The sequence below is a fragment of the Cebidichthys violaceus genome, unplaced genomic scaffold, assembly GCF_023349555.1.
Source record: "Cebidichthys violaceus isolate CVI_PGR_0920_01 unplaced genomic scaffold, fCebVio1.0.p SCAF_27, whole genome shotgun sequence".
NCBI classification, from domain to species: Eukaryota; Metazoa; Chordata; class Actinopteri; order Perciformes; family Stichaeidae; genus Cebidichthys; species Cebidichthys violaceus.
In genome coordinates, this window is record NW_027176450.1 from 209471 (window position 1) to 280993 (window position 71523).

General features: G+C 41.9%; 4 protein-coding genes across 11 annotated transcripts in view; 3 read left to right on the forward strand and 1 right to left on the reverse strand.

The window, feature by feature from the left end:
- The window catches only part of cunh21orf91 (chromosome unknown C21orf91 homolog), a 15813-nt gene extending 14523 nt beyond the window's left edge, over positions 1 to 1290 (forward strand). Inside the window, exon 5 of the mRNA XM_068721355.1 lies at positions 1 to 1290. This exon is cut by the window's left edge and continues 1186 nt beyond it. The gene's annotated coding sequence lies outside the window, so the exon portion shown is untranslated.
- Positions 1291 to 1937: 647 nt separating this feature from the next.
- Positions 1938 to 5371, forward strand: btg3 (B-cell translocation gene 3). Of its 4 annotated transcripts, XM_068721304.1 has the most exons (6): positions 1938 to 2283; positions 2486 to 2548; positions 3883 to 4078; positions 4171 to 4308; positions 4496 to 4685; positions 4862 to 5371. In XM_068721304.1, the coding sequence occupies exons 3-6, from the start codon at positions 3906 to 3908 to the stop codon at positions 5021 to 5023; spliced, it is 663 nt and encodes a 220-aa protein (XP_068577405.1). In that variant the 5' UTR covers positions 1938 to 2283; positions 2486 to 2548; positions 3883 to 3905; the 3' UTR covers positions 5024 to 5371. The 4 variants fall into 4 exon arrangements, with proteins under 4 accessions (XP_068577405.1, XP_068577406.1, XP_068577404.1 ...); XM_068721305.1 differs by lacking the exon at positions 2486 to 2548; XM_068721303.1 differs by lacking the exons at positions 1938 to 2283; positions 2486 to 2548 and adding an exon at positions 3026 to 3115.
- Positions 5372 to 20980: 15609 nt separating this feature from the next.
- cxadr (CXADR Ig-like cell adhesion molecule) lies at positions 20981 to 56305 on the forward strand. Its single transcript, XM_068721325.1, has 7 exons — positions 20981 to 21139; positions 42503 to 42672; positions 46497 to 46701; positions 50018 to 50173; positions 50300 to 50422; positions 52048 to 52186; positions 53279 to 56305. The coding sequence occupies exons 1-7, from the start codon at positions 21073 to 21075 to the stop codon at positions 53559 to 53561; spliced, it is 1143 nt and encodes a 380-aa protein (XP_068577426.1). The 5' UTR covers positions 20981 to 21072; the 3' UTR covers positions 53562 to 56305.
- Positions 56306 to 70470: 14165 nt separating this feature from the next.
- The window catches only part of auts2a (activator of transcription and developmental regulator AUTS2 a), a 309983-nt gene continuing 308930 nt past the window's right edge, over positions 70471 to 71523 (reverse strand). For all 5 annotated transcript variants that reach the window (XM_068721154.1, XM_068721152.1, XM_068721151.1 and 2 more), the window contains one exon: positions 70471 to 71523. This exon is cut by the window's right edge and continues 1563 nt beyond it. The gene's annotated coding sequence lies outside the window, so the exon portion shown is untranslated.

The following is a 71523-nucleotide window of genomic DNA, read 5'->3' on the forward strand; positions in this document are numbered from 1 at the left end:
TTTGGTTTTATAGTAACTATCATTGCTGGTGAGATTTACTTGATATTTATTACAGAGCTGTCTCGCTATCAAGCACAAGTCGTATGTTGGCTCCACACTGAATGAGGAAGAAGAATGGTTTAGTTTCTGATAGAGAAATCCAGCTGCCAAACCAAAGTCTGTATTTGTTCCATTTAAAATGTGAACTGCAACCATGTGACTTCCATTAGCAGAGGAGGATGCAATACCAAACTGATTTCAAATATATGTGGCTTAGTGATTACGTCACTGTGTAATAATGAACCATAGATGTATATATTTTTTTCTCTAAAGGTGTTGATGTGGAAAGGCTTTGTTCTCATGTTACACATGGCGTATGTTTTATAATTTGTTTTATTTATCTTTCGTGTGCAGCGTTAACTGTTGTTTCCCTCTCTGCTGTGTTGATGTGTGAGAGCCCAGTCGATGTCGCAGCAGTACATGGAGGTCCCTGATTATTGAACAAAAGGAGACAAAGCAGGCGATGGTATTACCTGTCGGTGTGTTACAGCCTGTAGCTTTGGTTAATTTATCATTCAGGAACCCTATGCAAGAAAGAGACAAATGAATCAGAAGCCTTATCAAATAGCAGCTATGTAAAAGAATATTGGATTTCCGAGTTTTCCTCAGAAGAGGTCTCGGAGTTGCTGGACTGTGATAAGCTGGGGAAAGACTAGGATATATTCCGATTGATGTCTAGAATAACTCACCATCTCTTTTGCTCTCTCTTTGTAAGAGATTTAATGTATTCGACCCCTTTTCCGGGTTTAGCTCCATTTTAATCTTTTATCTTGGATTCCTTTGTATAACTGTATTTGGTGTGCTTGAGTGTATTCAATCTTCATTCATTCAATCTTCAGTTGTATGTTGTTGTTTTTTGGTTTTTTTTAATCTTTAAATTATGAATGCATTGTCTGTTTGTATACTGCGGAAACATGCCCGGGCCTGTGCCTCTGCTCAGCAGAACATTCAAGATGGATCCGATTGTGTCATAATCTTTTCCTGGAGATGTGAGCGTACCTGCTGCTCCTCCTTCCTTTAGACTTGACTCTTCATTCGTTTGTTTTATGTTGAACAAGGCTGCATTTGTGTTGTGTGAGTATTGTATTTATTGTGTGTGTGTGTGTGTGTGTGTGTGTGTGTGTGTGTGTGTGTGTGTGTGTGTGTGTGTGTGTGTTCATGGACCTTACACATGCTGTGTGATTTGTGCTTAAGTGACAGTTTGTATTTTTTTGTAAAATATTTCAATAAAACTATTTTTAATACACAATGTGACATGCTTGAATTTTGACTGATTGTGGCCACTGATGGTGTGATTGATATTTCAAAATGGCTTTGTAACTGTATAGTGAAATGTCGGCCTCATGCACAGTCAAGCATTACATTAACACACAGCTTTACTGTCTCCCCACATGCACATATTCTTTGCACTTTGGACATTTGCACATTTCCCTGTAAATATTCCTGCACAGAACTGGACAGCTCTTCCACTTAAAAGAAAGACATTTTAAGACATCTCTTATATTTTTTTTCATATTTTCTATTGTAAATTGTTCTATTTTATATTACGTCTCTTGGCTTTTGCTCTGCGTTTGTTATGCACCAAATCGCCAAGAAATTACTTACAATAAATAAAGCTGTTTCTGATTCTGATGAACACTGATTCCATTGTCAACAGAGGCAACGCAAAACATGACTGCAGACACCAGAATTAGTGCTGACTCCAGCATCATTTCACCTGATTATGACCCAGTTGTTGACTTCTTGGATTTCTAAACAGACTGCTGAAGACTGTTCACTGTGCATTGTGTGGAAGATGGAGGTTTGGCGCCCTCTTGTGGACAAAGAGTGTTTATAAATGAGCCTGGTTATTGTAATGAGTGTTATTTCCGGGAAACATGCACACTATGCTGTGTGGTTAATCTTCTCAAGGATCAAATAGCCTTAAGTGCTACATGCCATTTTGTAGTGTTTCCAGTCAGGATGCTTTCAATTGCTCCGCTGTAAAAGTTAACAAAAACCTGACGGAGCCGATGGAGGTGGTGTCGTCCACAAACTTTACAACAGAGTTCTCTCCATGTCGGGGATTGCAGTCGAGGGTCTACAAAGTGATCAGCTCTCCATTCATCCAGGCCGATTTGTATGTTGACCTCATTCAATTCCTGTAGTGCATTTTTTTTTTATCTCATAAGGAAAAACATCAGCAACAAAAATCCTGGTGAATTCTCTGGGCAGATAATAGGAGCAGCAACAAATCATTATTAGGTACAGTTTGTGTTGCATGATTTACAGACTTGAAATTGTATTCCTGTTGACATTTGTATTGACTTCATTTATTTACTTTATTTATTTTATTTGTCATCTTGACTCTTGACTGTGGTGATTTTTCTTTTGAATAATTTCAAACGATGATAAACATTCTTATTGAGCCCCTTAGTATTTCCTGTTGCAATGTTTGTTTATGCAGTTGCTGACAGGAAGTAAACCTGGACCAAACAGAATGGCAATGAAAAGGACTATGTCAGTGATGGTTTGTAGATGAACAATTTTAAGTCCAATATTGGTATTCATATTCCACTTATTTATCATAATACATGTTTTGCTTGCTTCATTTCCCAGTTCTTTAACCAGTCTCCTATAAAGACTCACAAATTGACTGATGATGTTGCTTTGGCAAATAATTAGGTTCACAACAAAATAAGACATTGTAACTATTTTTCCGGTGAGTGCCTTTTGTGAAAATGTTAACTTTTTCTTCTTCACTTTTTATGCTAAAAATTACATCACTGGATGCTGCCATTGGATTGCAACAAACATAAACACATGCCAGACGCTCTGAGTCATAACAGTGAGGAGTATGAGTCACTCTACAACGAAGCATGTGCTCGACCAATAAATGCGCCATGTTGGTTTGTTTAAGACCAATGAGAATGATTGGGAGGCGGGATTTGTGTAGAAAAGGGCGGGGTTGATAACCGAACCTTCGGAGTTCGTCTGCTGGCCAACTTCTCCTCCCCATTTATCTTTTTTTTTTAACCCACGCGCTGAAGGAGAGCGGTGTCTCACCAGATTAGATAAGTGTCTCTTAATGTGATCGGTATGTAAATATATCACAATTTATTATGACAATTTCGAACTTTTGCCACGGTATTTAAAGTGATGCTGTGTTTGTTAGCAACATGAGGCTGTTAATTTAGCTCGTCTATTAACGTTAGATATGAAGCTCATGCTAGCGCCTTATATTTTCTTACTCACTGTATTCACCATGAACTCGGGTTTAAATGCATTTCGGTGCAGTTTAGATAACGCCGTGTTCCTACTGTTAGCCTAACTTGCTAGCACGCCGAGTACAGTACTGTTATTAAGTGTGGTGGCGCGTGGATAACCGGAACTTGTGCGTGACAGCCCGCCTTTCTGGAGCGTCCAGAACGGCCAGACCGTTAACGTTCACTGGGGTAAATGGAGCAGATCAAAAGCAAAGCGAAATTGCCTTTCAATTTAGTTTATTTTGCGTTATCCATTCTTAAGTTTAAAGGAAAAACAATCTCCGAAACAGCAGCCGTTGCCTCGCGCCCATGGTTATTTCTACTACACTTGGCTACAGTTTGTTTTTGAATGGTTTGGGTGTAACGTTATTAAAAGTGTGTAACAGCAGAGCTACTATAATCACAGACGAGAATAAGGTTATTCCAAAACGGGGGAAGGAAAATGTTCCATCTGGAAGTTAAATAACAATATTCTGACCTGTAGAGGCAATTTATGTAGTTTTACACTCATCAACTAACATATTTCCGTAGAAATGCTCTTCATTTTTGATCACTCAGGTTACTGCTGCCCATCTGACTGGTGTTGACTTCCTTACAGAGGCTGTAGGAGCTTAATGAAACATGAGGAGAGAAATCGCAGCTGTGGTGTTCTTCCTGAAGAGGCTTGTGAAGAAGGGGGGGAAGTTGGAGTCGCACAAGATCGATTTGTTTGTTGAGAGGCTGGCTGTTGCACTGCAGGAGAAGTTCAAGGGACACTGGTACCCTGAAAACCCCAGCAAAGGACAGGCGCACAGGTGCTGCTATTCATAACACAACTTTCTTTTATGAATGTCTCTGCGTCGTGGCTCTTTTTTACAAACTGAAATCAGTTTTGTGTGTTCTGCAGGTGCATCCGAATGAACAGGCTCCACAGGCAGGATCCAGAGCTCCTTCGGGCCTGCCGAGAGAGCGGGGTTCAGTTCTGTGACCTGAGACTGCCCCATGAATTCACTTTGTGGGTGGACCCTGGTGAGGTCAGCTGCAGGTGAGACTCGGAGTGAATTTGCTGCGAAAAGCTGAGACGATATAATACGTTTTTAGTATAACAAAAACAACTAATGGTTTTAGCATTCATACCTTTTTGTCAAGTTTTAAACAGAGTCCCTTCTAAGTATGTTTATCCTCCTATAACTGTTGATGGTTTCCCTCTCTCTATCCATATTAATGATCAGGTACAGAGAGGACAATCCCTGCTTCTCGGTTGCTAGCTTCTCTAGCGATGATGAGGTTGACACAGATGTTGCAAAGGTGACCAGTGCTTTGGAGAGAGTGACATCTGACTACCACTCGGGTTCTTCCTCGGATGAGGAAAGCACGCACGCTTCCCCCCTCACTGTCTCCAGTGGCCGCCGTGCTTATCAGGTATTGCATAATACATTTTAGAATTATTCCCATGCAGGTCTGGAAAATTATGGAAAGTTTCTCCATAATAACCAGGATTTGGTGAACTGCAAAGTTGGTTGCAATATTGTGTTCAGATGAAATTGTTTTTGAGCAGTTGGGTGACATCTTTTATTTATTTGTTTCCTTTTTTTAAGGCGGTAAATCTCACTGCTCCTACGTGGCATCCATGGCCGCACTACAGCTTCAGGCCTTGCGGCAGAGCCCCCCCCACCTTCAGGCCTAGCCTGTGGGTTCCTCCTGTCTATAGAGAAAGGCCTGCTCGGTACTGGGACACAACCCAAAATAGTTACAGATAGGAACCGTGGTGCTTGTTGTTCACACTAGACATTAAAGCTGAAGAAAACTTTAAAATGGCTGAACAATGTTCTTTTTTTTTTTTTTTTTTAAACATGAATTTTTATAGATGACATAATAGTTTTCTGACAAAAAAGTCCTTTTGCACTTTAGACCATTTGTTATACTTTAAATTAATCACTTGTATTTAATTAGATATTGGAATACACATGTTGATGTACTGTATTTTTACAATGGGAGATGTTCATGTATGTCACCTACTTTGTCCTTTTTGTGGTAAAATGTTTTATTTAATCAGTGCAGAATTGTCAAATGTATAGACTTAAATTAATGGAGTTTTATTAAACACATTTTCCAAGCATCATGGTGTGTATTATGGTGTATATTGTATTATTTTGGTGTTTACAAAAGGATCCTCCAAGTGTTGTGGTTAAAGTGTAGAACTGCTGGGGTTTTTTTTTTTTTTTTTACTGTTGGTCTTTTGGCACGTCTTTATTTGCTAGCTGACAGTGTAGAGGAGAGACATCTGTAGAACATGTAAATAAGGTCCCTGGCTGGAGTCAAACCGAGGACATTGCGGTTATGATGTGTTCTGCTCAGCAGGACATTTGCATGCATTTAGTGGTAACGTCAAACTCAAAGGGTCAGTTCATCCAAATCTGTGTTCAAACATAATCTTAAAATGCTTTGAGCATCACAGATTAAATTCCATTCTCATCTGCTGCACAGTGTGTTGGCAGAGATATTGTTGAACTAGAAAATGCATTTCCTGCTGAAAATGCGTTGGAATGCTGAAAGCTGAAATGAATTGCAAAAACATTGCTGAAAATACAGAAATGAGAGACTACCTGTCTGAAAAATGTTGAAGCCCGAAAGCATTTAAACTGCACTGCTGAAAACCCTTCTAGTTGAAACGTCTAACTATGGTGTCAGTAGCTGAAAGTATGAGAAAGAAGAAGGCTTTGAAAATTGAAGAAGTTTAACAGGATTTGAAGATTTTCTCCATAGATATCTTATTCAAAACAAATTGCAAAAAGCTTAATAATTCAAAAATGTAAAGATTATAAATACGAAAAGTCATATCACCCTCTCCTGAAAGAGCTGAACATTTTGATATTCGAATGGTTTCTGTGGCTTAAAAAAATGTCAGCAGTAGTGATATTTGTAGTGGTAGTAGTAGAAGTTGTAGTTGTAGTAGAAGTATTGTTTGTAGTAGAAGTATTAGTAGCATTAGAATAAGTTCTAGTAGTAGCAGTAGTGATATTTGTAGTAGTAGAAGTTGTAGTTGTAGAAGTATTAGTAGTAGTAGAAGTATTAGTAATTAGAAGAAGTAGTGGTATCAGTAGGCGTAGTAATAGCTGTAGTAGTGGTCATAAAATTTAATATAACAGTAGTAGTAGTAGAATAAGTAGTAGCAGTAATAGTAATTGCAGTATTTGAAGTAGCAGTAATAGCAGTAGTAGTAGTACTAGTAGCATTCGTACTTATAGCTGTAGTAGTATTAGTACTGGTAGTAGCATGAATACCAGCAGTAGTAGTAGTAGCAGTTGTAGTATAAGTAATAGTAGTAGTGGTAGTAATAACAGCAGTAGTAGTAATAGTCACAACAGCAAAAGTTGTAGTATTAGTGGCAGTAGTAGTAATACTAGAAATATTAGCAGCAGTAGTAGTGGTTGTTGCAGTATTAGTAAGAGCATTAATTATTTCAACAAAAAAGGCTAATTTTGAGCTTAATGTTTAAATACAGTTAATCCATGGGTCTTTTATTTTGAAAGGGTGGGGCTGGATGGGGGAGAGAGGAGGAGAGGAGACAGAATCATAATGTTTGAAACACACAAACAGAGGTTATTAAATGGCAGGCTTCATCGCAAGCATTCCAGTTAGATTTCACTCTGTGGGGCTTTTATTTTGAAAGGGTGGGGCTGGGTGGGTGAGAGAGGGGGTGAGAAGACATAATCATAATGTGACTGAATACCTCCAAGTCGTGTGTGTGTGTGTGTGTGTGTGTGTGTGTGTGTGTGCGTGCGTGCGTGTGTCTCAATGTCTCTGTGTTCATCAACTGCACAAATGAGCTCATGTCACACAGCTGTGTGCTTGGGTGCATGTGTGTCACTGGTTGCTATGGTGATTGGAGCACCTGCGTGTTAGAGGCTAATTAGGAGAGATTAGATTAAACAGGAATTTTCAACAAAACTACCTGTCAAACAAGTGCACTTTATACCAAAACCATAAGTCCAATCAATAAAATAAGTGAACCGTGAGAGAGATAAGACTCTGCCGAACGCTCTGGTGTGTTTTTTATGTTTGTGGTGTTAAAAATGTGAGCTCCAGCGCAAGTTACAAAACTGGTACCGTCTGCCTTCTTTGAGAAGTTTGTGGTCAGATTTAACATGGAGTCTAATGGAGCAGTTGGTTGGAGTTCATGTCGCTCTGCGGCTCTTTTAGCCAAATGTGTAAATCTGTGGGATTCCACAATCATATGTCTACGACAAGGACAAGATTAGCTACGTTTCCATCCAAAAAGTATGCATTTAGAGTGAAAATTGAGGAGTCAGTCGCAAAAGACAAATATTTTTTTCACAGGAATCTCAAGCTCCTCTTCACTCTAGTGGTGACATCACGCACTCTAAGCTGCGCAATACACACCCATTATAAAAGCAGAAAAGGACTGAAAAACATATAAAAGCAAAATTGCTACTATTCAAAAAGTGTAAAAGATATCAAAAATGATTATAACATACAATCATTGATCAGGGTTTTCTCAACATTTGAAAGTTTAAATGGTGTCTGTAGCTGAAAGTATGAAGAAGTAGAAGGATTTGAAAGTTGAAGAAGTTTAAGAGGATTTAAAAATATTCTCTATAGACATCCCATTCAAAAAATAGGTTGCAAAACGCTTAATAATTCAAAAAGTTGAAAGATTAGAAACATACAAAGACATAGCACCCCTCTCCTGAAAAAGCTGAACATTTTCATATTTGAACGGTTTCTGTAGCTGAAAAAATGTGGAAGTTATTAAGTGCCAAAATATGTACGAAAGAAATAGAAGTTGAAGAACTAGAAAATGCATTTCCTGCTGAAAATGCGTTGGAATGCTGAAAGCTGAAAGCTGAAATGAATTGCAAAAACATTGCTGAAAATACAGAAATGAGAGACTACCGGTCTGAAAAATGTTGAAGCTCGAAAGCATTTAAACTGCACTGCTGAAAACCCTTCTAGTTGAAACGTCTAACTATGGTGTCTGTAGCTGAAAGTATGAGAAAGAAGGCTTTGAAAGTTGAAGAAGTTTAACAGGATTTGAAGATTTTCTCCATAGATATCCCATTCAAAACAAATTGCAAAAAGCTTAATAATTCAAAAAGTTTAAAGATTACAAATATGAAAAATATCACCCCTCTCCTGAAAAAGCTGAATATTTTTATATTCAAACAGCTTCTGTGGCTTAAAAAATGTCAGCAGTAGTGATATTTGTAGTAGTAGAAGTTGTAGTTGTAGTAGAAGTATTATTAGTAGTGGAAGTATTTGTAATTAGAAGAAGCAGTATAAGTAGTAGTATCAGTAGTCGTAGTAATAGCTGTAGTAGTGGTCGTAGTATTTAATATAACAGTAGTAGTAGTAGAAGAAGTAGTAATAGTAATGGCAGTATTTGAAGTGATAGCAGTAGTATTAGTACTAGTAGCAATCGTACTAATAGCTGTAGTAGTATTGGTACTGGTAGTAGCATGAATAGCAGCAGTAGTGGTAGCAGAGAGAGAGCCAGAGGGAGAGAGAGAGAGACAGAAAGAAAGACAGAGAGAGAAACACAGAATGACAGGAAGACAGAGATAGAGAGACTGAATGAATGAGTGTGAGAGAGTGAGAAAGGCAGACAGACAGTTATTTGTACTGAGTGAGTGAGACAGGCAGACAGACAGTTATTTGTACTGAGTGAGTGAGTGAGACAGGCAGACAGACTGTTATATGTACTGAGTGAGTGAGGGAGACAGGAGGACAGACAGCCATCTGGATTGAGTGAGAAGAGCAGACAGACAGTTATATGTACTGAGTGAGTGGGAGAGAGAGACAGGCAGACAGACAGTTAGATGGACTGAGTGTGTGGGAGCGAGAGACAGACAGACAGACAGACAGTTAGATGGACTGAGTGTGTTGGAGAGAGAGAGACAGACAGACAGTTATATGAACTGAGTGAGTGAGTGAGTGAGACAGGCAAACAGACAGTTATATGAACTGAGTGAGTGAGTGAGTGAGTGAGACAGGTGGACAGACAGTCATCTGGATTGAGTGAGAAGAGCAGACAGACAGTTATATGTACTGAGTGAGTGGGAGAAAGAGACAGGCAGACAGACAGTCAGATGGACTGAGTGTGTGGGAGAGAGAGACAGGCAGACAGACAGTTATATGAACTGAGTGAGACAGGCAAACAGACAGTTATATGAACTGAGTGAGTGAGACAGGCAGACAGTTATATGTACTGAGTGAGTGAGTGAGACAGGTGGACAGACAGTCATCTGGATTGAGTGAGAAGAGCAGACAGACAGTTATATGTACTGAGTGAGTGGGAGAGAGAGACAGGCAGACAGACAGTTACATTGACTGAGTGATTTGGAGAGAGAGACAGGCAGACAGACAGTCAGATAGACCGAGTGTTTGGGAGAAAGAGACAGGCAGACAGACAGTTATATGTACTGAGTGAGTGAGTGAGACAGGTGGACAGACAGTCATCTGGATTGAGTGAGAAGAGCAGACAGACAGTTATATGTACTGAGTGAGTGGGAGAGAGAGACAGGCAGACAGACAGTTACATTGACTGAGTGATTTGGAGAGAGAGACAGGCAGACAGACAGTTACATTGACTGAGTGATTTGGAGAGAGAGACAGGCAGACAGACAGTCAGATGGACTGAGTGTTTGGGAGAAAGAGACAGGCAGACAGACAGTTATATGAACTGAGTGAGTGAGTGAGTGAGTGAGTGAGACAGGTAAACAGACAGTTATATGAACTGAGTGAGTGAGTGAGACAGGCAGACAGACAGTTATATGAACTGAGTGAGTGAGACAGGCAGACAGACAGTTATATGAACTGAGTGAGTGAGTGAGACAGGCAGACAGACAGTTATATGTACTGAGTGAGTGAGTGAGTGAGTGAGTGAGTGAGACAGGTGGACAGACAGTCATCTGGATTGAGTGAGAAGAGCAGACAGACAGTTATATGTACTGAGTGAGTGGGAGAGAGAGACAGGCAGACAGACAGTCAGATGGACTGACTGTGTGGGAGAGAGAGACAGGCAGACAGACAGTTATATGGAGTGAGTGAGTGAGACAGGCAGACAGACAGTTATATGTACTGAGTGTATAGAGAGAGACAGACAGACAGAGAAAGAGAGAAAGTGTGTGTGTGTGTGTGTGTGTGTGTGTGTGTGTGTGTGTGTCATTGGTTCCCATGGTGACGACGCAGCAGTTGGAGAGTCTGTGAGTCTGTGTTTATAAACATTAGTAATTAGCTCAAGCACGAACACCTGTGAGCCTGCCGCCTTTTCATGAGAAAAAAACTGGAAAACACCTGTCAAACAAAACCACAAAACCCCCATAACCATAGCCCCTATTGCTACGATATTAAAACTGAAGTGCAAGGATGACTTGAAGAACAGATCATGCGAATATGGGATCTGTAGTCTAAAAAAAAGTGGCTTCAATGGCGATTTAGAAATGGGGTACGTTTGTCTGTGCAAGACTTTTTTGAAGTACGTTTTAACATTGGGGTCTGTGGAGGAGAAAATTGGTTTTCCTCTCAAGTAAAGGCTCTTGAGCCAAATGTGTAAACCTGTGGGATTCCAAAGTCATATGTCTACGACAAGGACAAGATTAGCTACGTTTCCATCCAAAAATTATGCATGTAGAGTGAAAATTGATGAGTCAGTCGCAAAAGACAAATATTTTTTTCACAGGAATCTCAGGCTTCTCTTCACTCTAGCGATGACATCACGCACTCTAAGCTGCGCAATACACACCCATTATAAAAGCAGAAAAGGACTGAAAAACACATGAAAGCAAAAATGCTACTATTCAAAAAGTGTAAAAGATATCAAAATTATTATAACATACAATCATTGGTCAGGGTTTTCTCAACATTTGAAAGTTTAAATGGTGTCTGTAGCTGAAAGTATGAGGAAGTAGAAGGATCTGAAAGTTGAACAAGTTTAAGAGGATTTAAAAATATTCTCCATAGACATCCCATTCAAAAAATAAGTTGCAAAAAGCTTAATAATTCAAAAAGTTGAAAGATTAGAAAAATTATGAGAAATATCACCCCTCTCCTGAAAAAGCTGAACATTTATATAGTTGAATGGTTTCTGTAGCTTAAGAAATGTGGAAGTTATTAAGTGCCAAAATACGTACGGAAGAAATAGTTGAATAAAGATTCGAAGAACAATACTTGGAATGCTGAATCAGCATTCCAACAACTAGAAAATGCATTTCCTGCTGAAAATGCGTTGGAATGCTGAAAGCTGAAATTAATTGCAAAAACATTGCTGAAAATACAGAAATGAGAGACTACCTGTCTGAAAAATGTTGAAGCCCGAAAGCATTTAAACTGCACTGCTGAAAACCCTTCTAGTTGAAACGTCTAACTATGGTGTCTGTAGCTGAAAGTATGAGAAAGAAGAATGCTTTGAAAATTGAAGAAGTTTAACAGGATTTGAAGATTTTCTCCATAGATATCTTATTCAAAACAAATTGCAAAAAGCTTAATAATTCAAAAATGTAAAGATTATAAATATGAAAAGTCATATCACTCTCTCCTGAAAGAGCTGAACATTTTGATATTCGAATGGTTTCTGTGGCTTAAAAAATGTCAGCAGTAGTGATATTTGTAGAAGTTGTAGTAGAAGTATTGTTTGAAGTAGAAGTATTAGTAGCATTAGAGATATTTATAGTAGTAGTAGAAGTTGTAGTTGTAATAGAAGTATTATTAGTCGTAGAAGTATTAGTAATTCAAAGAAGTAGTAGAAGTAGTCGTAGTAATAGCTGTAGCAGTGGTTGTTGTATTTAATATAACAGTAGTAGTAGTAGAAGAAGTAGTAGTATTAGTAATAGTAATGGCAGTATTTGAAGTAGCAGTAATAGCAGTAGTAGAAATACTAGTAGCATTCATACTAATAGCTGTAGTAGTATTAGTACTGGTAGTAGTATGAATAGCAGCAGTAGTAGTAGTAGTAGTAGTAGTAGTAGCAGTTGTAGTATAAGTAATAGTAGTACTGGTCGTATTAGCAGTAGTGGTAGTAATAATAGCAGTAGTAGTAATGGTAATAGTTGCAACAGCAAAAGTTGTAAAAAGTTGTAGTAGAAGTAGTATTAGTAGCAGTAGTAGTAATACTAGAAATATTTGCAGCAGTAGTAGTAGTTGTCGTAGTATTAGTAAGAACATTAATTATTTCAACAAAAAAGCCTCATTTTGAGCTTAATGTTTAAATACAGTTAATCCATGGGGCTTTTATTTTGAAAGGGTGGGGCTGGGTGGGTTAGACAGGAGGAGAGGAGACTGAATCATAATGTTAGATAAACACAAACAGGTTATTAAATGACAGGCTTCATCAAAAGCATTTCAGTTGGAATTCATTCGGTGGGGCTTGTACTTTAAAATGGTGTGTGTGTGTGTGAGTGTGTGGGGGGGTCCTCTAAAAGTCTTTAATACCTGAATGACTGTATAAGAGATACACACGCAGAGAGAGAGAGACACACAGAGAGATAGAGAGACACACAGAGAGAGAGATACACACGCAGAGAGAGAGAGACACACACAGAGAGATAGAGAGAGAGGCTTGTGTCTGTGAGTCTGTGTGTTTATAAACATCAGTAATTAGCTCAAGCACGAACACCTGTGAGCCTGCTGCCTTTTCATGAGAAAAAAACTGGAAAACACCTGTCAAACAAAACCCAAAAAACACCATAACCATAGCCCCTATTGCTCCAAAATGAATACTCGAGAGGGAGGATGACTTGAAGAACAGATCATGCGAAAATTGTGTCTGTAGTGTAAAAAAAAGTGGCTTCAATGGCGATTTAGAAATGGGGTACGGTTGTCTGTGCAAGACTTTTTTGAAGTACGTTTTAACATTGGGGTCTATGGAGGAGAAAGTTGGTTTTCCCCTCAAGTAAAGGCTTTTGTGCCAAATGTGTAAATCTGTGAGATTCCATAGTCATATGTCTACGACAAGGACAAGATTAGCTACGTTTCCATCCAAAAATTATGCATGTAGAGTGAAAATTGAGGAGTCAGTCGCAAAAGACAAATATTTTTTTCACAGAAATCTCAGGCTTCTCTTCACTCTAGCGATGACATCACGCACTCTAAGCTGCGCAATACACACCCATTATAAAAGCAGAAAAGGACTGAAAAACACATAAAAGCAAAATTGCTACAGCTCAAAAAGTATAAAAGATATCAAAATGATTATAACATACAATCATTGATCAGGGTTTTCTCAACATTTGAAAGTTTAAATGGTGTCTGTAGCTGAAAGTATGAGGAAGTAGAATGATCTGAAAGTTGAACAAGTTTAAGAGGATTTGAAAAGTTTCTCCATAGACATCCCATTCAAAAAAAAATTGCAAAATGCTTAATAATTAAAAAAGTTGAAAGATTAGAAACATAAAAAGACATAGCACCCCTCTCCTGAAAAAGCTGAACATTTTCATATTTGAACGGTTTCTGTAGCTTAAGAAATGTGGACGTTATTAAGTGCCAAAATACGTACGGAAGAAATAGTTGAAGAACTAGAAAATGCATTTCCTGCTGAAAATGCGTTGGAATGCTGAAAGCTGAAATGAATTGCAAAAACATTGCTGAAAATACAGAAATGAGAGACTACCTGTCTGAAAAATGTTGAAGCCCAAAAGCATTTAAACTGCACTGCTGAAAACCCTTCTAGTTGACACGTCTAACTATGGTGTCAGTAGCTGAAAATATGAGAAAGAAGAAGGCTTTGAAAGTTGAAGTTTAACAGGATTTGAAGATTTTCTCCATAGATATCTTATTCAAAACAAATTGCAAAAAGCTTAATAATTCAAAAATGTAAAGATTATAAATATGACAAGTCATATCACCCTCTCCTGAAAGAGCTGAAAATTTTGATATTTGAATGGTTTCTGTGGCTTAAACAATGTGTAGTAGTAGTGATATTTGTCGTAGTAGTAGAAGTTGTATTTGTAGTAGAAGTATTGTTTGAAGTAGAAGTATTAGTAGCAAAAGAGATATTTAAAGTAGTAGTAGAAGTTGTAGTTGTAGTAGAAGTATTATTAGTAGTAGAAGTATTAGTAATTAGAAGAAGTAGTAGAAGTAGTCAGAGTAATAGCTGTAGTATTGGTTGTTGTATTTAATATAACAGTAGTAGTAGTAGAAGAAGTAGTAGTATGAGTAACAGTAATGACAGTATTTGAAGTAGCAGTAATAGCAGTAGTAGAAATACTAGTAGCATTCATACTTTTAGCTGTAGTAGTATTAGTATTGGTAGTAGCATGAATAGCAGCAGTAGTAGTAGTAGTAGCAGTTGTAGTATAAGTAATAGTAGTACTGGTAGTATTAGCAGTAGTGGTAGTAATAATAGCAGTAGTAGTAGTGGTAATAGTTGCAACAACAAAAGTTGTAGTAGAAGTAGTATTAGTAGTATTAGTAGCAGTAGTAGTAATACTAGAAATATTAGCAGCAGTAGTAGTAGTTGTCGTAGTATTAGTAAGAGCATTAATTATTTCAACAAAAAAAGCCTCATTTTGAGCTTAATGTTTAAATGCAGTTAATCCATGGAGCTTTTATTTTTAAAGGGTGGGGCTGGGTGGGTTAGACAGGAGGAGAGGAGACTGAATCATAATGTTAGATAAACACAAACAGGTTATTAAATGACAAGCTTCATCAAAAGCATTTCAGTTGGAATTCATTCGGTGGGGCTTGTACTTTAAAATGGTGTGTGTGTGTGTGTGGGGGGTCCTCTAAAAGTCTCTAATACCTGAATGACTGTATAAGAGATACACACGCAGAGAGAGAGAGACACAGAGAGATAGAGTGAGGCTTGTGTCTGTGAGTCTGTGTGTTTATAAACATCAGTAATTAGCTCAAGTACGAACACCTGTGAGCCTGGCTGCCTTTTCATGAGAAAAGACTGGGAAACACCTGTCAAACAAAAACCCAAAAACCCCATAACCATAGCCCCTATTGCTCCAATATTAATACTGGAGAGGGAGGATGACTTGCAGAACAGATCTTGGGAGTTTGTGGGAGAGAGAGACAGGCAGACAGACAGTTACATTGACTGAGTGAATTGGAGAGAGAGACAGGCAGACAGACAGTTACATTGACTGAGTGATTTGGAGAGACAGGCAGACATACAGTCAGATGAACTGAGTGTGTGGGAGAGAGAGAGACAGACAGACAGTTATATGAACTGAGTGAGTGAGTGAGACAGGCAAACAGACAGTTATATGTACTGAGTTAGTGAGTGAGACAGGTGGACAGACAGTCATCTGGATTGAGTGAGAAGAGCAGACAGACAGTTGTATGTACTGAGTGAGTGGGGGAGAGAGACAAGCAGACAGACAGTCAGATGGACTGACTGTGTGGGAGAGAGAGACAGGCAGACAGACAGTTACATTGACTGAGTGATTTGGAAAGAGACAGGCAGACAGACAGTTATTTGTACTGAGTGAGTGAGACAGGCAGACAGACAGTTATATGTACTGAGTGAGTGAGTGAGACAGGTGGACAGACAGTCATCTGGATTGAGTGAGAAGAGCAGACAGACAGTTATATGTACTGAGTGAGTGGGAGAGAGAGACAGGCAGACAGACAGTCAGATGGACTGACTGTGTGGGAGAGAGAGACAGGCAGACAGACAGTTACATTGACTGAGTGATTTGGAGAGACAGGCAGACAGACAGTTATATGGAGTGAGTGAGTGACTGAGACAGGCAGACAGACAGTTATATGTACTGAGTGAGTGAGTGAGGCAGACAGACAGTTATATGTACTGAGTGTGTAGAGAGAGACAGACAGACAGAGAAAGAGAGAGAGTGTGTGTGTGTGTGTGTGTGTGTGTCATTGGTTCCCATGGTGACGACGCAGCAGTTGGAGAGTCTGTGAGTCTGTGTGTTTATAAACATTAGTAATTAGCTCAAGCACGAACACCTGTGAGCCTGCCGCCTTTTCATGAGAAAAAAACTGGAAAACACCTGTCAAACAAAACCCCCAAAACCCCATAACCATAGCCCCTATTGCTCCAATATTAATACTGGAGAGGGAGGATGAGTTGAAGAACAGATCAGATGTCTGTAGTGTAAAAAAAAGTGGCTTCAATGGCGATTTAGAAATGGGGTACGGTTGTCTGTGCAAGCCTTTTTTGAAGTACGTTTTAACATTGGGGTCTATGGAGGAGAAAGTTGGTTTTCCTCTCAAGTAAAGGCTCTTGAGCCAAATGTGTAAATCTGTGGGATTCCAAAGTCATACAGTTGTGGTCAAAAGTTTACATACACTTGTAAAGAACATAATGTTATGGCTCTCTTGAGTTTCCAGTTATTTCTACAACTCTGATTTTTCTCTGATAGAGTGATTGGAACAGATACTTCTTTGTCACAAAAAACATTCATGAAGTTTGGTTCTTTCATGACTTTATTATGGGTTAACAGAAAAAGTGACAAAATCTGCTGGGTCAAAAATATACATACAGCAACATGAATTAGCAATTTTGGTGACTAAGAAAGTTGTGTCAATGAAATGAGCTTCATAGCATGGCCTCTTAACTTCTTGTGAGTGATTATGAGTGACTACAGCCGGTGACTTCTCTGAGGCCATTTAAATAGGGCTCATTGGATACAAACGCCCACAAACGCTACAATGGGAAAGTCAAAGGAGCTCAGCATGGATCTGAAAAAGCAAATCATTGACTTGAACAAGTCAGGAAAGTCACTTGGAGCCATTTCAAAGCAGCTGCAGGTCCCAAGAGCAACAGTGCAAACAATTGTTTGTAAGTATAAAGTGCATGGCACTGTTTTGTCACTGCCACGATCAGGAAGAAAACGCAAGCTATCACCTGCTGCTGAGAGAAAATTGGTCAGGAGGGTGAAGAGTCAACCGAGAACCACCAAAAAGCAGATCTGCCAAGAATTAGAAGCTGCTGGAACACAGGTGTCAGTGTCCACAGTCAAGCGTGTTTTGCATCTCCATGGACTGAGAGGCTGCCGTGCAAGAAGGAAGCCCTTGCTCCAAAAGCGGCACCTTAAGGCTCGACTGAAGTTTGCTGCTGATCACGTGGACAAAGATGAGACCTTCTGGAGGAAAGTTCTGTGGTCAGACGAAACAAAAATCGAGCCGTTTGGCCACAATGCCCAGCAATATGTTTGGAGGAGAAAAGGTGAGGCCTTTAACCCCAAGAACACCATACCTACCGTCAAGCACGGTGGAGGTAGTATTATGCTGTGGGGCTGTTTTGCTGCCAATGGAACTGGTGCTTTACAGAGAGTAAATGGGATAATGAAGAAGGAGGATTACCTTCAAATTCTTCAAGATAACCTAAAATCATCAGCCCGAAGGTTGGGTCTTCCAACAGGACAATGACCCCAAACGCACATCAAAAGTGGTAATGGAATGGCTAAATCAGGCTAGAATTAGGGTTTTAGAATGGCCTTCCCAAAGTCCTGACTTAAATCCCATTGAGAACATGTGGACAATGCTGAAGAAACAAGTCCATGTCAGAAAGCCATCAAATTTAACTGAACTGCACTAATTCTGTCAAGAGGAGTGGTCAAAGATTCAACGAGAAGCTTGCCAGAAGCTTGTGGATGGCTACCAAAAGCGCCTAATTGAAGTGAAAATGGCCAAGGGACATGTAACCAAATATTAGCACTGCTGTATGTATATTTTTGACCCAGCAGATTTGATCACTTTTTCTGTTAACCCATAATAAAGTCATAAAAGAACCAAACTTAATGAATGTTTTTTGTTACAAAGAAGTATCTGTTCCAATCACTCTATCAGAGAAAAATCAGAGTTGTAGAAATAACTGGAAACTCAAGAGAGCCATGACATTATGTTCTTTACAAGTGTATGTAAACTTTTGACCACAACTGTATGTCTACGACAAGGACAAGATTAGCTACGTTTCCATCCAAAAATTATGCATGTAGAGTGAAAATTGAGGAGTCAGTCGCAAAAGACAAATATTTTTTTCACAGGAATCTCAGGCTTCTCTTCACTCTAGCGATGACATCACGCACTCTAAGCTGCGCAATACACACCCATTATAAAAGCAGAAAAGGACTGAAAAACACATGAAAGCAAAAATGCTACTATTCAAAAAGTGTAAAAGATATCAAAATGATTATAACATACAATCATTGGTCAGGGTTTTCTCAACATTTGAAAGTTTAAATGGTGTCTGTAGCTGAAAGTATGAGGAAGTAGAAGGATCTGAAAGTTGAACAAGTTTAAGAGGATTTAAAAATATTCTCCATAGACATCCCATTCAAAAAATAAGTTGCAAAATGCTTAATAATTCAAAAAGTTGAAAGATTAGAAAAATTATGAGAAATATCACCCCTCTCCTGAAAAAGCTGAACATTTATATAGTTGAATGGTTTCTGTAGCTTAAGAAATGTGGAAGTTTTTAAGTGCCAAAATACGTACGGAAGAAATAGTTGAATAAAGATTCGAAGAACAATACTTGGAATGCTGAATCAGCATTCCAACAATAAAGATTCAAAGAACAATACTTGGAATGCTGAATCAGCATTCCAACAACTAGAAAATGCATTTCCTGCTGAAAATGCGTTGGAATGCTGAAAGCTGAAAGCTGAAATGAATTGCAAAAACATTGCTGAAAATACAGAAATGAGAGACTACCTGTCTGAAAAATGTTGAAGCCCGAAAGCATTTAAACTGCACTGCTGAAAACCCTTCTAGTTGAAACTTCAAACTATGGTGTCTGTAGCTGAAAGTATGAGAAAGAAGAAGGCTTTGAAAGTTGAAGAAGTTTAACAGGATTTGAAGATTTTCTCCATAGATATCTTATTCAAAACAAATTGCAAAAAGCTTAATAATTAAAAAATGTAAAGATTATAAATATGAAAAGTCATATCACCCTCTCCTGAAAGAGCTGAACATTTTGATATTTGAATGGTTTCTGTGGCTTAAACAATGTCAGCAGTAGTGATATTTGTAGTAGTAGTAGTCGTAGTAGTAGAAGTTGTAGTTGTAGTAGAAGTATTGTTTGAAGTAGAAGTATTAGTAGCATTAGAGATATTTATAGTAGTAGTAGAAGTTGTAGTTGTAGTAGAAGTATTATTAGTAGTAGAAGTATTAGTAGTTAGAAGAAGTAGTAGAAGTAGTCGTAGTAATAGCTGTAGCAGTGGTTGTTGTATTTAATATAACAGTAGTAGTAGTCGTAGTAGTAGTAGTAGTATTAGTAATAGTAATGGCAGTATTTGAAGTAGCAGTAAAAGCAGTAGTAGAAAAACTAGTAGCATTCATACTAATAGCTGTAGTAGTATTAGTACTGGTAGTAGCATGAATAGCAGCAGTTGTAGTAGTAGTAGCAGTTGTAGTATAAGTAATAGTAGTACTGGTCGTATTAGCAGTAGTGGTAGTAATAATAGCAGTAGTAGTAGTGGTAATAGTTACAACAGCAAAATTTGTAGTAGAAGTAGTAGTAGTAGTAGTAGTAGTAGTAGCAGTAGTAGTAATACTAGAAATATTAGCAGCAGCAGTAGTAGTAGTTGTCGTAGTATTAGTAAGAACATTAATTATTTCAATTCAATGCTGAATCAGCATTCCAACAATAAAGATTCGAAGAACAATACTTGGAATGCTGAATCAGCATTCCAACAATTAGGATAACAATACTTGGAATGCTGAATCAGCATTCCAACAATAAAGATTCGAAGAACAATACTTGGAATGCTGAATCAGCATTCCAACAATAAAGATTAGGATAACAATACTTGGAATGCTGAATCAGCATTCCAACAATAAAGATTCGAAGAACAATACTTGGAATGCTGAATCAGCATTCCAACAATTAGGATAACAATACTTGGAATGCTGAATCAGCATTCCAACAATAAAGATTCGAAGAACAATACTTGGAATGCTGAATCAGCATTCCAACAATAAAGATTCGAAGAACAATACTTGGAATGCTGAATCAGCATTCCAACAATTAGGATAACAATACTTGGAATGCTGAATCAGCATTCCAACAATAAGCCCGCAGGATTACAGTCAGTGTGCTTTGGCACAGGCAGTATTCCTGCCTTGTGCCACAAAGCCACACTGAATAAAGATTTGAAGAACAATACTTGGAATGCTGAATCAGCATTCCAACAATAAAACCTAAACTGTCTTTGTGGTTAGATATCACAAGGGGTAAGTGGTTAAGTGAGTATTTCTTTGATTACTTTGAGTCCTTAAATGTACTCATTAACACACTATAATAACTCTGTGGCATCAGAGCTATAGTTTCACCTATAGATGGTGTTCAGCTCCTGGACCCATCAGCACAATGGCTGAGAGGGTTCCTTTAAAAGATTGGTAAACTTCTATGCAAGGAATTGTGTTGTGACTTATTCTCTATTGAAACAAAAAGGAGAGCTAACATGTGTCCTACTTGTATGGTCAATACGGACAATGTTTGAATAACGATGCTGCAAAATCAGTCACCGCTCCCTGTTTGTCGGATTGAGAAACCTCTTTGAGGGCTGGTGGCAGAGAAAGACATCCACAAAATTATACAAACGCAGGTAAACACGGGCTCCTCTCCACCATTAATAGAAAGTGGGACAGTTCCTCGTTGTTTCCGGCAGTGGGCGACACTGGATCTACTTTGGGACAACCGTGTGTCACGTGACAGCCTGCGGCGCGCTCGCTCCGCTGTGCACCTGCAGAGAGGAGGAGAAGGAGGAGGAGGAGAAGGAGGAGTGGAGTTTGGATGCTTCGGTCGAGCCGGACTGCCGCTTTTTCACTCGAACTCAGCACAAGTTCTCCGACCAAGTTTCGCTGAAGAAGTCGTGGAATGGCTGGAAGAGGAATGGCGCTCTGGACTGGATGGTTCTGCTGTGTACTGTTGAGCCTCGTTGCAGGTAAGTTTTTATGACACCCAGCTGCCGATGAGCTACTTTGATTAGAATGTTTTTTTCCCACCAGAACGACAGCGAGTACAATCTCCGGTCAGCCATGTAGCGTTGCTCTCACGTTAACCGTTCACACGGACACTCGCCCGGTTTGATAAGTTGAACATGCTGAAAACCGTTCGGTTAGGTAGCGTTACCTCGAGCTGCTCTGGTTAACGTTTAACTAGCGCAGTGGTTAAACTAACCGCATCTGAAAACACGAGTAACTCCGAGCCCAGGTCAGTTTAGTTAGCTAGCACACTAGAACAGTCCGGCTAAAACCAATCTACAATTTAAACAGTTAAACTAACGTCACGTCTACTTTAGGTCATTCGTAAACGTCACCAGATAATTGAAGTTCGCTAACGATATTCATTTTATTACGTTACATATTACATTAAAGTGGTCGCAGTTTACATTTTAACTTCCTCGATTGGTAATTAGTTATACTGAATCAATAGGTATTTAATATACAGCGGTGTGTTTGAAGTTCATACAGAATAGTGATGGTGGATGCTTTTTATTCCAGATGGCAAAACTCTTTGCTATTTCCGTGTGCTGTCTTTTGTTTTTTTTCGTCTCGTGGTTACTTGATCCGCTCTTATAAGCCTGTGGCTACAGGACTTCAAAGTGCGGCCTTTTTGCCCGCCATCTGCCACCAGTGCTGACCCCCCCCCCCCCAACACATCCCATGTTATCACATGTAACTTAACCACCTATTATAAAGCCATGTCATGTATATTTTGGGAAGCATCAGTCAGTCATAATGCAGTTGACAGATCATAATTTGTAATGCAGATAAGGACAAGGCAGGTCAAATCAAGTATTTATCTGTATTTTTAGTTAGTGTGTCATTGGGGCGTTAAATGTAGAAACATCACACGCGTGAGTTATTTATTCATCAAAACTATAGTTATTCATGTATAGGCAGATGAGTTTAAATTGACCACTGTTGCTTTGTTAATTGTAGCATGACTTAATTTTATGGGTGTGGCTTCCACTGGAATTTACACTGAAACTGGCAGATCGCTCCTCCCACTCCAAACAACAGTGTGAAACTTTTACTACAGGATTGTGTGGTGGCCTCCATCAGTGACATACCATGGCAGTTATTAAAAATAGTTTTAAAGATTTTGATGGGAAACCGCAGAGCCACGGTCAGGGCAATGACATTCCAGTCTGCTGATTAGTGAGAAACCGTGCTTTGTTTAGGATCATCTGGCACATCTCTCCATGTAAAAGCTGGGTCACTGAATGCAGTATAAGGTGTGTGTGTGCGTCTGTATAGTGTGTATAGTGTGTGGTTTAGCCTTCTTTTGTCTCATGATTCACGTTGCTTTGTACACTGGTTTGGGCTCATTACCATCTTAATGGCATCATGGCCTCGTCATTTGGGCACTGTTCCACTTCAGCAGACAAGAACAGTATCCGCTAGACTCGTAGCATTCTTTCAGCATGGGCTACGTAATGCACAATAATATGCTAACCTCTCTTAAATGGCACAATAACAAATAGTCTTCCTGCTCCATTTTCCTTGCTGTTTGTCCTTGAGACACCGCATGGACTATGCAATGTTTCAAAAGGGAGATCCTGAAATCCTTTAAGTTATGTTCAATCTGTAAAAGCGCAGACAGTACTCATATAGCCTTCACATTATAAGTCAGGTTTACTAAACAAGTATGCAAGGAAAGGAGAAGACTTTCTGGGAATGTTTGTACACAGTTTAGTTGTGAAAGTGGGGCCCACTTTTTTAATTCTTTGTAGTGATGATGTTTTTTTTTTCATATGACAATAGTATCAGAGACCAGCTGCTGTGGTGTTGGCTTTTACTCTTAAAAATCACATCAGATCATGCTGATGCGATAAAGAACTGCTCTATGCACTTGGCAGTAGCTCTGCTTACGGCATTTTCAACATATTTCCAAAGTTGTTCCCTTCCTTGACGGACAGCTCTTGATTTAGTCTGTATATGTTTGAGTCCTTGCTTAGGACCAGAACAGTCATTTCCCCTGCTTCAGAGCTGCAGGACTTACCCTGTTGCCCCCCTCCACTACCTGGCTGTCTGGGTCAAGAGGGAAACCACTGACCAGGATAAACAGAAACTGAGCAAGCAGAGCGCAGTTACCTGATAAGCCTTCTACCAAAGGCCATGGCCAGGACCTGGTTGCTTGGTTACCTTTTTGAAAACAGACAGGTGTGTGTGTGTGTGTGTGTGTGTGTGTGTGTGTGTGTGTGTGTGTGTGTGTGTGTGTGTGTGTGTGTGTGTGTGTGTGTGTGTGTGTGTGTGTGTGTGTGTGTGTGTGTGTGTGTGTGTGTGTGTGTGTGTGTGTGCTACAACACAGTTGTCGCGTGCTACAACACAGTTGTCGCGTGCGTGCGTGCTACAACACAGTTGTAGCGCGCGCGCGCGTGCGTGCGTGCTACAACACAGTTGTAGAGCAACCGGATCGCGCTCCGGTTGCTCTACAAAACTACCCTCCCCCTCATTTGCATGTATGTATTAGGTCCTCTTTAACAGCAAGAAAAAAAATCCCTGTTATTTTTCCACAAACCATTGATGATGTTTTAATAATCTTGACGCAACAGTGATAATCCTATAAGGGGAACAACTACGGCCTCTCTTACAGCTGTGTATTTATATGGTGTTTGGGCTCGTGAAGAAATAGTTCCAACCAGAAAGATGGGTGGTGGCGTGTCCACCACAGCCTGAGCAATTGTCATTGGCCCCACGCAGACAGTAATGACTTGAGGTCACATTCACTTGTCATGACCCAGCAGTCCGCTGCTCACCTCCTGTCGGCTGAAACCTGTTGCAGCTTTCGCCTCCGAGCAAGAAAGCCGCCCACTCTGCCCGAAAGCCCCCTGTCCTTGGAAAAACGGAGCAGGAACATGTAGAATCGGATTACACTCCGGGGACACTGCTTTGTCCTCCACGATCTGATGATGGGGACGGCCGTGCATGAATATTCACAGCCCCGGACGTTAATATTTTAGCATGCCAGTGCTGCACTAGCCCTGTGCCAACTCCTATTCACCTATATGGCAGTGTGAAACGCTTATCCCACCTCTACCTCGCCACATTACTCAACCTCTTCTTCTACTTTCCCCCACCTCCATTCCCTATCTGGTTTTCTGAAAGAACAAATTGCTGCCTGCTGGAGAATGAGCTAAAATGATTAATGGTGGTGCTAGTTTCTGAGTCCTGTTAATGGCTGTGCAGCCACTCTGTATTCAGACCTCATTCCTTTTTTCACAGGTAGGGACTAAAACCGCCTTCATGACTGCTGCCAGCACGTTCTTGTGGGAAGATATATTGGCAAGATTACACGTGAACCCCGTGGTCAAAAAGTCAATGTTACATCGACGGATGTTTCATGTTTGTATGTCTTGTAACTTATCTAACACTCTGGCCACAGTATTGGCTTACTGACAACACCCGGGTCACCAGAGGCCTGCAATTAATGTGCTCCGTTTTCCAATCAGCATAGCTCTGGAGAAGTTTACTTCAATGACACAAAGGAGTGGCTGATCAGTTCTCAAAGGTTGTGCTTTAGCTCGTCTGTTGACTAGAGGACCTTGATAAATTGGCTAGCTTGCATGCATGCTTAGTCAATTAGCTTTTATTTGGTCCGATCAACTGTCCAAAACTCAAAGGTACTCAATTTACGATAACTAGTAAGCAGAGATAAGCAACACATTCACTCATTTGAGAAGATGAAACCAGCAGTTTCGATTTTTTTTTTTTGAGAACTGATTTAGCAAGAGGCAGAATTTTTGTTTACAACATTCAAATAATGAGCTAATATCGACCGAATGTGAGGTTACAGTGACGACGTCAAAGACTATGTATTGTGTTACAGTGACATCTATTGAGATGAGCATGCTAACCAGCTAGCTCCGACTCGTCCTGTCTTGTAACACCACTTGTACCTCGAGAGGTGGGAGTGAGTCACTGTAGCGTCCAGTCTGTCCCCGAGGGATTGTCAGTCACGGTGAAGGTGCAGGGTCCGCGTACGTTTTGACAGTTTGTTTATTGGATTCAATCTAAAATGTCAGAAACGGTCTTGTATCAGTGTCACAGTAAACACGCGTGAAAAAAGTTAGCTAGAAACGTTAGAAGGCCAGACATCATTCTCAACCAACTCCTGTTGTCAGCATTAGTCGCTGGCCAGAAATCTGACCTGTCTGATACAATTTTGAGTAATAAATGTGTTTGTAATTGTTGTAGCACGCGTTTGAGAGAGTCTGTGCTGAGCGAGAGACATTTCCTCTGCTATCCATGTATCGGTTAAAACAAGGTCACTGCAGTGCTGATCCCCCCCCCCCCCCCCCCCATCGGTCATCATTGCTGTGTCACGCCGTTGGGGCGATATACCCACCCAAAGCACATTCATCACGTAGCCACTTGATGCCCTGCTCTGCTCTGCTCCTAATGAGGAATAATGGGCCCTGTGACAAATAAGCTGTTCCCCACGATGATAATAAGGCTTTTTCATGTACCTCGTATCTCAGCTGAACATCGCCAGAATACATCTTTCCTGGAGATAATCCGCAGATGCTGCAGACCAGGCAGTGAAGGAGGTTTAAATGCTGTATGATTATTTGGAAAAAGTTACACTGCAATTCATTCAACTTTCAAAATGAAGCGGGTGCTATACTTTAAACAAGGCTTAGAACTGTGATAAGATAAATGTTTGGCGTTTATTCTTTCATGGTAATCAAAGTGTTTTCAAATGGCGCATGTCTCTGGATTTCAGACTATTTATTTAGCTCCTTAAATGGAGGGAATCTGCTATTTACACTGATGCCTGGCATTAGGAAACATTCCTGAGCCAGCATCCAGATCTGCGAAGCATTTCTCTACTCCTGGTTCTTTGCCCTATGTTCTGGTGTTTCTTTGCATAATGTCCTCACGGCGTCTGAGCTCGCCGCGTCAGCGTGAGGAAACGCGGTGTGGCAGGCAGGTCCCCCGGGGTGCTGCATCTGCAGGTGCTGGTGTGCGGTCCGCTCCTGCTTACCTGCTTGGTAGGTGTCAGCTCAGCTCTACACATGCTTGAACCTCCGTTAGGTTATCCTTTGGGCAATGTTGACGAACTGGGCTTAGCTGTCGGCCACACAGGAGGAAAGGAAACCTCACTATCGTGTCAAACAGACCTGACAATTTATTCTGATGGCAAATCTTTTGTTGCCACTTCTGACTTCCAATGGACGCGTTGTTTCGGAGATAAGCTTTGTATATTGTGTTGTGCATGTCACTCTATTATCAGCTAATGCCGAAGCATTGTCTTACACAGAACTGGGTTTTGGAAAGATGATTATACTTTGTCCCCCAGCAGTAAGCCCCCTCTCTCGCCACTAAGAACATTAGAGTTAATTGTGTGTCTAATCTCGGAAAAATATTATGGCTCAGAAAATAAGGGACATAAGCAGAAGGTGGGGTGAATTTTGGGAGGAGGGGGGGGGTGAAGCAGCTGTTGAAGGAGCCATTTTTAGCACCTCTATCTCATTGTAAAACATTACACATTGTCGACTGCGGGTGTGGTGAAAAATGCAAATAATAATTGTCTGGAGGAAGCCTCTTTCTTGACTAAGTCCCACTCGATTTTGCTCCCTGTGGTGGTGATATTCAAATCAGTCTTTTTCTGTCTTAGTCTGATGTTTAATCATCATGTCAAATTATATAGTTACGCTAATAACTCCCGTCCATAGAAAATAAGGGATTTGTTATGGAAAAGGCCTGTTGAACAGTTTTACAGGAGTGTGATTGCTTGTATTATAGATTTTAGAATTAGGCTGCGTTAAAGAGGCCTTGTAGTGGGAAGTTACGACTCCGGCTGAATCTCGTTAGGAGCGTTAAAGGAGTATTGATACAAAGCGACACAGAATTAGTCCCAGAAAATCCCATTTCTTGTAACATTTGTTGCCTCACAATCAAGCCAAAGACTGCAATTCAAATCCTTTGAATCTGGAATCTGTAAGAAGGTCAAATATTACATGTAGGTTTTAATGCTAACCCAGACAGGCTATGCAACTGTATATCTGTAACAACGTCTGTGCATTCTTTACATGGGATCAAGCGAAGCTCGACATTTCTCCGATGGGAAAACATTTCGTTGTTGGATATCATAATATATCATATGCTGTGGAGATGTTTGCAGGTGTACGAAGATGTAAAGAAAGGAAAGCCACTGTACGGGCGAGCTAAAGCATTCTTTTGGAAAATGTTACTGATCTTTTTTGGAAATACGAATGCAAGGAAACACTTGGTTTCATGAAAGAGCATTGCATGGGATTAGATGGAAGCGCTCCGCATGGGGGAAATGGGGTCACTGCACGAAAGAGAATAGAAGAATTTACACCACCGATCTCGGGGTAACTTGAAAATGTAAAAATTCATACATTGAAACATTCATATTGACTTTCATTTACTTACTACTGTTTTACAACCAGGTTTCCAGGACCATAGCGGCTGTGCGCCATCGTCTCTTTCTTTCATTAACATTCATTAAACACCCGAGCCGTTTTTGGATCTATACGTATGACGGCCGGGGCATCTGCTACAGTTGACTATAGAAAAGCCTGAACCACAGCAAGGTCAGCAAGCCACACCAGACATTTAATTACTGTAGTGCATCTCGCCGCCATGCTAGCAAATCGGCAGCTGGCCCGGTCGCCCTCCAGAGAGATGAGATTGAACTGAAAATAGCTCTGTGACTGGCTGGCTTTGCGATGGTCAGAACGCACATTACTGCACAACCTTAATCACAAGTGCTGCTGTTTTTAATAAGCGGGCGCACAGGGCCAACACGGCTGCCTTTGTTGCTGGTAAGTTCCAGAGGAACCAGCTGTTAAGTGTCTTTATGGAGGCTATGTATAATTCATAGGCACACACACAGAGCTGCATGGCTGGCTGGCTGTCTTTCTCTTGAGTGACTGATAATTGGAAGGAGTAGAATAAACCTCCACCCCATCTCCAGGCACACTGGCACCCACAGCACCCAACTCTTTTCACTCTTTAGTAAACAACGGCTCTACAAAGAATCCCTCTGTGACGGGACATCTAGCTGATGGGAGTAAAGGGAGGATCTAGCATCGAGAGCCGTAACACAACTCTTCAGCTAGAGCTGTAGATGAATGACCTGTGGATATATAGAAAGAGTTTGTGACTTCCTACAGAGTCACCCGGCAATTTATCAGCTATCTCTTACCTGCAACTCGTATTAATCGTCAACTAATATGTTGGGTAGTAATGTAACATCCCATGAGCTTAAAAGACCTTGTCAAAAAATATATTTGAATTTAGTTTGGACGTGAAAAGTCCCCGATAATCCCTCTGCTGTAGGAAAAAAGTGTGGGAAAATTAGCTGGATCGCCTTGACCTGGATTTAAGTGAACAAATATTCATGTAAGACCCAGTGGGATGTGGCTCTCAAGTTGGACGAGAAGCTTTAATCTGCTATCAATACAACCCCTAAACATCACCACAGCACACTCTCTGTCAGCCCAGTGTAATCAGTGTGTTCTCTATCAGGATTCAATAGTTTCAACAGCGAATCGGCCGTTTTTATTGTCATGCACACGCCACGTAAGGTGAACGGTCGTCATTATCCTGGGCCTCAGTCACTTTCCCTGAGATTATGTACTCGTCAGCCTGGTCCCGGCTGCCCTATAAGCAGTATTTGGCTGCCCGTCCAGACTACTCAGGGGTCAGACCTTTTTAGATGTCATTAAAGCCGTCGGGGAGTTGGCTTCTATGGCAGGTTTCAGGCAAAAGCACTTTACTGCATCCACTAAACACTCAACAGCCAGACAACCTTGCTGAATCTTTTTAAGGTGTCAGGCTATTTAAATGGGCCTTTTTGCCACATATGTAAGATTAAAGTCATAGGTGTACCTCCTCTTAGCCATTCAATAGTGGAATATTTGACCTTGACTGACTTAATGTTTCCACTGACAGCAATGGTTGAATTAGATTTTCTTGTTTTTCCTGAAAGACGAGGAACATGGTGGCTGTTTGTATTGAACGCAGCTATGTTAAAGAACTGGAAGTTCCAGTGAAACGGAAGTTAGAGCTTCTGTTCTGTGACGTATTTCTCAGTGAAACAGAATATTTTAGCGGTGTATAGTTGCAAGGGGGATTTAAATAAAAAGTTTTACGTTCGATTGGACCGCTTAAAAGTGGGCGGGCTTAGCGTTTAGCACAATACAGAGGTGCAGTGGACTGTTAGCTCCACACAAACGCCTCCCTCACCTGTTTTTAGATCAGGAGGAAGCGATGAACGAGAGACAAGTCAAATCTGATTGTATTATTTTTTTAGTACAGGATGTTTCATTAAACATTTCAAACTGTGACAGAAGCTAGAGGCGCTCTAAGTCCTCCGCACTGGGAGTTTTTTTTAATACAAGATTTAAGATTTTCATGAAATCAAAAACCCATTTTTGATACTTTTGATGGTCAAGATTTTTTGTGAAATAGTTATTCAATGTTTTTGCATTCTGTAATGATCTGTCTTTTGACCTTATGCTTTTCAGGAAGTAGATGTCTGACTTTGTTGTTTTGTCGCTTTACTTTGTGTATGGTAATGTGTTCATGATCACCGTGTTCCTGTATTTTAACACATATCTCACCAATTTTATAACATAACATAAACTTAGTACTAAATCTGATTTATATATGCCCTCGTAAATGTGGACGTCTGTCCAACAATCCAACAACAGAAGTGTATGGAAGGTGAACAGGCTATTTTTTTTTTTAGATAGCTGGCATCAGCAACTGGACGTTAAGATATGGAACAACAACAAAGTAACTGGCTGCAAAAGGTCACTATAGTAGTTTTTATTGTTAATGGCGGAGTCCGCCATGGTTGTTACCCTGGATTCAGACTGAGAGGGATTCACAGGGTGCAATAGTGCAGCATGTAATCGCAGCGTAATTAGATCTCATTGATATCAGCCTCACTGTTACTTTCTTTACACCGTAGGAGAGCTGCACTATAAAACCACAGTTCCTGTTACCAAGGTAACCACGGGTGTCACCAAGTCAACCAGGGCTGAAATTTTAAGGATTACAATGGTAATGACTTGATAGCGCTCTTATTTAACTCAATTTATTTAACTAAGACAGAATATTACAGCATCTTACAGATACAACCTGTAAACAAAAGGCACATGTTAATTTGATTCTGCTGTCTTCATTAGAAATACACTACAGAAGATGGTGTGTGTGCAGTTGCTTTTAATTTGGATGGTTGGGCTACTCGTTGCATCCCGAGCACTAGTTTTACTCTGTTTATTACAAAACAGCACAGCTGCTGCCCCTTTCATTCTGAATCAATTTCATGCTCAGGAGCCCAATTTAGTGTGGGATTAACGTAAATGTTGATTGTGTCCAGTTTGCAGTGATTCACAGATGCTTGAGATGGATCTAATTAGCCTACGAGGATCTAATCTTGAATCCCCTTTGAATCTGAGCTCTGCGTCCTTTACAGACTTACTGCGTTTGTTTCTTCGGTCCTGACTCTGTGCTCTTCTGTTTGAGTCTGACGAGCCTCATCTCATGCACAGTTAAAGAACATGGAGAATAAATGTCGTCGCACCGTGTCAGGACTGAAAATTGTAGGATTTCCTCTTTTCAGCAGGAAAGCTAAACCATTGCGTCAGTTATTTTTAACATTCCCCAATCGCATCTTGTCATTTTTCCGCGGTACGGCAGACTGGAGTGGCTGTTTTGAGCGCTTTCCCCTTATGTCTAGGCTGCGAGTGTGAGCTGGAGGCACGAATTTACCCAGCAGTCCCGGTTAAGCTGTAACAACAACCGACAGTCGTCGCCTGCAGCTTCCTACAGGGCTCAACACTCAGGTGCATTTACTGCACCTGCCTTCTAGAACCTCTGAGTGAAGAAGAGACCCCAGCCATGAAACATCAGGCCTGTTTCACTGAGAACAAGAGAGGAAAGAAAAGAATCTTGTTATCTTCTAACAGCAGCCTTATCTTGATGTCCTGCTGTAGTGTCTCCCCCACGCAGAGGACAGGAAGGGACTGTCTGTGTTGTTACACTTTCACAAAGACCTCATTCTGCCTGGACGGGAGTGCTTTGGACAGGATGAGAGGGTTTAGAAAGGAGGGATGTTACAAATGCATTTGAAAAGGAATTGACTTTTTAGCAGTTATTACAAAGTACTCTGTCAATACAGCATTTTTTGTCCTCGGGCTTTCAGCAGCACCAGAATACCTTTTCAGTGACATAGGCTGCGTTGGTCCTTTTAGCTTTTGACGGAACACTCTGGGCATGAAACACATAAAGGACTGTGTATTTTCCTCTACCGATGTCTAGGAGACCACCATCATGCAATGTCCTTCAGGCAGGGGACCTAATTTTAGACCAAAGCCTCAAGGAAACAGCGTGAGCAAGCTAGACTCATTGACTGCCTCCCAGCCAATCTAGCTGACAGCCACACATGCGTCTGCAGCACATGGAAAATAGGTTACTGTGTAAAGCTACCATAGGTAGGGTGACATCTTAATCTGCAGCAGTTTGCCTTCTGTGTCCTAAACAACAACAACATGAGAGAATCAGCTGTAACAGAGGTAATTGACTCACTTGGCAGCATCTTTAGCCAGCAAACTAAGGTTGATTTTTGGTGAATCCGTTACGTTAGTTCAAATCGTGGTGCGCTCAGTCTCAAGGAGCAAGGGAGGAACCCAGGAATTCCTTGGGAGGCATTTGTGTTTTGAATTCTTGATACTTTTTATACTTGCCTCTGTCAGCGGTCTGGCCTCACACCTTAATCCTTTTAGTGGTTTGGCAGTGAGCCATAAGAGTCTTTACCTCTCTATAGGTGTTTACTTTACGTATATATTGTGTATATGGGACTAGATTTACCACCTAAAGACTTTTTTTTTTTTTAAATGGTTGAGTTAAAAAACAAGTCCTCAGTTGACTGAACCAAGAGGCCAGAGTGTTGAGTGTCAGTGATTTGTTTCAGATGCTATGAGGAAGTCGTTTCTTATCGCGGAGAAAGGCAAATCTGACTAAACCTGCCCTGCTCATTCTCACGGCATTTCAGCGAACACGGGGCAGTGAAACATCCCGACCTCCTCAGACTGAGCACTCGAAATTGCTCTGGAAATTCCAGAAATGTGAAATTCTTTCGCCTCCTGAGGAGTTTCTGAGTTTTCCACTAATGACGTTGAAAACCAGGCTTGTTAGAAGCTCCAGACAGAACTGCTAATCCCTAATTTTGCCCTGTGTTTCAAGGGGAATGTTCTAGGACGCTTCATTGCTCTAAGCTGACTTATTGTGTTTTCACCGCTCCGACATAATTAAGCACAGCCGTGAGAAACCTTTGTTTGCTTCTGTACACTCAGGCATTTTGCTTGTCTTCTGCACTGCAAATGCGCATCTGAGTTTTGTGTGTTCTCTATCGGTATCCACTCTCCACCACGTCCTACGCCACAGTTAGAGTAACTCTGAGAGTCCATCATCAGTCCGAATGGAGTAGCTGCAGTCTGCTGCACTTGTGTCCCAGTGTGTGATCAGCGATGCTGCCTCCTGATCACAGTTGGCTTTGTGCCTCGGGGGCCCGGACAAAGGCTGGGGCTGGGGCGCCGACGGGGGCCTGGTCTGTATCAGACACTTTATTTGTTTTGGGGGATGTAGAGGGGGTTGGATAGGCTGCGTTATGGCTGCCTCCCCCTCAGTGAGGAGAAACTCCTGTGTCAGGAGAGAGACGCCCCAGGACTACGTCCCACTGAGACATTTGGCTTTCATTTTTCTTGATTCATTGTAAACGGCTGGAAGCTTGGAACACGAACGCATGCCTGTGATGAACAGGATTACTTTCAACAGCCTTACCCCAGTCCTCATTTGCTTTGTGTTACATCGAAAACATAAAAACACATTTTTGAAAGTTGTTAGAATTTAAAACCTTCTGGAGGTGACTCCACTATTCTAATATAATTGATCCGGTCTTTTTCCAGAACTGAACATGCATCCTGGGTGATCCTGATACAACTGGATGAAATAATAATTTAGAAAATGCCTCTTTATTGAATTTAGATTTTTGCTTTAATTGAATAGCCTTACTGTACTAAATGCCAAACCACCTAGCAGTGGTCAGAAATGCGTTGCATCACCTTAAGCAACACGTGACCGCAGTGTGTCTCTGATCAGTTTGTGTCGAGCAGAATATTCTGGCAAGTGTATGTGTAAAGTCAAGTTAAAGTGCAATAGTAGAGCATATTTGGATGCAATGTTGATAGCAGATGTAGCGGGGCTGATGATGTTTCGGCTGAGCCAACAAATACCTGCCAAACACATGCCGTCTTAGCCCTCTGTTTTTGCTTTGGCACACGCTTTCTCCAGCAAACACCCGCTGACGATTGATTTAAGACCTCCACCTGATCCACTCCTCCTCCTCCTGTAATGAGGATGAATGGCAACAAAGACGTGTGATTGTGTTTTGTGAGGCATATTTTTTAGTTTTGCACCATTTCTCAAGTCATGCAAACCACTTTCACGCGTTCCCTATTTGCTCGCAAGGTATTGTTTCTTGTTTTGTTTTTTTCCACTGCAGAAGTGAGGAGAACATGATTTTGTAATTACTCCTCTGGCAACTCTCACTGATGAAAACACTCCAGCTGTTTCATGTTCTTGTACCTCCACTGTGTCACAATTACGTCTACTGACAGGTATTTTCTTCACCTTTTAATTTCCTCCTCACGTGACTGTAGCGGCCCATTTGCTGTCGTTTCCAATGCAGGCGCTATCTGTGTGCTGCTCCTTGGCCTGGCGTCTTGCCTATCTGCTTTATGGCACAGCCAGCCCCCAGTATTGTGACCATCTCACTGTGTCCCTCGGCTTCAACAAATCCTGAGAGACTCAGCCCTTTGTGTGTGCGTGCGCGCCCGCCCACGCCCACAGGTCTCGGAGACACTGGGGGGGTCTTATCTGACTCTTCAGGATTCTATAGATAAACTCGCTTCCTCTCACATGGATGGGGGAAGGGATGTGTGGTGGGCCAGGGCTGTTTTTAGTGATTTGTGTCGAGCTTTAGAACAAATTTGCGGTGGCAGAGAGGTTAAACGAGCAGCTTCTGCTTCATTGCACTGTCCTAACCCTTCTGAAATGCTAATGCATCTATAAATATGGAGCACAAATCCCAGGGCCACGAGTTGAGTCCCTGTGATGAAGACTGCCTGTTTTGATTAGGCGACCATTAATTAAGGAACATGTGAATTTGTCTTTCTTCTCTCCCTCCTGTAGTCCCTCAATTGAGACATCAGTTTTTACCAACCTGATGATGGGATTAGGAGTCTAATTTGAACGTACATGAACTATGATTAAGAGAAATTGCCCCTTTTGTAATGATCGGTTGCTGTGGACATTCACAGCAGTGGTGTTAACCACATCCCCCATAGGCCCGTCTAAAAGCTGTCAAATGCTCAGGCAGTCGAGTAAAGTGCCTGTCATTCGTCACCCCCCTCATCGTTTAATGTTCAATTATGTCAAAACAGCCTTTAGGTCATCTGCACTGGGAATTGATGGCAACTCTGTGTGGCGAGCAGAACTTTCAGGCTGCATTACAGCACAATCGGTATGGTTCAACAGTCCGAGCCCTCTGCAACACTAAATAAACCACGGCCCGGCTCGCACTCAGGGCACCCACATTGCATCAAATTGAATAGTTCCAGTGGGGGCCACTGGGGTGAGTATTCATTTTTTTGGGCAGCAACCAAGTTATAAAGTTATCCTCTGCTGTGCCTGAAATAATTGATGTCCTTTGCCGTGGTCACAGGGGATTGGCTCGGCTGTTTTATGATGGGGAGAACATCGGCGCGGTTTTAATTTGCTCATTCCACAATCCAGAGCCCTCCCAGGCTGCACTTCTACTTTAATGAATCGCTAATGTTCTTCCCACCATCACTGCCCATCCAGGATAATGTGCCACAAGCTTTGTTCTTTATGAGAGAGATGTTTTCTTTTCAACTGGTTGGAAAGTAAACTGAAAACATTTTCTCTCGGAGGGTTGTTTATGAGAAAAAGATGTAAATTCAGACTTACACATCTTAATTCTTAGATCCATCTCTCCCTGCCCCACACACACACGCACGCATACGCGCGCGCACACATTTCTTTGTTCATAGCTATTTGACTGAAACACTAAAACTGTGACTGAAATACTAAACCAATGCTTTCACTGCCACTGAGGCTTTAAGTGTAACTGCATGAAGCAGTTACACTTAAAGAAGGTAAACAGAAGTAAATCCCAGCGTGACGTCTCTCACCTCTTTCACCTAGCCAAGCTTTTTTGTTGTTGCCCCGTGAGCCTGAAATAGCCGCCGCCTTTATCTCCCCATGGTAAGATTTGGCTTTTCAGACTTTACTCCCAAGGATGCCCTTTAAGGTCAGAGGGTGGAGAAAGAGACTTACGATCCTCTGTGGACACTGCCAAGGCTCTGAGGGTCAGCCAGGTAGCACACAGGTCAGCAGAGGTTAGCTTGTTAAACTGTTCCTGGTTTCAGGGTTTAGTGCTGTCTGTTGAAGCTGCTCTTTACACTTAATGTCTGCCTCGAAGACCTCAGACAAAACACTTGCGTAAATGATGTCCACGTACATGTCACCGAGGAAATAATCTGTCTTGTCCGCAGACGAGAGCTACAGTAGACTGAGGAATTGGCCCAGCAGAGATGAGTTTATTGCAGATATATTTGTATCGATGTACACGTCGGTAATAAGTCACAAGAAATCGCTGCACAGAGGTGCCAACCTGGGTTTAATGTGATTTAGTAACGGTGTCATTTTATTGACACCAGAGACATTGATAAGTTGATATGTTGAACTGTTTATATGCACGTTGGTCCCAATTCTAAAGAAACCACCTCTACTAAGAATTTACATAGTCAAATCTAGTTGGTCAAGTTTCCTTCTATAATCTACTGATCGTCAAGTCATGCCTTTGTTTTTTATTGTTCATGGATCCCCTCTGTTTAAGCTTTATGTATCTTTAAAAAATAAATGTGAAAACGGCAACATTATTGGTCGAGATAGAGGTTACTATGGCTTAGCTGTTGTTTCTGAATAATGGACAGTGCTGTGTGTGTGTGTGTGTGTGTGTGTGTGTGTGTGTGTGTGTGTGTGTGTGTGTGTGTGTGTGTGTGTGTGTGTGTGTGTGTGTGTGTGTGTGTGTGTGTGTGTGTGTGTGGGGGGGGGGGGGGGGGGGGGGGGGGGGGGGGGGCAGGTTGTCTGAAGAACTGACACAAACAGGTGATCGATAGAAAGACGCGGTTTCTTATCCCGCTGCTTGTAAATAGGGACAGTCAATGTGAGACGCAAACAGCTGTTAAATGCGCCACAAACAGCTGTTTCTACACGCCCCCCTTCCCAGTTCATTGTAGATGCTATTCTTTGGCTTTGAAAATAGCCATGTTGTGATTTATGAATGATGATTGATCCTTTGTGTCATTACCACATTTTTCCCATCACGCATCACCTCCTTAGATTGAATCATCGAATAGTGGACTATTCCAGGTCAGCCCTGGAACAGTCCACAGTTTGTTGTTAAAACGTAGACCATAATGACAAAAGCCCATCACAAGTTTTCAGGACCCAAAGCGAGGTCTCCACATTGCTATATTTGTCTTTCCACTCATCAGAAAAACTCCAAGGAAAAACAAGCGCTTCCCCACATTCAAAAGTTGATTAAATGTGGTTTGATTCATTTTCATCTCATCAGCAAAATTTCAAGCGAAACCATGGCGGTGTTTACACTGTTCCTTTGTCATGAAACCATGTGGATGTTTATAAAGACGTCCGAGCTTCGCTTTGTTCACTTCCACAAATGCTTTTTAATGGAGAAGTAACGTTAACTTTGCTTTTCATAACTCTCCCTTGTGTCTGTTCCTACTTAACCTCTTTCTCCCTGTCTGTGAATCTACCTCTCTCTCTCTCTCATGCCGTCTTTTAAGCGCCACGGCAACCTTCTCCGAGGGATTGGTTGCCAGGAGACAGGATTCGCTCCCCATTGTATGCCGACAAAGGTGGGGGGGGGGGGGGGTTACAATCAGCAGGACCAGAGAGAATTGGAGGCCTAGGGGACCGGCACTCAACAATCATGGGTGTGTTGGAGAGTAGGTGGACAGGCAGGGTGGGAGGGGGGGAATTGAATGGCAGTGAGAGGTATTGGGTGGAGCGCGCTGACACCCTAAATTCCTCTTGTCCATTCCTGGTCTCCCAGTAACCACGCTGGGATGTGCTGTGTCAGACACTGTGGTGGAGATTGGAGGGAAAGAGACACAAGCAGCGAGGAATAGTTAAGACAGACTTTTTGAATTAGCCAGTGTGCGCACACACACACACACACACACACACACACACACACACACACACACACACACACACACACACACACACACACACACACACACACACACACAGTAGGACACATTCTTACTACAGCAGCAGACACCGAGCACAAGGAGGTAGTGGGGGTGGGTGGGTCTGGTGTAAATGCTCCACTGCATTCACCAGCAGTCTATTTGTCATAGTTTTCCTTGGCTCTAATGATGGTCTCTCTTATCAGCCCATTATATTAGCTTGGAGGAAGAAGGCCAGTTTACTTTAGCTCTGGTGCCATTACTCTAAATAAGGACCGACGGTCACCCTCCATAAGCCAGTGATTATATGGAGCACTCGCTCACCGTGGCCGAGACTTTGAGCTCAGTAAGATCATTTGTGCTCTGAGTAACTTGCTCCAGAGTTCACACACACAGTGTGTACAGTGTGTGTTGATAGCCGATAGTTACTGATTAACACTTTGAGCTGCCTTTTCACAGGATACAGGGTTATTTGTGTTGTTCTCTACTAGAAGCTACTAGCAGGGGATGGTTTCTACGGCCAGTTATTAGCTATCATTCAGTCATCTTAAAGTGCTTTATCCAGGTTAGTTATGAAAAGGGCTATTCTTTTTTCATTATTCATGATCATTTGTGATTAGAAAGCCCCTGAAAATCGATTTCTCGATCATCTTTTCACGATGCGTAATGGGGTCCTACATGAATACACAGTTTTCTGCCAAAGTCTGAAAAGTTTGGGGGTTTTTCTGTGTGTTCTTGTCACAGATTTAAAGTGGGCGGGACTCAGCTAGAAAAATGGTGATGTCATGTACTTCCATTCACCAATCAGGTTTTAGCAACCTTTTTAATAAAGTTTGATGACAGTTGTGGGTTTGTTTTCATACCATTGTCATTCAGATCTGATGATGCAAATTTGCTGAGGTTTGATGTTATAAACTCTTCTAAGAATAACTACTTACGGTTTTTATTTAACTCCATGTCAGTTTACACTTTCTCCGTTAATTCTTTGGTGTTTATTTCTAATGTGACATTTTCGATGGCAGCCACTGCTTTACCTGGTCACCTTATCTTTATTAGGACTCATTTCCCTTCTTCCTGCCCTGTTTACCCGAACCATTTTATTGACTTTTTATTCAAATGATTCAAATTATTGTTTGTTTTTACTGAGCTTGTATCTCCATTATAGTGATTTGTATTTCGTGGAAAGGATGCCATCTGGGTGATTCTACATGAAGTGTAAAAATGTGAAACGTGCTTTATTGCTAAGGATGATGGTGATAGGTAATGTAAGGGCTGGGATATGTTTGTTATATTACTACAATACTTTGTTGATGGTTTTTATGTTTTGACTCTATTACCTTGTAACAAATTTCTCTAACATTGACTATACAGTATATGACCAAATAAGCAACAATCAAGGTTTAAGTTTATTAGAATAAAAGTTTTTATTTACTAAGAGTTTCACGCTTCACAAAAAGCTTAGCTCAGCTAAACGGCCTCATCAGGACAGCATGTGGTTTGATCAAATTCAATTGACCGAGCTGGAAACCTCCACACAAGTGATTTTAAAAATAAACTGTGATTGGTGCAGAATTACATGACATCACCTTTTTCACCCACTTCAAACCAGTGAGAACAAGCAAGTACAACAGCACAAATCTCTCTGAAGAAACATTCAAAACTGTTCAAACTTTAACAGAAAATGTGTGTTTATGGAGGGGCCCAATCAGTCAGTGTAAGAATAGGTTTTTATTTTCAGGGCCTTAAACATTTGCCTGCTTTGCTACAACAGCAGCTTTCACCTAATTATCTCATTTGCATTTACCACAGTTCCTCTCCAAGACTTAATGCGTGCAGTGGATGGATTAAACGGGATTCTTGTCTGTTGATTGAATGTGGAATTAAGCTTAGATTACACTTGCGGTGTTTATGTTCCTTTGCCTTGGCACCGCTGTCACCTGAGCCACCACAGGGCCAAGTTTATAAGCTAACAAATCTGTTTGCCAGTGGAAGGGATGATATCCTGAAATGGCACCTTTTTTCCCCCATTTGTGCGATGTTGAAAGGAAGAGGCCTCCGGCTGAACTATAATTTAAACAAATGCTGTCTACGGACTCAGAGGGCCGCCATTGATTTAACAGCTACGCCAGGCAGTGTCCCCAATTGCCCGTCAGAGAAACCAGCCTCCCTGATAAACTGTTCTAGCTGAATACTTTTTCTCACAGAATGCAATTTTCTCCTCTTTTCCAAGCAACTTGTGAAAAATGCCCCGTCTCCTTCAAAGTGCTTGATGAATTGACACCGCTTTCTGTCATGCAGATACCAAGCTGTGTCTCAGTGTTTGACAGTGATAGACCCGTATCTCAGTTCTCTCTACATCGCACTCCGTTTCTCATGCTTCCGCTGAAGGCGACGGATCGCTCCCATCAAGGGCGTCTGTCAAAATCTGTGGGCTGCAGCGACCAGCTGCAGCACCAACGGATGGGGAATAAAACTGCTTGTGCTTCGCAACCATATCAAATGCTCACAGGCTGCGGGGCTTCAACGATGGTGGGTGTGACGGAGATTGTCACTCTCTCTGCAGTGTATTTTTCATTCAGTTGTCTCTGCGCAGCCCAGAGGGGAGTGAGGTTAGAGGCTGAAACGGAGCTGATGGACGTGAGATGCACGCCCGTCTTACACCGAGGGCCAAGATATAGAAACGGCCCTCACTCAATTAGCTGGCAAACTCCTCTTTGTATCACAATCAAAAGGAATACTTTAATTTTCATCATTTAAGTTGCATACTTGATATCCTGTCACCTTGATCTTGCTCAAACTGTTTGTAGGTTAGATTGAGTGGTCATGTAGGTTGGAAGACTCGTACGCAGTTTAATGCACTTTTAGATCTCTTAGTTTTTTGTTGTGTAGCTGCATGTACTATCGTTTTGTTGCGTCCTTTACGGAAACCTTGTAATCAAGGTAATCTCTTCCTTTCCAGGAAGTGAAAAGAGTCTAACAAAGTGTGTACTGTTGCAAGGTTTGTCTCCTGTTTCACCAATTATCGCCCAGTCAGCTCCATCTGTCAGTTGGAGTAAAAGCTGCAAAATCGGAGGCAGATGTAGCTCAGGAAAATACGATTTTATTAGGGAAAAAAACACATTTTTATGGAGTGGAAATTGTTTAATTATCAGCAGAACATTTCAGTTACACATGTTTGGTGTCATTTGTGGTATGTGATAAGTATATTTTACACACACGCTTTTTAGCAGCAACATATTGTGGGGTATTTTTTTTCTATAAAGCTGTTCTTCCCCCCCATTCGCTGACTGGAAGGTGGCAAGCTGTCAGAAGGATTTTAATGCGTCGAGGCAGCATGTGACAACTCCATTCTCTATGGACTGTGTTCCGTGCTGCGGCTTAAATCTCTTATTGAATGGAGAATCTTAACCCAGTTGATGTCACCAGGAAATTATGTTTATTCGTTCTAAGAATAAATGCTTAAGAGTCAGCTCCAGTGTTGTGATGGGCTACAGTTTCTTTTTTTATAATTATCACCCTTCCTTCAGCTAAGCTGTGTTCTCATCTATCAGTGTCTTCTTCTTTTTTCCGCTGTGTGATTTGCATTATGCATATTCTAAGAGTTACTTCTCGGATGAGATGTAGAAATTTTTAATTCATGAGTGACACATTACCCGAATCAAAACATTTGAATTCTGGCTGAGAATGTTTCTGTAAAGCACGTCACTGGAAGAACATTTCATCAACTCAGTTCAATTAGATTCAAGGGACAGAATTTTCCATCACCAAAAAATAAAAAAATTAAAGTACAATCTGTGGTCTTCATTTTGCGCTATGTTGAAAATAAATATTTGTTCATTCACTCACCAACAAAGAAGTAAAGACCTGAAGCTGGCTGTGATGTAGTGGTGTTTCAGTCTTATCACAGGTCTGTGTCTCTTTTCTGAAGCTCACTGCAGCTAAACATTTCTACAGATCTTTCGCTCAATTTCTCTCAACTATTATTGCTGCCAAAACGAGATTAAATTACCGGAAAAGTGCTCCTTAATAAGATCATTCTGGCCTAAATGTAGCACGGATAAATTGCAACGGGGTAATTCACTGTGTAGATAATTTTCTCTTCATAGCGGGCATCATTATGTCACTGACTAAGTGACATAATGCTGTTATGCTAAATGTTGAAATTGTCACCTCATATTGTCCTGAGCCGCATTGATGATGGAAAAAATAATCTACATTTAAGCAAGCATCATTCCTGAATGAGATGACTTTTTTTTTTTTTTTTTTTTTGAGAAACTCACAGACTCAGTGATCTTCGCGGTCCGAGGCTGGTACACATCCTAGGAGTATGATATGTATGATATATAACATATATAACGTCTGAGCCTGGCCACCACCGATTAAAGCCCTATTCAGCGACGCTCTTGGCTTCGCAATAAATGAGCCTCCCGGTCTGAATTCAAGGTATTCAAAAGCATTAAATTCAGTTTCCTCCAAAAAAGTTCTTACGTTTTAAAGTATTAAAAAAAGTTAATTTAAAATGTATTCTACAAAAGTCTTGAATAGGTTTCCTTACGGGCAGTGATGCCAGTTATAACAGTTTTGATGTCTGGTGGCCTTCTGTTGGGAGATGTTACACACTCAGTCAGCCCCAACAGACCTGTAGAAAGCTTTGTCACTACTGTTGTGCGTTGGCTCATCATCTCACAACAGGCAAGTGTTGATTTTAGCTAAAACTTAAATTTCTGCGACTCATCTGGGTTCAGGTCACATTAATTGATTAATTATCTTTTTAGGAACTATACAGTTGTAAACAGATGGTGTCTACTGGCAAAAATGCGATATGAATGAATGTCCTTAATAACTAATTGTAGGCCTTTCTTGTCCCTTCTGGGTTTCCATCATTCTTTTATGCATTCAATGTTTTTATTATTATTATTGCACTGCATTAACTTCCTCTCTTTGTGTGCGTCTGTCCAGGTTTGGCCTGCAGTCTGGAGATCACATCCACGGGGCAGGCATCCATAGAGAAGGCCAGCGGTCAGAGTGTGAAGCTGGACTGCCAGTTCAGTCTGGCCCCCGAAGACTCTGGACCGCTGGATATTGAATGGAGCTTGCTGTCCTCCGACAACCAGAAAGAAGACAAAGTGGTACGTGTAGATGTTCCCCACAAACACTTCTAAGATGGCTTACAATTTTACAAATGTAATTTGAGCCACATGTACTTCTATTGAGCATTTTCTTTTTGTGTGCAGTGTTCTCACAGGCACATAGTGGGAGCCCTTTTTATTCCAGACAGTGTCCTCCCTTTCCATGGCCCTCGGCCATGGAAAGGGAGGACTACACCGCTCTACAGGATCTCCACATGCCCTCAGGGCTTTCACAGCCAAGACACGGCTTCTTGCTACTGAGCGTTCCAGTGGTGTGACCCTCTACTCCCCCACCTGTCACAAAGCCTTCTCATCCCTCTCCGCCACTCTCTTTTTATTCCCCTGTATCCTGTGGATTTAGGCTTTTTTTGGCCCGGGTGTTAGAAATAGGTCACAGGCTCATCATTGGCTTTCCCTGTCTCTGTGATCCACCCACTGTCCCCTCTGTCCACTGACCCAACCAGTCCTCTCATTCAGGTAGACCTCTGTGCTCATGGTCATGTGTCATTATGGAGATACCAATTATCCTCTTCTATTTGTTTTTGACCTACTTTGTTTGTACTCTGAATCATTAACTGGAGTAGTGGAGAAGGGAGGTGGAGTTTTAACATTCTATCGTTATTCTCAGTATAGGTTGTTATGATGAAATATTGTAAATGTTCTTATTATTCATTGTCTCAGAACAGAATTCAGTGTGGGTGGATCCCCAGTTGGGCCTCTTCCGCTTCATGTCTCAACGCAGCTGTAGAAATATATCAAATGTTCCCAAATTGTATCTGGTTGCACTGTTTATTTTCTCTATCACGTGCCATTTTGCTGAGTACTATCTGCACACCCGGTAATGTTGCCAAAACCTTTGTAGGAATTTAAACAGGTCAGACATCTCTGAACGTGTTTGTTCTCCTTGACCGATCAGTTTTTGCTCGCTACACACACACACACACAGCGTACAGCCTTTTACCAATAAGAAGACATGCTTGCGGGAAATTCTTTTATAATTAGAGGCATGTTAATTCCCAAGGGGCTGCTTTAATAGTTGTGACAGTGTTAAATGGGATTAGGCTGATCTGCGGGGACCAAAGCTACTAGATCAGACAAGGAGATGAGAGTGAAGGCTAAACTTTATAGCCACGGGCTCCCAGATGAGACCATGGTGAACTACTGCACGAACGGCTCGCGTTGAGCAAATCCAGGCTTCTCTTGAAGGAACAGCCACTATCTGATAATACTCACAGAACTAGTCAACGGGATCACTCCACAGAGTCATATAACCGGGAACTCGATGACCTGTTTTTTGCAAGCAGGGAGATGGGTTGTGTGGCGTGTCTTGAATGTGCAAATAATCCTCTCTTTAAGAACTTTATTCATATTTATGAACCATGTAGTCCAGTGTCTTTGCATTGACGCAATCAGAAGTAATCTATCCAATCCGGGATCTGGTGGGGGACGATGGCCCCCCTTCATCTGACACGTCCCACATGTCATCAGGGTCCGAGTGGTGAAGCATAGCTAATGGACGTTGCTTTGTTGGGCTCGTGTGAGAAATGCCAGGCATGCCTACAGTAAGAGTCATTAGCATTTTGGCTCTCATTGCCTGGCCACAGATTAGCTGAACGCAGGGTGTGCCCTGAGTGCTCACCACCACTGTGGGAACAACGAGGGAAAACATTTACCAAAACAAAATCTGAATGGTGTGAATCTGAGAGGAATTTACTCAAAAAAACCAAACATTTAAATGCATAGCTTTATCCCATATCACACAACCTGTCTATTTTGTCCTTCAGCTCTGCAGCAGAGCCTTCTGTTTACTGAACCTATTGGGACAGGAATTTGTGCATGTTGACAAAGTACCGGAGGATTTCTACGTAAAACCACAACACCGTTTGGTGAAAATTGCGTTGCTTGTTTGTACAGCAGTGATGATCGCGAATGACAATGGCCACATTCGGCTGCATTCCCTACAGCCTCAGTGTTGAAGGACGTTTGATCTATTCTCAGGTTAGTGATTCTGCTTTAACCTTTCGAGGCAGTTTTTGAGAGGAGCTGTTCCTGTGAAAGCAGCGCTTTGACTCGTTCAAGTTAAAAGCCTCCGTGGGAGCGCAATAGACACAGTGATGCACTTTATGCTTTGCAGGTTGTTTAGACTACACAGGTATCGCAGCTCTCTGCTTTGCCTCTCAAATGAATGCCGCACCTCTTCCTCTTCCCCGCCTGAGCAACAGCGTCACATGACGATGACTTCATCTTCACATGTGTTCCGATGAAAGGAAGCCGGGCAAATAGAGGTCTGTTACCTCCGCAGCACGATCCGTCCTCTGAGAGTGGCCCGGCCAGGTGGCGATTGTTTCAGCGATCAGTCCCACCTGTTATGAAACGCAGCACACGGACAGTGGTGCTCTTTCCAGCCCCCGCCAGCTTGTCTAGTCATTCGCCCTTTTCATTTTCCCCAGGCTCTTTATGGGATTTTTTTTTCTCCATTGGATCATGATTCTCAAGGTTATTGTGCAGTTCAGATTTTTTGCTAGAGGTGTGCATGTGTGTAAGCACTCCCATCTGTTTGCCCGTGAAGTGGTCGAAGCTCACGTGAGAGTGTCGTCTGGCTGAGCTCGGGGCAATTTAATTTCCTCTCTTCCGTGGTCTCATCTCGCATATTGCTGTTATTACTGCTGATGTTTTGAGCCCTCTGTGAAGTTAGAGGGATAGATTTCCCTCCCCTGAGAGCCAGGTGGAATTTTAACTACGTTACCTGTTTACATGGCTAATATGAACAAGATGAACATGGCGCCCGTTGTGAGCATGCCTGCCTTTGCAGCTCCAGAAACTAGTCTTCAAGTCTGAAATGGTGACTTGCTCGAGACACAGCAGAACATCCCTGACTCCGTTTCCCTTTGTTTTGCTCCTCTCGTGCTTCCTTTTCAAGTGATCTGCCTCCTCTGATGGGTTCATTATTCTTCCTCTCCTCCTGCCATGTTTAGTTTCTCCTCCTCTCTACCCAGGGGTATTTTCTGTGCGTATGCCTGGCGTTGATCGTGGCACAGAAAAGCCTGTTGATGACTGTCTCCATGGAAATGTGGAAGAATATGCCAGTGTCTGTGAAAGAGAATGAGATCTCTTTTCATTGTTGTTTGCTATTCTTTTCCCCTCCTTGTTCTTTTCTGTGTTTTTGTTTTCCCCTCCTCCATCACCACAGCTATGAGGTTACTTGTTGGCTCCACCTGGCTTTTATTTCTAGGCATTTCCTTGCTGCTTTTGTGTGTGTGTGTGTGTGTGTGTGTGTGTGTGTGTGTGTGTGTGTGTGTGTGGGGGGGGGAATGTACACAGTCACATTGTGGGGACTCGCCCTTTTTTTGGAGGGGGGGCAATGGGAGACAAGTTCACGTCCCCATAACTTAAATCATTACATTTAAGGATGAAGACTTGGTCCGGGTTAAGGTAGGGGGAAGCGGAGGATAAGGCTGGTAGTGGTTATGGTTGGGGTAAGTCTCCAAGAAATGAATGTTCTTTGTTGACACAACAGGTGTTGATTTGGCTCCACAGTGGTCGCTTTGTTTGAACCCCCTTCATTCTTGTTGAGCACAGAAAGGTTAGAGCAGCACAGGGCTGCCAGACTGAAGGGCATCGCAGAGATAAAGGAGAGGGTGCGTTCTCTCTTTCCTTATATTTTGGTTGGTTCAGTGAGCAAAGCTTATCTTTCAGAAAGCACTGCCATTTCAAGGCTGTTGCTTTATTTTTTTTCTAGGAGGACTTTTTATTTTTTTGATAAGTCAGATACAGCAATGCATCACATTATGTAAAGCTCTTAACTCCAACTCTCTCAAATCCAGGTGATCCTGTACTCAGGCGACCGGTCCTACGAGGACTACTACGACCCAATGAGGGGCCGAGTCCACTTCAACTCAGCCGACCCCAAGAACGGCGACGCCTCCATCAACCTGACAGGGCTGAAGTCGACGGACTCGGGCACTTACCAGTGTAAAGTGAAGAAGGCTCCCGGTATCCGCAGCAAGAAGATGCTGCTGATTGTTATGGGTGAGTGGAACAAACCGCTGAACACACTCTGGAGTTAGGCTAGCTGTCCTTTCTTTTTCTCACAGAGTAAATTCTTTCTCTCTACACGGAGGAAATGCTCCAAATCACACGGACTTTGCCCTCCCTGGCTGTTTTGATGTAATCCCTTCTAAAATCGAGTGCATGACCTTCCTAGAGGCTGCAGAGCATTGCCCCCCCCCTTTTGTGATACAATTCTGTATTCACTCTCTGATTATGTCTAGAATGATAATCCTGATATTTTTTCCTGTCATCTATATTTGTGTTTAGTATTAGACTTGATGAACAAAATGATTGTATTGTTTTTATCTTCAATCACAGCTCCCTTTTCAAGCAAATTGAATGTTTGCAGATTTTTTTACAATATTAGCTATATTCCTAAAATATTAACTGTGAAAACTACAACAATATATAAATGACTACACATGACTCCTTTTGAAACTAGATAATACAGGCAAAGGTTATCAAATAATCTACAATATTACAAATGGTTTTCAATGTGTGCAATGTAAGCCTGCCTTTTAAAAAAATTGTGGCCAAATTGATGGAGTCTCTGCACTCAGCTGGCTTTTTGTTGCACAGGGTGATATGGGTGACACAGCGGAGTTGTATAAGTCAGATGATTCACTCCCCAGGCAAACACACACTCACGCAGAGCGGCCTCGCTGGTCGGTCAACTGACTAAATGATGTCGAAAGTGAATCGCCTCCCGAAACCCGCCTGGCATTTGCATATGGGAAAAACAACCCAAGTGCGCCGCACCTGTCTGTGTTGTGGGGATAGGTCGCATATTGTGCTGTTATCGCCCCGTTATCGGAATGGTTTCTCCGTTTTAAAGACACTTTAGAAAATGGCTGCTGTTCTTGTTGACATGATATCATGTGCTTTCCAGGAGCTCACGTCTTTCTGGTTGAGCCAGTTGGCGCAGTGCAAACAAGTTTCTTAGTAGTTATATTGTGGCGCCACAAAGCAGCTCTCTATTAAAAGAGGTGAAGTGAATACAGCTGACACAAGAGCCACTGACAAAGCTCTTGGGGAGGCTAGTTTACATAGAAATTGATCTGACCAGAAGCAGCTTGAAAAGTGAATCACTGCCGAAGTCATTGCTGATTCACACACATGCTTGTGCTTTTGCTGTGACGGCCTTATCTCCCCACAACAGTTCCCCATTCCCTACCAGTGAGGGAGGTTTAAGAGCCCTGCTGACTCGTTTCTCATGCTTATTTAAAATGTTAGCTTATTGTTTAAGTTTATCATTTCATCAAAAGATACCATCTAAAATAGAAACTCACAGCATCGGTTGAGCTTGTATGGTAACTATCTTTGATCAGTAACAAATACCAGTTATATATAGTATAATATCCATTGTTGATACATTTGTATCACCTTCCCCTCATTGTTATCATACGATATGACTTCATTTCATTTGTCTATTGTATCTTGCTGTGGATAAGTGCATTGACTAAGTGGCTAAAATGCAAATCCAGCTTTTGTTATGGTTATGCAGATGTCTTTAGCGATAGCGTGCATGAGGGAGAGAGATAGCTCGAGGCTACAGGAGCTGACAGGCTGCTAGCTATTGACCCCACAGGGCAGGGGTGTTCTTAGCAAGGGAGCATTGACAAGGAGAGGGGAGGACATCTTGCCTGCTCTGCATTTTACCTTCAGGTCGATCTTGTCACAAGGTGGATGGTCCCGGTAACAGGGGAGACATGCATGCATATGTGTGCACAAACATAAACACACCTCAAGTTATATACCGGGTGTTGCCGTGGGTTGTCACATATGCAGGTATGCACACGTGCCGACCCCCCGCAGTGTGCATGGTGTCCGGGTACTGTGCAGTAGGTAGCATCCCTCGTTGTGTATTCTCCTCTGGTTGCACCGGTACATTGAAGTTAACAGGAGGAGAGTACCCACCTGTAGCCCAGCACTGCATGTCAGCAGCTCTCGCAGCTGTTTCTGACTAGGCCCCGCCTTTACTCTCAACAGCCAATCATTTTAGCTCTGCCTGTCTGAAGTCCAGGCGATCCTCATCGCATCCAGGGTTTAGTGGCCACATATTTTCATTTTATCATTCAACTATCAGCAGTCGCTCCTTGAAGGTGGGCGTCTCCTGAATGCAACGAATACCACGATCTAGCAATCACATTCTTCTTATCTCTTCCACAATATAGCCTTGTGCGGCGCATAAATCCCATTTCATTGTTCATTTTAAAGAGCCAGGTTAGCCATATGGCTCTGTGCTCCTCCAGCCTTCGTCACCTTCCTCTTTGACCCCATCTTTCAAACAAATAAATCTGCTCATCGGACAGCGGCCCTAATAACAGGAGCTGCATGTTACAGCCCGCGGACGGACGCGTCGAGTTGACTTTCACCTTTTAAAAGATGTCAAAATGTCATAGCTCTCTGACATTTACTGTGTGCCGTGTGAGTGGTGCAGCACAACTGCAGCAAATAGCAGGCCGGTGAGTTAGGAGCTGCTCGGCCTTGGCGCCCATCACTCTACCATCTGTCCATCAGTGCTCGCTTCATTTTTGCTCTCTCTCAGCTCTCCGTTTTGCCCCCTCCATCCTGACCCCCTGTGTGTTTATTAGATTAGTAGGAGCGCTTGTTACCGTCAGTCTACTGTTAATCCTTACGGTTATGCCTGCTAAGCTTCCCCTTCCCGCCTGACACCTGGTTCAGATGTGGAGAGCCCCACTCCAGGGTTTTGTTGTTACAGAACGCATTATTACCACACCAGGATGTCTGCTTTCTGTCAGTGAGCACACAGCGCCTCGCCCTGCTGTCTGCGCGTCTGCGTTTCATTGGAGTCGGTCTGCTTTTAATTTGAAGCTCTGTTTGTTTTTCAATCCCCCCTCTCATCTCCTGCCAGCGCTCTGACCGACCGAGGAGTGATCGCACACGTTGGGCTTTACGCAACAAAAGCTTGGCCTCCATCCTTAACCCTGAACACTACGTGCACGGGAATGTTTGTGTGCCGCGACTCCCTTCTTCCTCATGGTCATCCTGAGCGACAGCTCCATTAATGACAGCAGCTGTATGAATTACTCTGATTACTGCTCTCATTACACTGATGACTGCTGCTTTGAGCAAGGGAGGGAAGGAACTTTAGGAAGACACAATACACAGACGCACAACTTGTCCACAACATGAAAGATCGTAGAATAACAGGGTTGGAGGCAGCAGGCAGGGGGACAGTGTTGTTTTGAGCTAATGCCAGGTGGCCGCCTGGTCGTGTCTGTTGTTTTTCACCTCTCTCAAACACTCTCCTCCATTCCATCTCTCTTTACAGTGAAGCCATCCAAGCCCAGGTGCTACGCCGAAGGCCCCATGCAGGAAGGCAAAGACATTGTGCTGAGGTGCAAATCTAACGAGGGCACCAACCCCCTGCAGTACAGCTGGGACAAGACCAGCGACGGCAAGCTGCTGCCCAGCTCCGCTGTGATGGGTAATGGCCTCTCTCACAAGCACTCCCAAACAAATAGAAGTCGGTGTTCAGGTCCCGCACACGGGTCCTCTCTCTCTGTTTTCCACGGTCACCTCTTCATTGATGCGTTCTTTGCCCTCACTACAGATCCAGTGGGAGGCACCATTAACGTGAGGAACGCATCTGCTAGCGCATCTGGCACCTACCGCTGCACAGCTACCAACCCCGTTGGCACTGAGGAATGTGTACTGTACCTCAACGTGACGCCTCGTGAGTGCCCAACTAACGTCACCTTGATGCACCGACCTGCATTCAGTCTGTTTCACAGTTAAACCTGTAGCTCTGTTGTCTGAGGGTCAGCTGGATAATGTATTAGTACAGTTTGCAGTACTCTATACACACACAAGTATAATATGGAACCGTTTCTTCCAAGTCAGTGTTCTTACTCCTAGCATTTGATCCTTTCAGTAAGATTCCGGTTATGCATCCATGTGACCAAAATATACATATTATATATATTAGTAAACTGGTGTATCTTGAGGTAATGTCGAGAACAAGACCACGAGTCATGCTAGCTGCTCTGTGAAGTTGTACGTAGGCACAGCAGCACTTTAAGGCTAAATGCTAGGCGGGAAACATCAGCATGCTTTTAGCAGGTATAATGTGTACAGTGTTACTTTTCAGTTTAGTATGCTAGTATTTGCTACCTGAAAACACAAACTGCAGCTGAGACAGATGGGGAAACTACTGACAGTTTGCGGTCAAGATGTAGTTATATCCACGTACACCGCGGGTCATTAAAAATGAAATATAACAATATTAATGAGCTAAATATTAACCACGTTTTCTAAAATGTGAACAGAGCATAACTGCTGTCCACAGCTGAGAGATGCTGTGTGTGATTACGCACATGGAACAGCAGCGTGACTTTGGTGGTTATTTCAGAAGTTCAAAGTTGAATTGTTTCCTCTGTCAAGTTTATAACCACAGTTAGTTTTGCTGCTTAAATGTCCAACAATGTTTGCATGGAAACGTTTACAATTACTCGGTTCAGCATCACTAAAGTCTAATCATTAAAGTAAATCGTTAGAGAAAACACTTGTACGTCAATACAATATATAATTTAAAAAGGCAGTATAGCCAACAGGAAGTAGCAGAGGGGAAGTTAAATGTCCATGCGAGTGCGGGTCTATAAAGCTGAGAAAATAATTGAAACGGCTGGGTGGCGTGTGAATGATTTATGCCGACACACAGATTCAGATGAGGTTAGAGCCGATCAGCGCACCAATAGTTTTCAGGTATTTGGTTATGGACCAAAGTATTGTAACAAGTGTCTCGATTAATCCAACCAACACTCAAAAACCTAAAGATATTCGATGTTGACTGCAGTAACAATTCAACCAATTTATCACAGCTAAACTTAGCGTTGAGAAGAGGACCGTGTTAGAACACTGCCACTCGTCTCGCTGAAGACCTACTGAAGATCCCATTGCAGTTAGAGAGCACACGTTTGATTCACGTGTGCTGAGGAAAAGGCGTTAGAGTCAGCTTCTTGAGTAGTAGAAGCTGTGGTACCACATGCTGTGACAGCGCTGTCAAACAAACAAACAAGTGCTGCAGCTGGAGCATCATACAGGAGGAGCATGGATACTCAAGTTTAATTTGTGTTGTAGTGGTACAACTCAGATGACATTGGTAATTCCACTATAAAAAAGGTGCTAGGTGCTCTAAAACGGCCACTAAATTGTTGAGTCATGAACACCTTAAGCCAGGGTCAAAGGCAAGCACCACTTGTAACATAATTCAGCTATATATTTTGAGTTCTTTGTTGGATTTCCTTCCCAAATGACATTTACCAAACTTTCCAACCCTTTTTTTTTTTTCATCGTGTCCAGCCCCCAACACTGCAGGCATCATCGCAGGAGCCATAATTGCCGTGCTCCTGATCCTCCTCATCATCGCCTTCATCCTCTTCTGTTGTTGCCGTGCCCGTCACAGGAAGAAGTACGAGAAGGAAATCTGCAACGAGATAAGGTACATTCACTAAAAACATCAATGGCACTGGCTCACAGATACACAAAGTTCCTATTTGATGGAATAACACTCTGTGGTCTCTGCTATATAATGAGAAATGTGTCTCGGGTTGTATAATACTGGATTAAATGTAGGCATCAAAAATGCCATAGCTTACATGTGATAATTACTCACAGCTCGCCATGTAGTTTGACCTGTGGTCATCACACACACACACACACACACACACACACACACACACACACACACACACCTCCAATAGCCTCAACAACCATGAAAATGTTTTTTTCTCCATCAGTGTTTTTTTTTTTTTTTTTCCCTCCTCAAATAAACAGCTGTGGTAATCAGTTTGAAAGCTTTGTTTGCTCTGTGGCTTCTGTGTCATGTCTGCTGCTGGCTGCCCCCCCAACTCTCCCCTCACCATCCTACTCCTCATCCAGCCCACAAGCTCTGTACAACCCCTGGGTTTACTATCACTCTGCTGCGGACTGAATCTGTCTAAGACCACAATGTGACACTCGCGCTGTAGGACAAAGAGGATTAGACCACTGGTCCTGTCTCGTATACACAGACACACGCATTCGCTGGAAAGCCACTGCATGAAGCTGCAGACTAAACAAGCTGCAGCCCCTCGGCCTCCGTTTGATTGAGCATTTAACTGGATTATTGCTGCTTATTAGTTGTTAATGTGGTGGCAGAGGAAGCAGAGGGCATAGCTGTACTTGGTTGCTCAGCTCAATCTCTACAGGCTATTACACAGTCAGTGTGGCTGATCAGTGCAGACATTACCCCAACCAATTAAACGGGCCAACTCTAATTATTTGTCCCTCTTTATTGAGTCAAGTCATGTTTCGCTCTTGAAATGACTCATGCAGACTCCTTAAGTATTCATTGTTTTCTCACTGTGGGCGGTAAGTGCCAGACATTCCAGACTTCAATACCTGTGTCAGCCAACTTCATTCTGGTTTATAGCACCTTCCATAATCCTGTTCCATATTCAAACTCTCTGACTTGACTCTCGTGCTAGCTTGTGAAAGTGAGTTTACGGTCTTAACTTATTGTCTAAATGTGCCGCTGTCTGTTTCCTTTCAGAGAGGATGTGCCCCCTCCGAAGAGTCGTGTCTCAACGGCGCGTAGCTTCACCGTGGGCAGCCAGCGCTCCTCCCTGGGCTCCATGTCGCCCTCCAACCTGCATGAGTATGCCCTGAAGCCCCAGTACGACAAGATTCCCTCATCCGAGGACTTTGAGAGGCCTCCGAGCCACGCCCCTCTGCCCCCGCCCAGTGCTGCCAGGATGGCCGGCCCCAACCTCAGCCGCATGGGGGCCATCCCCGTCATGATCCCTGCCCAGAACAGGGAGGGCTCCATCGTCTAGCCTGTCCTCTTCTCGAGGAGGGGGCCGTGCAACAAGGGGGAGTCAGCGGCGGAAGGGAATAGGACACAAGCCAATGAAGACGGAGCTGGGATGGGCTGACTCGCCCGACTTTTTGCTCCTCATTATCTACAAATGGGAGTATACTCCTCTTATGAAGTCGCTACTGAGAAGAGAAATTGAGTTGTACTGGAATCAATACAGAGCACATTAACTTTTTGTCAAATACAAAAACAAAACTTCTATGAATTTAACTTCCTGGACTTTCTCACTGAAAAATTAAAAGGTGTGGATCTAAAGCAGAATGGTCAATATACAAATTATATTGTACATAAGTGAATGCATGTTTTTTTTTTTTTTAATTATAGATGGCCCTTGCTGTAGAAACATTGTATGTTCAAAACAGATCCAGGCCCCTAACTGGCCGAGTATACAGGTGTGTGTGTGTGTGTGTGTGTGTGTGTGTGTGTGTGTGTGTGTGTGTGTGTGTGTGTGTGTGTGTGTGTGTGTGTGTGTGTGTGTGCGCGTGCGCGCAAATATAAGTGTATGATTGTGAATGGAGTATGGAAAATGTGTAGTTCATTTATCATCTTTTAACACCTACATAACAGTTTGATCATCTGTCAGGCAATCCAGTCTCTGCTCGTTTCTGACTTTTTAATTCCATGAATTTGTTTTATCTTTTGACCTTTTGGAGAAATTGTAAAACAGACTTATTAGAAAGACAGTCACAGATTCTTTCCGAATTGAAAAATGTCTATTTAGGTCAGTCTGTTTTCTGTTGAACCGTTGGCTGTTTGAATTGTCCAGTCTGGGTTTGGGTGGTGGGGCTGAAGTGGACAGGATTGGCTGGTGGTGAGGGGGAGTTTCAGGCCACCACATCTTGTGATTGGGTGGATTATTGCCTCTTGACCGAGCTTAAGAAAACAATAAAAGACCACCGTCCCTCCTTTTAGAGGTAGAAATAAGGGGGGCAGCTGGACAGCAGGGTTCACTGAGCAATCCGCTTTGATTGTTTGACTATCAACAGGCCTCCCCCCACACACATGCAGGACAAGAGCACCGAGTCTTAATTTATCATCGGTAGCATCCCCCCCCCCCCTCCACACACACACACACACACACACACACACACACACACACACACACACACACACACACACACACACACACACACTCGCACTCAGATGTCCGGCATATGTAATCAGTCGCATTACGAGAAGCCAATATCTTGATTAACCTTCTCTCTGTGGTCAGTATGAAACCTTTCATGGGTTCTGTAGCGTTAATTGGACTTTTCAATGAAGGATGTGAAGCCTACCTACATGAAGAAAGTGGCCACAAAGGGGAACCAATGAGAAAAGCCGTTGCATGCTGAATTGTGCCGCTCTGATTCCGCTTTACAAGCGCTTCAGTTTGAGCTCATTGTGCCGTCTCAGTGCTGGATAATAAAAATGTTCGTCCAGTCAGTGTAAGTCAGTTGCCATAGGTCAGTCCTTGCAATTTGTGGGTTATTCTACTCTTAAACCGCGCCCATTCTTCCATTGTTTGCAAAAAATGTTTGGAAGCCCAACATCTCATCTTGTCTGCTACAAAAAAAATAACCCAGTAAGAATACTTGGAGTGATCAAACTGTTTGTTTTTGCTCTGACGCCTTATTCTACTCTTTACTGCAGCCTTACACGCCTCCCCTCAGTTCACCTCAGCAAAGCCCTCACAGCTGGATTCTAAAAACTTCTATTGTGCCTTGAGTTGTGTCGTAGCACCTATGCCATTGTGAGCTGTGCAATGTGCAGTAGCATCATCCCGGATGGCCATCATAGCACACAGCCACTAGAACAATATAATAATCAGTACACAGTGACCCTATCGATTGCCATCGGTCACTTCAAGTCCAGGATGTCCCACACTGCATACAAATTTCCCCATAGTTTAACAAAACGTCCAACACTGTCTTAAAGCTTTGATTTTGTATTTCAAAAACATGAAGTCATGTTTTTTTTTATTTTGTATTATTCAAGATGAAGTAAATTGATGTGCTTTTTAGAAAAACACCATTACTGGTTCTGGCTGTGTGTATAAATATCCTGTTGAAGTAACCCTATGTAATCACAACACAGTTGAATGATATAAATATATGTGATGCTCTGCCGTGCTGTGCTTGGCAAGTCTATATCTAAAACAAAGAGGAGGGGCGGTGTGGGTCTCTAGTTAGTACAGTCTAAATGCTCCCTTGTATGATTGGTAAGTCTTTGTGTGGATTCTGGGATCTTAAGGGAGGTGACAGATGTTGGAACATTTTGGCCCCTGTACTTCTGGCAGATTTGTTGTCACACCTATTTTCTAACACCAAGGAAAGTGAGACCCGGACCTGCCTAGACAAAGAAATTACATCTGTCAGGTCCTCTTAACACTTTTTTGTGTGTGTGTCTGTTTGTGTGAGCAAGTGTATTGTACATGAAGGGAGTTTGCTGTCAGGATGGGCCCTTGTAGAATTCTAGTTAGACTTTCACCTGCTGATAAACTGTACAGAGCTCTCAGGGGGACGGTCCCGCGTCTGTCCCTCTATGTGCTCAGAACATTAACTACTAACCATATTAACTGTAGCTTTGAAATCCGCGTACTAATATTGTATGAAGATCTCCTTTGAGGTTTGCACACTGTGTGAAAACCTTTTTTTTCTTTTCTTTTTTTTTGTGTGTATTTTTTGTGCTGTATTTTTGAATAATAAAAGTCCATGAAATCAAGACAGAAAGCCAGCCCCTGCTTGTTTATTTGTTTGTTTACTGAAGCAGGAGCTTTTGTTGACTTGAGCATGAATAAAACTCAATTTCTCTCCTCTCCAGTGGCGCGTGCTCTCCGGGGACTCGGCTTCCTGCAGCTTTTTGACTGTGATCAATTTAAATCAGCCAGTGAATTCCACCCTTAACGCCAGGTGAGGTGACTTTCTAACCACTTAATGACTGTAATTCATCAATTAAGTGAGGCTGCAGGCACAGCCGCTGCCTGCCGTCTCCAATGCTCGCCATTGAGCTTTGGTATAAACATGCAAAGGTTTGTGACCTGGCTCAGCTACCAGCACTGTTAGGCCGCTCATTCCTTAGGCTTCTTTTTTTTTTTTTACCCATTCCCCTGCTGCTTTTGTCCATGGCATCGTGGCCATTTGTGACAACATTTGCCCAGCTTATTTTTTCAATTGCAGCCAATATCCCCCCTGTAGTTAATGTGGTGGGTAACTACTTTCAATGCAAGCCAGCATGAATCAAAGTTGTACAAAATTAGCTCTGTAATTAAGTCTGCTGAATGGTGCAAAATGCCTGGTTAATGACAGAGGGGACAGATCGGGCTCGTGTTGATGGTGCATGCTGCTATTCTGACCGCTGTCGCCCTCCTCGCTCTCGTTATACACTTAACTACATGCTGGTTATCTTGACGTGTGGATGGATCGATTGTTAGCCAATAGCTCCACTGTGTGCAGGCAGTTGACGGGTAGTCAATAAAAAGACTAAAGCACTTAGTAGCAGTGCTAAGCGGATGTCCATTGGTGTAATTGCATGTCAGTAATAGATAGGGCCCCGGAGCACTGATCTGTGGCTAGACGAAGTCCCTCGTGGATCCTAATGGCTCCCCAGCAGCTCTGCACATCAGGGGTTCTCTCACACGCCGGGTTCGTTCGGCTAAACTGATACCACACTCACAGTTGTTCCCCACAAATGGACGTGGCAGGACATAATGCAACTTTTATGGCCGTGCATTCAAAACATTCATTAAAAGGACATTAGTGACGTGTGCTGCTGCACGTGCGCAGATTAGATTTATGGACTAAAGGCTGCTCTCATTGAATTAATGCACAGTGAGTCATGCATCATCCCCTCAGTGTCTTCCAGCCCAATATCCATTTGTGAATTTCACTTCACATAGCTGAAGGGAGAGAGTGGTGTTGTGCTAAGCACCTGGGGATTTGTGCCTGCCTCCCACTTCCCCGGCTCCCTCCCTTCTGCCTGGGTAAGGTATTAATTGTTTGCAGAGATCAAGGAGGTTGGTATTGCAAAAAAAAAAAAAAGCCCATTGGTTCTCCAGGAGGGTTTCCTTGGCAACCTTATCTGGTTGTAAACAGTCTAAGCCGGCTGCTAGCGGGATGATTTATCTTGTAAAGCGTGATTCGCTCCCTGCTAACAAAAGAGGCCTCTAAAACGCACGGGTCTCATCAAAGTCGCTCTCCTCCAGCGTGACGTCTGCTGTCACCGGCGTTAAGCTTGCTGCCATTTTTAGAAACCTCAGTCAGGTTGGGAGAGGCTTGCAGGGGGAATTCTGGGTAGGATGGAGCAGTATGCATATGCATGAAGAGCGAGCTCCATCAGCCTCGTTGGCACAGCAGTGCATTAATATTGTGGCTTGGCGCTCTGAGCACTTTGGATGTAAAATGACACAGATTATGATGTGAATGCAAGCTTTTGCAGCTACATCAAATACTTGACTGAGGAGCTTTTTTTGGACATGGTCCCTCTTGTTTCCGGCCCCTGTAGTATTTAGATGGATACAGTGGAACTCTTATAAATCCTTAAGTCCTACATTTGGGTGTAAAATTCTCTCGTGTTTTTTAAATTCATCATCCTTCATCCAACTTTAATGATCATAATAATTGTATCACACGTGGGAGGGTAAGTAAGCTCAGACGACTGCAGTAATTATAACAACGCAACCAGTCTGTCTGAGACGACTCTTAAATGAAAGCTGACAGTCTGAACTTTAAATGCGCAGTCATTGTGCCATGTGAAATGAAAAGGAATTGGAGGAGGAGGAGGAGGCCCATCATCAATGTGTCACCATGCAAACACTCACGGCACTCAACCGTATGTCGCCTTGAACAACCTGTGTGTTGTGGCTGGAGAGACGGCAGAGGGTATTCTGCGGAGAGGGGGAGTCGAGTCCAAACCGGAGGCGATCATCCCGCTCTGTTTGCTACGTCTGCAGACAGCCCAGATTTCTCAGGAGGCCTACCCAGCTGCCGCACACTCATTTGTCAGTCTTCCTCATCTCCCCGTCTGGGAGGAGGAGAGCTTCTGGTACCACGCCTCAACCCGTCTTCCCTTTGGTCGATACGGAGTCATCTGTTAAGGGCCGACCTCTACGCCCGCTGCATCTCAGCACCGTTTTGGTCACTATTCCGACCCCCATGCTGCTCACATTTCTATGACTAATATGTGACTTTTTGATGGACGACCTTCCCCTCTGTGCTCTCAGGGAGAAGTGGGGAAGCAGTGGAGGACACACACTGACATTACACTCCAGTCTGAGAACATCATGTCACATCTCAAGATCTCCCTCTCTCTGGCGGGACTCAGCCTGGTGAGGTCCATGGATCAGTGAGGTGACGCTCATCAGCAGATGTGACATTTTACTCTCCTGCTAAAGCGTGAGCGTGTAGCATGAGAGAAAAAGAGAGAGAGAGAGAGAGAGAGAGAGAGCAGTACTTCACCAGCTCTTTACCACAGGAGACACCCCTTTCGTGTGGGGGAAATTAACGTCATCAGAGTTGCTCGTCCACCTGCTTCCATATGGAAAGAATGGAACACAGGTGAGGACACAAGATGGTTCAGAGGCAGGCCCACCTGGTTTAGTATCCTCTCTCAGTGCTGCGCACACACACACACACACACACACACACACACACACACACACACACACACACACACACACAGTTCTTTCGATCTTTTGTTATCTGTCTTCCATGGCTGAAACAGACCAAGATGGAGGTTACACAGTGCAGCCCAACTCAGCTGTTTACAATGTGATTTGTACTTTTAATCTGCACCTCGGCCGGACTCTATTATGGGTGATCATCCTCCAATGCCATGTCATCAGAAGGGCACAATGGAGGCTGGCAATAAAAACGTAGCCTTGGCAAAGGAATGGGGCTCAGTTTCCCCTTTTTTTTCTCCCTCTGATGATTGGGGTCATCTCTATTATTACCACAGTGATGTCAGTGATATATCGTATGTGTGTCTCTCGGCGTCTCCCCATGTATGTGTTCATTCGTATTAGTGCTGGTCGTGTGTATCCATGTGCAGTAGCATCACCCTTAGTGGCCACAGTGAGAGGCAAAGGTCAGGGTGGTGATTTAACAAGATGGGGCAATCTCTTTTCCCATGCAGACCCCCAACCCCACCATCTCAGGCTATTTCCAGCCCAACAATTAGACGATGTCTTTTCTTCATGCTGGACACGTACCTCAGGCCACCTTCACAGACTGAAACCTCCCCTCTGTGCAGCTGTCACAGCTGTTAAATGAGACTGAGGCTCTGAATGGGGCCGAATTGGTGCGATAGCCTGGCAAAACCATTCAACATATATAGAAACTTTATTCAAACTTCAAAATGTCCATGCTCATTGGGGAGCATCATCAAAATTACTGTCAATGTTTGAATCTTTCATTCTTTCCAAAATGTTTGATGTCCAGGAATTTTGCCCCTTTGCAAGTGAATAAAAGGAATGTTAGTGAGTGACATCATGTAGAGTGGGTTAAGCTGTTAAATCATCTTCAACTTCCTTTCACTCCAACAATCGGTACTCTTCATATATATATATATATATATATATATATATATATATATATATATATATATATATATATATATATATATACATATATAATTTATTTTTTTTGATTATCAAAACATAGAAAAATGTGTCCTTGATGTCCTCAACTTTTCTTCAGAAATTGCATTATCTACAGTGGCTTGTAAAAGTATTCATACCCCTTGAACTTTTCCACATTTTGTCACATTACACGCCACAAACATAAATATATTTTATTGGAATTTTATGTGAAAGACCAACACAAAGTGTCACACAATTGTGAAGTACATAGAAAATTATACATGATTTAAAAAAAATTTCACAAATAAAAAACTGAAAAGTGCAGTGTGCAAAATTATTCAGCCCCCTTTTCTCTGAGTGCAACCAATTGCCTTCAGAAGTTGCCTGATGACTGCTGAATGATTGAATGTTGACCTAATGACTAAATAGAGTCCACCTGTGTGTAATCTAATCTCAGTACAAATACAGCTGTTCTGTGACAGCCTCAGAGGTTTGTTAAGAGAATATTGGGGAGCAAACAGGACCATGAAGTCCAAGGAACACACCAGACAGGTCAGAGATAAAGTTGTGGAGAAGTTTAAAGCAGGGTTAGGCTGTAAAAAGATTTCCCAAGCTTTGAACATCTCACGGAGCACTGTTTAATCCATTATCCGGAAATGGAAAGAGTATGGCACAACTGCAAACCTACCAAGACACGGCCGTCCACCTAAACTTACAGGCCGAACAAGGAGAGCACTGACAAGAGATGCAGCCAAGAGGCCCATGGTGACTCTGGACGAACTGCAGAGATCCACAGCTCAGGTGGGGGAATCTGTCCACAGGACAACTATTGGGCGTGCACTCCACAAATCTGGCCTTTATGGAAGAGTGGCAAGAAGAAAGCTATTGTTAAAAGAAAACCATAAGAAGTCCCGTTTGCAGTTTGCCAGAAACCATGTGGGGGACACAGCAAACATGTGGAAGAAGATGCTCTGGTCAGATGAGACCAAAATTGAACTTTTTGGCCTAAATGCAAAACGTTATGTGTGGCGGAAACCTAACACTGCACATCACCCTGAACACACCATCCCCACTGTCAAACATGGTGGTGGTAGCATTATGCTCTGGGGGTGCTTCTCTTCAGCAGGGACAGGGAAGTTGGTCAGAGTTGATGGGAAGATGGATGGCGCCAAATACAGGGCAATCTTGGAAGAAAACCTGTTGGAGTCTGCAAAAGACTTGAGACTGGGGCGGAGGTTTACCTTCCAGCAGGACAACGACCCTAAACATAAAGCCAGGGCTACAATGGAATGGTTTAAAACAAAACATATTCATGTGTTAGAATGGCCCAGTCAAAGTCCAGACCTAAATCCCATCGAGAATCTGTGGCAAGATCTGAAAACTGCCGTTCACAAACGCTCTCCATCTAATCTGACTGAGCTTGAGCTGTTTTGCAAAGAAGAATGGGCAAAAATCTCAGTCTCTAGATGTGCAAAGCTGGTAGAGACATACCCCAAAAGACTTGCAGCTGTAATTGCAGCAAAAGGCGGTTCCACAAAGTAATGACTCAGGGGGGCTGAATACTTTTGCACACTGCGCTTTTCAGTTTTTTATTTGTGAAAAAAATTTAAAATCATGTATAATTTTCTTTGTACTTCACAATTGTGTGACACTTTGTGTTGGTCTTTCACATAAAATTCCAATAAAATATATTTGTTTGTGGCGTGTAATGTGACAAAATGTGGAAAAGTTCAAGGGGTATGAATACTTTTGCAAGCCACTGTAGTTATGAATTGCTGTGCAAATTCCCATCGACATCATCAGATTTGTATGGGCAGGAAATTGTACTGCAGATAATTTGATTCTAATAGAGAGCATAAAATGGATTTCATCATGACATTTTGTTGTGTCAGACATAGTGTAGATTCCCATTTCCTTTCCTACAGTATATAGGTTTCACAAATGGTGTTGCTTGGGGATACTGAGAAGGTTTGGTATGTAGGTTCAGTGGTGGACAAAATATTGGGAACACTGTTCAATATTGAACCGAAAACTGTCTGAACTCCAGCATTAACACCACATGATGTGATTGATCTTTACCTATTTTATTTGCAGACATGTTTCGTTTGTATGGGATTCACTTTAAATCCATATAAAATAAATACATTTAAAATAAATCCTGATATGAGGTAATACATATAGGAAGAGTTTTCTATATGTCTATCTATTTATTTAATTTATTTCAAGGTACTTTTATGTTATAACGCTACATCTATTTCACAGCCTATTTCCCCCCCACCTGTTATATTCAAATGAAGGGGGCGTGGCTCTCTCTCAAATTGAGACGCTGATTGAGACAGACGCAACAGGTGTGTGTAGTCCGCTGATTAAGCGTTTCCAGCTAGTTTCGAGGATCACTTTCTCCGAACATGGCATAGTTTTGGCGATGCCTGCGAGATTTACCACTGAGACATGTTAATTAAGAACACAAAGTTGTCGACACACTTTCACCTGCACGCACCAGCAAACGGGCGAAAGGTTTTAGTACACAACGAGTTACGTCCACAATTACGAGGGTGAGACATTAACCCTTCAGCCTAGCCTAGCCTTTAGCCTAGTCTGTAATGTTACTGTTTCTTTGCGGAGTTTGGCAAGATTGAGGTAGGCGACAGACGAGACAGTCTTGTTGAATGTAAGTTCAAGATAGCAGCTATAAGATGTGTTACTGTTACCTTTTGGTCAACTGTTTCCTGTCATTTGTCTTATTTGAGAAATGTTGGAGCCGATAGTAAAACCTAAATAATAGAAGCCTTACTATAACGAGCAGAAGGGAGCTAACGTTAGTCCCAGGAACTGGAGAAAGGGCAAGCTCAAATCGTGGCAGCGGCAGCTAGTACAGGCACTTCCTGTGGCAAGTTGCGGCAGCTGCCACGACTTGCCGCGGCAGCTGCCACTGTTTGGGAGAGGTGTCGCGACAGTTTAGCCTTTATTTTTCGTAATTTGACAATATGTGACAATACATTAAGGTCCTTGAAGGTATGACTGTTGGTAGTTGTAATTGGTTTAGTAAAAAAATGACGAATTGTAATAGTATCGCTACTCGTTTTTATTAAACTAAGCTAATATAGGCTAACGTCAGTTGGTACTTGTTGCCCATGGCAACGATAAACACTTTCAGTCAGCGGAAAGAAATTTAGAGCAAAAGTGATTTGTGTGCCTGTAGATTCAGTGGTAGAAGTTAGAAAAGTGAGCGTGGAATTATTTTATTTTTTTTTAGCAAAAACTGCTTGTTGATTTGTGTTACTAGAAAAATGTGCCAGAAAAATATTTAAAAATAATTTCTTAGAAAATTAACTCCCATTGCGTTGACTTCACCAACTATAACAAATGTGTGCGTGTTTTTTAAATTTGGGATTTGTAGATGGGATTTGTGTACTTGCAATGAAGAATATGAGAAGAGATACCTGTTTGTGGGAGAGAAAAAAAGTTGTGCAACTTCTAAAACATTTTACTCTGTGATACACATGTGACTACAAATTCCACTGTCACAGGTGCTCATACAACTGTTCTTCCAACTCCCACTGCACCTTTAAGGCCATGATATATATAGTGCTATATTATCCGTCATTGAAAAATGTTAAGGCCGAAACTTCAAGTCTGTTGAAAAAAGATGGATGTAATAATTTCCGAAATTCCAAACATGTTTTTATCTAATGAAATATCCTGCTTCAATCCAAATTTGTCACTGTTAAGCTGTTCAAAAACATTTTCATTGTGGTCAAAAATGGTTAAAAAAACTTGCTGCAGCTCACACACAAAGGAAGGTTTGTACTGTTCGTACTGTACTAACAGGCATTCAAAGCTTCATTCAAAAACCTTAATAGAGGCTTTGAATGTAAATGGTTGTAAAACGTATGTCGATACCGAGCGAAATCTCAGAGGCTGAAAAATTAAGCCAATGCAGTAGCGCCAAAAAACTGAAGGTCATTAAATGGCCACTTGAGGTTGGCTCCAAAGGGAGTGAATCCCCGTAGACAGCCGAAATGAACGTGTTTACATCCTGGTGCTAAAATGGGTTTTGGTCTCTATAGGCGTCTTCCTCGTTCATGACTTACCCGTTTGAATTATATTAATGCTTAAAGTCCTTTAAGGCCGTCTTCAGTCTGCGTCACCTCGATTATGTTTCAGGCAAATATCAGACAAATAACACTAATACGCAAATGAGGGAGCTGACAGGATACATTTCAGAGTTGTAACGTTACCTTGTATGATTTCATGTGATGCATAAATTGATTGAAGAAGTCAGTGACGGGTAATAATAGATTTTTTCCATGTCGTCACATAACCACTGGGGGCTCTAACATTTGTGTCCGCAAAAGACATCTCCAGACAAAGACATCTCCAGACAGTCAGGCATCGTACCGCTCCTGTTGTAGTTGGTAACGATGACCCAAACTAAGCTTTCTCTACTGGGCCTGGTTTTACACCCTGTGAATTTAAAGTTTCTTTAAATGAACAGTTATTAATAGCAGGGTTGGGAGTAACAATTTACGTTTACTCACTGTAAAATAAGTCATATTTTGTTTACTTTTATTTGTAATTGAACTTTTACTAAAGTTCTATTTATCATAAATATTTCACTACATTTTATGTCACTTCTGGGGCCTTTATGACACTTATGTTAATGATTATGTTAATTAAGAATGAATTAATACATTTTTCTAAAATGAAATACTTTATTTTAAGATGCACATTTTTCTGTAATGTATGTATTTATGTATTTTATTCTTTGATCCATCTCTTATTTTACTTGAAATGAGAGAACATTTATTTGTTAGAGTATGTATATAATTCATCCAGTTAAGTTTGAAAACTTATGCCAAGTATTGTTGAGATATTATTCAATTGAACTTTATTTGTTTTGACAGTCAGTAGTTGACTACATACGGACGTTAATACAACCGTTAGGCTACTTCAATACATATTGGACTAAATCAGAGCGCAAGTTACACATTATTGTTCCGGACCTCGTTGAATTTTATTTGAATACCCCTGGTACAGAACATAAACTGTATAGAACATAAACTGTACAGAACGTAAACTGTATAGAACTGCTTCCATTACGATGTCATGGAAGCTTCTTGTTGGCAGAGAGAGGTTGATGTTTTTGATTGTATCTTATTCAATTTCTATGTATTTATTTCTTATATTTTCTATCTTGCAAACTATATTATATAGAGAATGAATGAACAATATAGAAATGAAAATAATTTAAAAACTAAAACGAATTCCAGAAATCTGTATAAAATCTTTTAGAAGTTGGTATCATCATCTATTAAAGTGGAGCTTGGAGTGCCTAGCTTAAACATTGAAAGAGGAGATACATTTGGAAATCCTAAAGAAGAGGAAACAAAGTAAAACCTGTAGGATTACGGTGCGTTGTTTTCATGATAATATCTGGGTCAGCATGATGAACCTTGACTGTCTTGTCGAGAAGTAAGAATACATAACAAGCAGGAGTAGTGAAATGCAACATGTCTGAAGGAGCCCACAGTACTGCTGGGATAAACAAACAGTTGTCTTCTGTTTTCTTCTGTCACGTTGTAGCTGTTTGTCTTTTGAAGGCCATGGCTGCGTGATAACGTTCCTGCCGACAGAAAGCCAGCGCCCAAGTGTTTCTCTCCATCTGCTGTACGTATTCATGTTTGTTTGACACAGCTTCTGTAATGTCTTTCAAGCCTCATACTATAGTGTGATTGTGTCATCTTAAGACGCTCCAGTTTTCCATCAGTGCAGCGAGCTATCATTCAGAGGGCCTAATATCAAACAAGACATGTACAGGATGAACAGGGAAATGGGAAGATCAAAAGAATCTATTCAGGTTAATAAAACAAATCTGTATTTTGAAAAAGGGGCGTACAGCTGCAGTCGGCTTGAACTTGGTGTCAGAAAACGTTTACATAGTGATTTAAGCAAATACGCCTCATCTTCTCCTTAGAATGGGGCTCGTCTCACCCTGACCACTGTGAGCAGTCAGTGGGAAAAAATTATGGGATACATACGTCTGAAGCATTATGCTAATGTCCCTGGGTTCAGTGGAGGGCTGGATCCACTCTGTGCACTAATACAGCGTTTCATATTTAGAGGCCAGCTCTTGCTCTTTTGATCTCATCCCTTCCAGAATTTAACATTCGATGATTCAACTAATGATGAATGAATCATTTCTGTTTGCAAGGCCTGAGCATCAGCTTAATCCCAGTAGAGGAGCCGACAGCAGTACTGGTAGGCTTGTGTTTATGGGCTTTTTCCCAGGAGAGCAGAAACACCAGGGGAATTTTACCACTGAGAATGGGATGCCTTCCCATTTATAAACAAGAAAGTATTTTTAGGAGCGTTTCAGTGTGTTTGTTTGGATGTGATTAACTGTTGTCAGCAGGGAGAAAAGACTATGAACATTCCGACATAATTGTTTTTGTTTTTTTCTAGGGTGGTGTACTAGTCGGGGCCAGAGCATTGTACTACATATAATGAAGGTGATGGTGAGGATATGTACAGTACATTCGATAAGAAAGGGATATTGAATCTCTGTAGGTGTGTCCCAGATACTTTTATTTTTCTCAGGGTATAATCCTCCGTGTTTTGCATAACCCAGAGACTAGTCAGTTCCCAGAGACAGGTTTTGTTTACATTAACGCTGAGGTGTCAAATGTTCTTGTTTGCTGATATGTGAGCACAGAGAGGTGCGCCACCAGTTATGAGACAGATGACTCTGTGTTGGGATGAATTCCAGGCTTCAGGGTTCAGCCAACTGACAAGCGAGGACCATGGCTTTATTTGCTTCCTGGCTGAGCGCAAACACACAAACGAGATTCCCAAAGGAGTGTCGTGTTTGACGCGCCACTCCGCTCTTCCTGTTTGGCAGCATGTGTGATGACAGTGTTCCTTTCAATGCAGGTAAATACCAAGCGTATGATGGTGGTCAGAAGAAGTCAACCTGCCAAACTGGTTCTCCTCTCTCAGGTCAAATGAGATGACATTGCCACTGTGTACTACCTGCTGTACAGCATCCATCCACTGAAATGCTCCTTTGTCTCCCGTTACAGTGTTGGAGTGTACTCCGCTGCCACCTTGTGTTCAAAAAGCTATTTACATGACCAGAGGGACGTGGCACGGAGAGTACAGGTGTGAAAGTAAATAAGGAGGTAAATTAAGTTTCTCACTGTGTAACAGCACCATGGTAGAGTTATTAACAATTACAAAACATTCACTCGGCATCTCAGCGATTCCCCTAAAGCCATTAAGAAAGTGTTGTCTATCAAAACATTGAACTCATTAGTTGTTTTCAGCACAACACACCTTATTTTGCACAAAACACTAGTAGGCTGGTCATTAAACCTTGATAACTGCAGCAAAGAGTTCTAATAAAATAGTACAGCTGAAATGATTCACTCGACTGAAACTCAATCTGCAGCACTTTTCATAAAATGATTAATAATCTAGGTCATTCCAAAAGTGTATCCCAAAAGAATGCCAACAATTAATTGGTTATAGCTTTCCAAATCTGAATACCTGGTGGTTTTCTCAGTCTTCTATGATTGCGAATTGAATACTTTGTGTTTTTATCTTATTTACTTGTTTCCTGGCCTAGAAAGGCAGCAATAACAACGAGCTACAGTCAACAAAAGACAACACAAGATACAGCACACCCTTATTTTGGAATTAGAAATCAGGAATACTTATTGTGTTGTTCCAAACACTACAAAACAACCTCATTGTCATCTTTAAACAACCCAAGACCGGTCTGATACCATCAAAAAATGCATAATACCAATCTAAAACAATAACTTTTTGAGCCTTCAATATTGTAAAATATCAAAAACAAGGCAGCTTAAAGAGAGAACCAGTTTTCTGCAGCAATGACTTAAATTGACACCATTTTGTTCTTTCTATCTTATTGCAGGTCAGTTCCTCTTAGGGATAATCAAGAAATGTATTTGCAGTGTAAGTACCTGCTAATAAGTTGTTTATTTGATCAGTTTAAGTTATTTGAGTTTTTCGTTGGATCAGTGTCAAGCTTTCACTACATGGAACCTCTGTAGTCCATGGAGTAACCACATCCATCACTTACTGATCTGTAAAATTCCAGAGGAGCTGAGTGGTTTTGTTGTTTTGTCTCATCAGTCCTCTCTGTTGTTTTTATGTCTGTTGTCAGTGTTTGGTCTGATAAAGAAGTTGCATTTGCACTGAATCAGACACCATCAGACACCCGGCTGTCAGACCTCATTAATCTGACGCCTCTGTCTGTCAGCACAGTGGATAGTGTCTCTCTTCGCAGACTAATGCCTCTCTATTGCTTCCAGGCACTTACTTCATGTGATTCTTGATAGCGATTGCATCTGGCTGCAGTTTAGGGTAATTATATCCACTCTGGCTGAATGAGTAGCTTTGAGCTAAATGAAATTGGTGTGAATGCTCAATTTTTGCACCTTTTCCTCATAAATAATGAGCATTGCAGGATTTTCTAGTCGTTTCAATCCGTCAGTAGATGACTTCTAGATGTTTAACAATGTCTAATAACAATATTCTTGTGGTCTCTCACTCATGGCCGTTTCCTCATGTCCGTCCATCTGAGCATTGAACGGCCCGTCACTGTCCCCGGCAGGATGTGGCATATTGAAAGAAGAAGCTTAGATACATTAAACCTGCAGCGGAGGCTCAAAAGCCCGTTTCTGTCCAGTGGAAGGATTTGTAGCAACATCCAAAAGCAGTTTACTCAGCGACAGTTTAGGATTTCCTTTGCCTGTGCTTAGATTAGGCTGTTCCAGAAATAGCTGATAGAAGCAGCCTGCAGCTCTGGTTGAAAGGAGAGCACAATAGCTGCGATGCAGAGATTGGAGATGGATCTCATGACTGACGTAAACCACATACCTGCATGTAGATGGTCTCTGAACTGCTGACCAGTCTGGAAGGAGTTGGTTTCACAGAGAGACGGTGAGATGAGAGCTGAAGTTGAACAATCAATTATATTATTGTGGTTTTTTTCAAGCAGAAACAGCAGACGGTTTCTAGTTCCAGCTTCTGAAATGTGAAGATTTGCTTCTTGTTTTCATTTTCTAGAAAGCATCTTTTGATTTTAAACTGATTTTAAATATGACAAGCAAAATGCCAGTTTAACACTAGAGAAATTATCAGCATTTTCACTATTTTCTGATAATTTCAACTAAATTATTATTTAAATCAATCAGCAGATTCATATTTATTGAAAAAAAATGAAGTTGCAACCAATGTTAATTTCTTATTTACCCATGATTTAATGTTTAATAACTTTCTTATTAGTTATTCTGTCTGTAAAATATCAGCACTTAGTGATGTTTCAGGCCAAAATCCAAAGATCTTTGATTTACAGCGATATCAGGAAGAGAAACGCAGCAAATCCTTTAAGAACTTTAAACAAGTCCATGATTAGAACTTGTAAATGACTTAAGAATACCAGAAAATATTCACATTTGAAGAAGCTGGAACCATTGCTTAAAAAAAACAAGTAGTCTTGCAGTAGATATGCATCATTTTGGCGCCCTCTCCTGGTCCAGAGCCTGAACTACCGCCCGCTGCACAAACGGCACTTCTGTAGCTCTGAAAGGAAAATTAGTGTTGGTCCCCGGAGCAGGAGGCATTTACTTGGCAGGAGGAAAAATACAGGCAATTCACATTTCCCACCACTGACTGATGGAGCCAACGTTTGATTGATGCGTGACCTGGGCGCTTCGCCGCTTAACATCAATCAGAGAAGGGTGCATGAATGCTGTGGTTATTCAGTGTAATGGGAATGTCAATAACTCTTGCATCCTCTGATGAATACACAAGTACTGTCCCATGACTCACGAGTGAAGGCTGCTGATGTTTAAAGCACCGTTATTGAACCGAACACAAGCACTCACTTGTCCAAGTAGTTGATGTGGTGTGACGCATGACGTTTCCGCGGTTTTAAACGTTACCAAACAATTTTCTAGTAAATCGGCACCTATTGGTGCAGCAGAGATGTGAGGAACGAGACATGCTTCATCTTCTGGCTCTTCAGACGAAACAAAACATGATTAGAAGTGACTATCAAGAGACAAAATCATTACTTTGTAACTCCATAATCAGCAGCACTCTTAAATAAATACATCCTTATGATGCAAGTGAGAGTAGTACCCAAGGTAGTTTATCCTCCATGGGGGTCTGATGCAGTAAGTCATTAACTGTGGAAGTGTCAAAAAAGAAAGATAGCCCGTTTACTCACCTCAGTAGGAATAAAAGCCCCATAGACAGAGTTAGTACACATTTTTTAATAACATGGCACAATTTACATAACACAAGTTTAAGGAGCATGCTGAAGATTCAGTCGCTTCATTTTTTTTCATTTTTGTACATGATCTAGAAAGACTTCACTTTTTTCCCTGTACATGGTTAACAGCCAAAAAAAATTTCTCATTTAACAATCTTTTTGCAATACGCATCGACTAACCACTATGGCTCCGGTGGACATTTTTATGTTGGATTAAAAAACACTGCACAACATGATATCACAGAGTTTGAAGCGCACACCTAAACCTTCAGTGGACTACTAAAATAGATCTCTGCTCATTAGAAACAAACTGTCCATAGTTTAGACTTGCTTTTTTGTCTTTTGATTTTGTAGGTACAACAACTCAGGAAAGCACTTTAATACACTGTTTGACCAACAGAACCTATTTCCAAAACATGTACTTTACACTCCTTCAGTAGGGCGAATGTGCTGCCATGGTGGTAAATGTGCTGCATTCTCCCCAGAACAAGACTGGTCGTAACTGAGAGAAGGAAGAGTGGGAAAAAAGAGTTGACATTTGTGCTGCTGTCTTTTTTACATTAAAAATCTTTTCATCGTTTTCGTATCAGTTTTTTTGGATTGTCAAGTACATTTGATCATATTTGAGAGAGAATACTTCTCAAGACATAACTTTTGTTTAATCCAAATTGCGACGTACAACATCTGCGTGGATCGGTTAAAGCTTGTGTCAGTTTGCGTGGACCCCAGTGTGTCTCTGAGTTGTGGAGAGAATACAGCGGTTTGTCTGTTATTGTTACACAGTCAGTGGTGAGAAGGCCAGTTTTCAGAAAGGGAGCCGAGACATTTGTTGCATAGTTGAACATGGGGTCTCTGGTACAATGCTAATCAGCTGCGTCAACTGAAAAAAGAAAAGGAAAATAGCAAAAAGCACATTCTGAATCACTGCTGTAATACTCGTCTATTTACATGTGTTCAAAGTAAAGCTTTCAAAACATCCGTTTGCATATTTGTACCATGATTTTGAATCCATACAGAGTGAGCACAGCAATTGTACACATTATCTACACACTTTGCTGT

Coding starts and splice junctions, on each gene's coding strand:
- btg3 (XM_068721304.1), top strand. CDS start 3,906: ATGAGGAGAGAAATCGCAGCTGTGGTGTTCTTCCTGAAGAGGCTTGTG. Junction 4,079..4,170: donor AGCAAAGGACAGGCGCACAG/GTGCTGCTATTC, acceptor TGTGTTCTGCAG/GTGCATCCGAATGAACAGGC. Junction 4,686..4,861: donor GTGGCCGCCGTGCTTATCAG/GTATTGCATAAT, acceptor CCTTTTTTTAAG/GCGGTAAATCTCACTGCTCC.
- cxadr (XM_068721325.1), top strand. CDS start 21,073: ATGGCTGGAAGAGGAATGGCGCTCTGGACTGGATGGTTCTGCTGTGTA. Junction 21,140..42,502: donor ACTGTTGAGCCTCGTTGCAG/GTAAGTTTTTAT, acceptor GCGTCTGTCCAG/GTTTGGCCTGCAGTCTGGAG. Junction 52,187..53,278: donor GAAATCTGCAACGAGATAAG/GTACATTCACTA, acceptor GTTTCCTTTCAG/AGAGGATGTGCCCCCTCCGA.